The sequence below is a fragment of the Bicyclus anynana genome, chromosome 10, assembly GCF_947172395.1.
Source record: "Bicyclus anynana chromosome 10, ilBicAnyn1.1, whole genome shotgun sequence".
Taxonomy (NCBI): domain Eukaryota; kingdom Metazoa; phylum Arthropoda; class Insecta; order Lepidoptera; family Nymphalidae; genus Bicyclus; species Bicyclus anynana.
The window spans coordinates 8,827,002-8,899,090 of NC_069092.1; the positions used below are offsets into that span (position 1 = coordinate 8,827,002).

At 35.1% G+C, this 72,089-nt stretch overlaps 2 protein-coding genes across 3 annotated transcripts; both read right to left on the reverse strand.

The window, feature by feature from the left end:
* Window positions 1-5,844: 5,844 nt before the first annotated feature.
* LOC112042928 (trans-Golgi network integral membrane protein 1) lies at window positions 5,845-25,356 on the reverse strand. 2 transcript variants are annotated; one of them, XM_024078137.2, is made up of 5 exons: window positions 24,238-25,356; window positions 23,901-23,954; window positions 15,724-15,816; window positions 14,154-14,287; window positions 5,845-12,806 (listed from the first exon to the last, which is right to left on the reverse strand). In XM_024078137.2, the coding sequence occupies exons 1-5, from the start codon at window positions 25,217-25,219 to the stop codon at window positions 12,669-12,671; spliced, it is 1,401 nt and encodes a 466-aa protein (XP_023933905.2). In that variant the 5' UTR covers window positions 25,220-25,356; the 3' UTR covers window positions 5,845-12,668. The 2 variants fall into 2 exon arrangements, with proteins under 2 accessions (XP_023933905.2, XP_023933902.2); XM_024078134.2 differs by having other exon boundaries at window positions 14,154-14,293.
* A 912-nt stretch (window positions 25,357-26,268) lies between these two features.
* Window positions 26,269-36,372, reverse strand: LOC112042947 (putative odorant receptor 92a). The gene is made up of 9 exons (XM_024078175.2): window positions 36,190-36,372; window positions 35,703-35,832; window positions 34,772-34,976; window positions 31,336-31,458; window positions 29,899-30,021; window positions 29,711-29,810; window positions 29,190-29,294; window positions 27,581-27,736; window positions 26,269-26,973 (listed from the first exon to the last, which is right to left on the reverse strand). Exons 1-9 carry the CDS (start codon window positions 36,370-36,372, stop codon window positions 26,917-26,919), a joined length of 1,182 nt encoding a protein of 393 aa, XP_023933943.2. The 3' UTR covers window positions 26,269-26,916.
* Window positions 36,373-72,089: the final 35,717 nt, after the last annotated feature.

Genomic DNA, 72,089 nt, shown 5'->3' on the forward strand with positions numbered 1-72,089 from the left:
TCATTTCATTTCATTTCATTTCATTTCATTTCATTTCATTTCATTTCATTTCATTTCATTTCATTTCATTTCATTTCATTTCATTTCATTTCATTTCATTTCATTTCATTTCATTTCATTTCATTTCATTTCATTTCATTTCATTTCATTTCATTTCATTTCATTTCATTTCATTTCATTTCATTTCATTTCATGAAAATACTTTTAGTTTTTGAGTTAATTGCGAATTGTCAGACCGACAGATGCATAGCCGGTATAAAGAATAATATAGGTTCCTTGTAAATAGTGGCGTGCACAAGGTTTTCAAGTAGCGTAGGCATTATACGTATAAGTACCTACATTGTACAAAATTAATTAATTTCTTCTTCAATACTCAAGGTAGGCAGTGCATTTTTGCATCTATGAAGTGCACACCACTGCTTGTAAACTACGAAACCCTAAAAACAAAGTCAATGAGATAAGTTTCAATGTTGTGGATAACATCACCAAAAATAATACTAAATTGAGGCGAATATTTCTCATGGAACTTGATAGAAAAAATTATGTCAAACCATAATAAGTATGTTGTCAAACGTATATTTTTGCTGGTCACAGTCGATGCACATTTTGTAACTTCACATAAACACTAGAGATAAAACGTTGAGCAAGGGTTTTAATAACGTCCTCTTAAACTAAATACTTAGGAACTATTTTGCCTTCATTTACTGAAGGAAGTTCTTTCGCAATTTTAAGTATAATTAAAAATGAGAGCCGTGATAGCCCAGTGGATATGACCTCTGCCTCTGCCATCATCATCATCATCATTATATCAGCCGATGGACGTCTACTACATGTATGTCCTTTAAAAGGGACTTCAAAACATTACGATCATCTCGACGACGACATCGACGTTGAGCTATGTTGTTGACTTTGATTCTTCTACGGATCTCACTTCTGATTCGTTCACGGAGAGATACTCCGAACATAGCTCGAATATATTCAGTTATCTGCACTTTAAGAAGTTAAATATCACGTGTCTTAATCGATGAATAAAAACAGTGAGAAAACCTGCATAAGCTAAGCTGATAATAGAAGGCAAAAGCTCTTAAAGCGTAGGAGCAGAATTAATTATTAACTTTGTGGATTTGTGTTACTCAGCTGTTCTTCAGTGCCTATTTAATCTACTACATTTCCGCCCACACGATTCGCAATAAAATTCACGAGGGAAATTTCTTATTATAGTAGGGGAGCCGAAGAGAGGATTTTTGCAGTTACTTGAGCGCGGCAGATAAACAGGGACTATACCTTGCACGTTGTTGAGTACCACTAACAAGTACGAGCCCTTAATATTACGTACGGGTACGTTTAGGATAACCAAAAAAAAACCTAACTTAAGAAATACTTAACCAGAACGTTAGGTAGGTTAGTTACATTATTATATACTAAAAGTTGTGCATTTCGAAAATCTAACGATTTGAGTTTAATGTAATGGAATGGGAAAGTCCCAAAGTTACAAAACAAAACCTTTATATTTTAGCTCTCGAGTTATGAGCGTGATTAGTTTTAATACTTATTTTGAAGGAAATAATCTCTTAATTAATCGGTAAAATTTTCTAACAATTTCAGTAAGCCAAACAAATAAAAATTGCTGTAGTTTTTTTTTCTACCGCTAGAAGCGAAAAAAGTAAATAAAATGGTTATTTACTTTTTTCTTCTTTCTTCCTGTCAATTTTTTTCCTGTCTGAAATTCTTCCCGTCATTTAATGTACCAAATGCAATCGGTCCCCATGACGCTTTAGTAACTGCAATTTAGCATCCCGGACTCTTCTACTGTTATATTTAATACTGCCTAATAAATCTAAAACTCTTGTTACGCTAAGAATTTCTAAGTGAAAATTTTATATTTTACACGACCCACACTGTATTAATATCACATGCATAACATGTTTGCTTTCTGTATTATCCTGGTATGAGCTAAGATTACTACGTTGTCCAGGCTTCATTTTGCAACAGCAAACAAAGAAGAAATAAAATATGATTTTAATGTTCGTGTTTTATAAAATGCAGGAAAATCAACATAATTATGCTATTGACGTTCTATAATTAATAGATAATATTATTTTTATTTTGTTATTTTTTTTTTACAAATTAGGCCTTGACGATAATCTCACCTGATAGTGATGATGCAACCTACGTACGTTACGTACGGATGACAACCATGGTAACTGATAGAACAACACCTATAAAAATTAAAGTTTGCCGAAACACAAAAAGTAATAGTAGAGTTAAAAGGCAACAGGTTAACAAGAAATTTAGATAAAATTTGATTTAAAAATATATATTATCGATGAAAAATCGATATATATTATCGATCGAAAATAGTACCCGGAAAGAAAAGTAAAGGCAGACAATGTAAACGTTGGGAAGATGACATGAAAATTTAAAAACACGGCACAACAGTCCAGTCTGGAACGCTATCTTCGATAATAATCTACCTTAGTAACATTCCTGTGGCATGCGATGGCTAGACCTTAGTAACTAATACCATTGTCTACCGTACCTACTTACCTTCCTACGGTAGGAAAAAGGGGTTGACAAATTTTCGGATTTTACAAAATGACGTAGGTAGTTAAAAGGCTCTTAGATCACTTTATTCTTTACATTATATTTACAGTATTTCAGGGGGAAAAGGGGTGAGCTCGCGATGTCAAAGTCGAGATGAAAAGCAACTAGTCACTGAATAAATAAACAACATCGCACCGATCTCAGACTGCATTTAATATTTTCTCGTTCGGTGTCGTAGATAATAATAGTTAAGACGAAAATAGACTGTAGACTTCAAGGGAAAATTTACATTTTAACAGAGTTTACAATTTTTTATTTTATTTATTCTCTACAAGCCCTTGACTCACCTAGGGTAAGTGATGATGCAATCTGAGATGGAAGCGGGCTAACTTGTTAGGAGGAGCATGAAAATCCACACCCCTTTCGGTTTCTACACGACATCGTACCGGAACGCTAAATACCTTGGCGGTACGTATTTGCCAGTAGGGTGATGGTAACTAGTCACGTCCGAATCCTCCCACCAGCCAGACCTGAACCAATTAAGACCCAACCCAACCCAGAACCTCCGTCTTGTAAATCCACCGCGCATACCACTGAGCCACGGAGGCCGTCAAAATACTAGGTACTACAATAATACTAGAGCTCGTGGGAAATTATGTGTAGGGTTTGATAAAACCTACAACTTTACATTCTTAAAATCGGTGTGTATTAGGTAGGTATCCAGATAGCTTTGTAATTGCAGATTGCCATAGTCGGTAGTTATAACTAAAAAGGTAAACAAAGGTAGTTATGGGAATGCAACGTAAAGAAAATATATATGGTGTTATAATTAAACTGTTAATATTACTGATCTTAAATCGAAATAGACAAAGTACCTATGTATATGTATTTAAATTCTTTATTATTTTATAGAGAAAATAAGAATTTGTCATGATTTACCAATTCTCTTGTTTGGTTTGGGTTTACACAAAGGCTGCGAACTTTTAAACTTACTAAAGGGAACATTTCTAGGTGTTCATTTCTAGTTTCAATTTACAGTCCAATGATTGCGAAACGCTGCAAACAACAGTAAAACTGGGTTTTTATGTCACACACAGGAAATTGAAAAATACAGAATAAAAATATACCTATCTAAGCTTAACGAGTTCAGAGCCAGGAAATTTATTTGAAAAAAAGAAGGCAACCGTTGGGAGAGAGTTCCAGCGACGGTAGGTAAATAAACTTTCCACAAACCTAGGTTTTTCGTACATGAGAGACATTTCGAAACCTGAGATACAGATAAAAAACGAGGCAATCGACTTGTCAGAAACAAAATTTCTGAGCGGCCGGTCTTTAGGACGTTTAAGTTGTCCAAAAATCCGAATTTCACTACACGAAAGTCGCTGTCTCAGAAAGTTGTTGGACTTGTCTGTGCCACACAAAATCCACAGTATCTGGATTATCCTGAAAAATGTTTATGTTTGCGTAGGAAAATACCTGCCTGAACTACTTACCTGAACTTTTCAAACAACTCTCTCGATTTCCTTAAGTAAAACATTAAGTCCATAAGTCTGAAAGTTGAGGAAAAGTATAAGACTACCTGGAAAACAAGTTGGTAGGTAGGTACATACAAGAAAACTACTCCTGTCCTGTTAAAGTAATAAATTCTGTGTAACCTGCTACAAGTTTTGACAAGCTCTGTTGCTGAGCTCAAGTAGCATGTCAAAACTTATAGGTAGGACCTACGGAGGCGGATAATTCTTAAGATAAACTTACTCCCTTTCGGCACGTGCCTAGGTGTAGGTACAAATCTTCTTTTTTTTTTGATCCAACTTAAAAAGATGGGGTAGGGTAGAAGTAAAGTAACCCTTTTTCATCTTTTTACCATTTTTACAATCTAAATTTTTACCCGACTGCAAGAAGGGTTATGTTTTTCGCGCGTATCTTGTATCATCGTTATCAACTCATATTCGGCTCACTGCTGAGCTCGAGTCTCCTCTCAGAATGAGAGGGGTTAGGCGATCAGTCCACGCACGCTGGCCCAATGCAGATTCACAGACTTCACACACGCAGAGAATTAAGAAAATTCTCTGGTATGCAGGTTTCCTCACGATATTTTCCTTCACCATTTGAGAAACATTTGTTTAATTTTTTAAAATGCACACAACTGAAAAGTTGGAGGTGCATGCTCCAGACCGGATTCGAACCCACACCCTCCAGAATCGGAGGCAGAGATCATATTCACTAGGCTCTCGGTATCTTGTAGGCATGTAACTATGTAGGTATCTTTATTACCTCAGATTTTCCAAACCGCTGAACGGATTTACGTAATCAAGATATCGTTATGTTCGTATTAATAACCCAAGTGTTCTTAGATAGGTGAAGTTAAAAAAAAAACCAACAGGACGACCGTGAGACGCTATAGACTAGAGGTGCAACAATTTTTTTTTTTAATATTGCGTTATGGGTATCAAATTCAAGGGCTCATCAAGAGGATTTAGATTTCGAAATGGTATATGGTGGTAAAAGGTAGGTATATCATGGTCATATTAAAAAAAAATATAATTAGAAAAACGTTTAATCGCTATAAAACTATGGGAGCTCAGGCAGTCGGGTTTATTTGCATTTTTTTTTACTTACCTACCGATAATACAATACGACGTTTGCCGGGTCAGCAGGATCTGTTTGTTTGCATTAAATGGGCTCTGAAACTACTGAAACGATTTGAAAAATTATTTCAGTTGGGACGCTACACTTACATCCCCGAGTGGTTTATGTTATATACCTACTTAGGTATTATCCCCGTATTCCTACGGGAACGGGAACCACACCACACGAGCATATTGCTGAAAGAAATTCGAGAAGAGTATTTTGAATATTTCCTAGGCAAGCAATTTTTTCATTCTTTACAAGTTAGCCCTTGACCACAAACTCACTTAATGGGAAGTGATAAAGCAATCTTGGATGGAAGCGGGTTAACTTGTTAGAAGTAGGATGAAAATCCACACCCCTTTCAGTTTCTACACGATATCGTACCGGAACGCTAGATTACTTGGCGGTACATCTTTGCCGATATGGTGGTAACTAGCCGCGGCCGAGGCCTCTCACCAGCCAATAAGCTTCGTTATTTCTCTAAGTGGTAACTAGCGCCATCTGTGAATTCTTCGAGAATAACAAATTACCGCCATCTATTGGCATAGACACATAATATGACATCAGAATACGGCATCTTAAAACGGGTAAATTGTTGAAATAATTCAAGTGAAATGCAACAGAGAGCGCTTTTTATATATTTGATAATAATCGGTTAAATAAAAAGCGTTTTATTTGTATTAACTTTATTAAGGTAGGTACGAATAGGAAAATAATAAGATCTAACAGTTACATTAAGATGCCAATAGAATGGCGTATCTACATAATAAACTTAACTGATACAAAATCATATATTGCTCTCAAACAAATATGTGGCATTCTTATAATATTGACTGCAGTTTGGTTGTTGTCGTTTGTAGGTTCAGTTACTTATCTATGTATAATACTTATTATAAGAAAGATTTGTTCGTTTGCATTGAATGGACTCCGAAACTACTGAACCGATTTAAAACATTCACTGTTGGAAAGCTACACTATCCGTGGATGCTTTAAGCTATATAAATAGCTTAAAACATCCGGGGATAGTGTAGTGTAGCTGAATCAGAAGTGGATTATAAAAATAAGAAAACCAATGTTGACCAATGAATAAAGGTTATGAGTCCCAACATCAGGACAACTTAATTAACAAATCACACTGTAACCAAATTAAGATCCTAGAATGGAAGAGAAAACCTTTAGTGGAGTCACGCAGTTGTAAATGTTGTGTGTAGGGTTTAGGGCGTATTTCACAGTTAACTGACACTCTCCTTTTCCACTCAAGTCACTCTCCCCGCCTATCGTTATCGTTACATAACAAAAAATGTGGATGTCTCTAACGCCACGAGCATACTGAAGCCAACCGCAGCGCCTTATACCTCAAGTGTTCCCGCCAACCGATCGGTACCCTTCTCTAACTCCCTAATCTTTACGGAAATAAGTCGCGCCGCCGCGAGCCAACACGAGACTGAGCGACGTCATATCCGTGTCAAACTACTAGTTCCTACACTATATTAATTTATCCCCGTATTCCTACGGGAACGGGAACTACGCGGTGAATCCGCATGGCGTCTGCTAGTCAATACATAAAGACAGACACTCAGATAGATGACATCAGAACAATCATCAGATCAGAATAGAACAATATAAAAAATTATGATGATTGAATTTTGAAAAAAAAAAAAACAGATTCTATGTATGCGCACGCACTTAGACATTCGCTTGGAAGCTTTAATTTGACAAGAATTTTAAACATAAACAATAATTAGGTAAGTAGGTATACCTACTATGTAATCTGAGTGACATCAAACAAAATGCAGTCAATATTTGCGTTTTAATTTAGGTAATTAAATTAAAATACACTTTTCACTCACATTTCAAAAATATACAAACCGATGATCGTACTACCAATAAAAATACAATATTTTATAATAAAATTAATAAATAATACTTAATTAAAAACCTAATATCAATTTACACTTGAATACGGTTGTACTTGGTGTCTAAATTAGGTATTACCCATTTGTTAATTCAATAAGGTGATAATTTCATTAAATATGCTCGGTCATCTTGATTGGCCTTATGGTCAATTTATATTCTATCCATGGATTGACGGATTTCATCCCTGAATTGACCAATGAATTAATGCATTATATTAGTGTTAGTTAGACCAATAAATGGATTGCATCCATCGTTCCAAATGATTTATATGGAAGTCAAAATTTCCACATAATTGCGAGGTATGGATTTACGGCAGAGTTTAGCTCTGATCTCTTTCCAAAACAGAACAGGAAACTTGTTCAAGTACATACTATTTATATAGTTTGGAGTAATTTGTCCAAATCGTTGTACAATGCACACTATGACATAAAATATATCTAATTTCTAATAGAGTTTTTACTATCAATAAAATAATAATAATAATTTATTTAATCTAATTAACGGAAATTTCAAATTAAACATCTAACAAGGTAGCGTGCTATATAATTTCAAAATGTCAATAAGAGTGGTAGATGTGAATCACTCAAGATTTGTAATATTTTATTTTAATATACAGGGTCAAGAGACAAGACCGAGCGAATATCTGTAAAACTAATAAAGTTAACATAATAAGTAGATAGTAAATATTGTATCAAAACATCTTAAACATTAGAATAGAAATTCTTAGAATCAATTGTATCACTATTTATAGTCAATCTATTTTCGGAAGTCTGTCTTTTGCTCTTTCTCCGAAGCCCTGTCATCAGGAGTTGCCTTAGAAATTGCTTATAGCAATAAGGCCGCCTTTGCATACTATTATATGGTTTTAATTATTGTTTTTAATTTGTTTTATATGTGCGGAATAAAGTATTTCTTTTTCTGTTTCGCTTTGGATGTACATAGTGATAAGATGACAAATCAAGCACTTTAATCTAGCAGTACACATCGGGCCTTGAATATGGCACATGAAAAGGTCGGTAAACGAACTTCCCAGAATAGATTGACTATACCTATAATCATAAATATTTTGTTACACAGAAACAGCATTGACGATATGAAACGAATGACATTTTAAACAAAACTATTAGCTAAGCATTATTTTGAAATAATTAAAAAAACAAATATATTTTTTTTTATATGGAATAAGCTCGGGCTTGACCACGATCTCACCTTATGGTAAGTATAGATGTGGCCTAAGGAGGAACGCGCTTGCCTATAAATTGCCTATTCACTCTCTTTTTAAGGATGTCCTAGTTGTAAGAATTAGGAAACACTGACTTCGAGAGAGAGTTCCATACCCTAACCATGCGTATAAGAAACGAAGAAGCAAATCGCTTCGTTCGAACGAGTTCTAGGGATGTCAATGACTTAGGGATGGAAACCTACCCGGTGTTTTGCAGTGCGATGGTAAAATGGTGGTACATACTTCTATGTCAGAAATAGTATTAGACCAGTAAAAAGAGGTAAGCCTTCACACAGATACAAAAAAATATTAATGTATCAGTAATGTGTGTTTGTGTTAGTGTAGTTTATGTGGGCTAATTTATGTTTGATTATTCTTAGGTTTAGTTTTGTATATAAACAGTAAAAACGTCGGTACTTTTTTTTACACAACTAAACTTAATAACAGCTTCTTCCGTTGTAATCTTTTTGCTCAGATTGTAAATGTAAAAAACCTTGAGTTCTTTTTACTTATAAAAAGGGGTAAAGTTTTTTATTATGCTGAGAATCACTAGTGGGATTATAATGGTTTAAGTCGGTTTAACCTAGATAACATAACAGAATTATGCAATTCGTTTATTTCAAATTAAACAGTCATCAATAATAATACATTCTTACAGTACCTACATACCTATATATTTGAACAAAATAAACAGTACAAAATAATGATAAGAATCCTGCATTCAGGGAAATAATTAATTTAGCACGAAATAGTGTTCTTTTTCAGATTTCAAGTAGTCTTGAGATCTAAAAGAAACCGATATAATATTATAGCGATGTATTTACATGTAGATAGTTGTCAATTTAGATCATGGAAAAGATCGACAAATGAAACATAAAAAAAACATTAATTAATGTAATCTTTTCATCAAAACTTCCGATAATAATTATCGAATGAGTATCAATAACCTCGTTTTCCAGTTTACGGCTATGACACTGGAATTTAAATAGATTTGTCGTCTTACTGTAATATCCGCGATCTCAATGAAGGACTATTCTATGAGCATCAAACCATTTTAATGTCAAAGGAAAACGGATCTTAATATTTTCTTCTTAGAATCGTAAATTCAACTCTTATTTTGCACCTGTTTTAATAGTAGGTAGATTGTTATTATACGCTCGTTGTAACATTTGATGTTAAGTCGAAAACACTTAATAAAGTATGCGATGAACTTTTTCTGTTATTTTTCTTGTTTATGGTCATCCACAACCAACGAGTTTAAAAACTTGAATGTTTGTTATTTTACAATTAATCAAATTGTTTATTTTGTCATTCTTTTTGATTAAAAATATAAAAAATGCCAAATTAATTACAAAAGTACAAAAATAGATACGACTAGAAATTGACAGATCATATTTGTAGCAGTTACAAAGATGAAGTCTTTAGAAATAAATATTTTCCAGTCAAAATGTGTAGGTAAGTACATTAATTTTATCGTTTAGGGAGAACTTAATAGCAGCTGTCAGTATATATTGTCCTATTTAATAGAATAAAGCACTACACTTATGTTTATACAAAACCAGGCTTTTTACGCTACCAGGCTTTTTACGCAACGCTAAATTTCTTTTTTGAATGGTTCATTATTACATAATAGTTATCTTACATTTATAACAGTAAATGTATTTCAAAATCTCTTTTTATTATTATTATTTTATGACATATTAGCTACCTATTACATAGACTACTAAGTGACATAAAAAAGTTCTGTGTGAGACTTCAAGGAATATCACTGTATACTTTTATAGTTATTTTTGGCTGATGGGAGACTTCAGCCATGGCTAGTTACCACCCTACCGGCAAAGACGTACCGCCAAGCGATTTAGCGTTCCTGTACGATGTCGTGTAGAAACCGAAAGGGATGTGGATTTTCATCCTATTCCTAACAAGTTAGCCCGCTTCCATTTTAGATTGCATCATCACTTCCCATCACGTGACATTGTATTGTGGTCAAGAACTATTTTGTAAAAAAAAGTCAATCTATTCTGTGTGGTAAGATATACCAAGCGAGCTTGGAAGTATATACAATGCTGGTTTGTAACAAGCGTTTAAAAAATAATTCCTTACCGTTTATTTAAACGCTTGTTTGCATACTTTAATACATCCAAAACTAAAAAGATTTTTCGAAATAGATTGATTTAAATTTTCAAAAAATCGGTGAAAGGTTAAAATTGGCACATAGTCATGTATTGAACTGCATATATTGAATTTTTATTTTCCAGTAAAATAGCCTTACTGAAAACTGACAATGAATGTCAATAGCCAAAACACCACTGAGACAAATGACTCAATATAGGCACGAAAGCTTGTGTAATCTCATTTTTCCAAAGTTGGTATTTAACATGAACAAAATGAAGAAGAAATTACAAAAAGTATGTAATTACAGAATATCAATTAATTATTTACTATAGTTTGATCAGAAACTAAATGTACAATGCAAATTATGAGTACCTACTGTTACAATAAATATACTGTGTGAGAGGTTCTTGTTAAGAGTTTCGACTTGTAAAATAGGCAGTTTTAATGACAGTGAGAGTTACGGAAGCAACCTTGAGCTAGTGAACTAAGGCACATAGATAAGCTGCACACAAAATTTGGATAAACATAATACATATTCCATAGTGTAATACATATTTTAAATAATACTTTAATAATTCAATAATTAGTAAAATTACTACTATGGAGGGTAAGGAAAATTTCTTAAAATGTCAAATCAAAATAATTTATTTTAGGTAGGTAGCCCAGTAGATATGACCTCTGCATTCAATTCGGAGGGCGTAGGTTCGAATCCTGTAAGGGGCATGCAGCTCCAACTTTTCAATTATGTGCATTTTAATATCTAATATGAGCACTTTTAAAATCAAGTCTGCAGTGTGTCTGTACTACTCCCGGTTCGGAATGTAGTGTATGTCAAATGACCTGGCAAGAAACTCAGTAGCTACAATTTTCCAGCATAAGTTGTTACTTCTTACTTATTCAAGCTGTCTGGTAAGCGTATTCAAGAGATTTAAGAAGGCACACAATATCTGTGAGGGTGCATGCACAATTTATATTGACGTAGATTGATATGCGCACAATTATTAGATTAGGAAAAAAGTAATATATTATTTGTCCAACTAAACCAATATACTCTGGTAGGTAAGACAGTATTGTGCTATTGGTTGACATTTAACTGACAATGAATGAACCACAATGTACACACCTAGATGTTTCTAGGTTGTCTAGGTGTGTAGGTTGTGGTTCTAAGTTCAATGTCAAATAAGTGCACGTATTATTTCATATTTTTAGTTGTTTGCTGTCAACAATGATAAAAGCTAAGGTGTGACTTATCTGATGTGTGCAATTGTCTGAAATGCAGATACAAATTATTTGTCATCTTGTATTTGAAATATTAATTAAAATATAATTATATGTATAATATTCTGTACCAGTGTGTATAATTCATTTGGATCTAACATTTTGCAAATACAATAAACCAATGAATCTATCTAAATAGAACTATCAGGAAAGAAGACTCAGGATGCTTTGTACGAGTCTTAGAGTCGGTGCATATCTGGCGACAGCATAGCTCGTTTTATACCATCAAATTAGATATAGAATACAGTCTTTGCTTTCGGTTCCTGGATTTGAGTCGAGTAATGTTGAGCTTCTATTTCTTATAAAAAAATCTCAGCCTTGGGAAGTTGGTATACACCTCCTGCTTTGAAGAGCACGTAAACCGTCGACGTCCGATCATCATCTTTAACATATATGTTAGTGTTCATTACAAAGTCAAATATGGTAACCTTTAACTCGCTTTGAAACAGTGGGGTATAAGCTCAATATCCCCTCTCCAATAGACAGTGAGGCTATTAAAATTTAGCAATAACAGTCAAAAATGATTTACACTAATAACTAATATGCATAAACGAATCCAAAAAAAGGCGATCTGCAGAAGAAATCACAAAGCTGAAGGTCAGGTCACATAGTTAGAGAGTCTTGGCCGATTACAAGAGCTGATGGATGAATGGCAACTCTGGACGCTAAGTGCAGTGTATTGTTTAAATCATGCGTCTCAATACCGTGGTTTTGGAAGTCCTTACAAGAGGGGTATGTCCAGCAGTGTACGTCCATCAGCTGATAATGGTTTCAATAAGACTCATAGAAGTTAGCTTGCATCATAATTTAGTTTATAATTTGTTTAAAAACTGCCACGCAAGATGTGTGCCGGCCCTAAAGAACATCGACGCTTTAAGGAAAATACCCTATGTCGATGGCTACACAATAGATTCACCTTCTATACAATTAGTTTGTATACTAAATACTATTAAATATATACTCAGTATATGATCTTGCTCGGAGGGACAGCTGTGGTGGAGCTCATGGCTTGCTCCAACGTGTCCAGTCGACGGTAGGCGTGGCCTCTACTGTTTCTTCGTCGACCAGACTGCCTGCCCTCTACTATTAGTCCCAGAATCTGCAATTAATAAAGCAAGTTATTAATAGGAAATATGCGTGATTTTTTCATATTTTTAGTACGCACAATTATTAAGGTTGTGAAAAAAGTAATCTATTATTTTTACGGCAGATTTATAGGTGTGTAGGTTGTGGTTCTAAGTTAAATGTCAAATAAGTGCATGTATTATTTCATATTTTTAGTTGTTTGCTGTCAACAATGGTAAAAGCTAAGATGTGATTTATCTGATGTGTGAAGTATCTGAAATACAAAATATTTACATCTTGTATTTATGAATGGAAATCAATGTAAACGTGCAACCCCTATTTCATCACTTTAGGGGTTGAATTTTAAAAGTTCTTGAATCACATTTTAATTCGTATTTTTTTATAACTTATGAACACATTTTTAAAACTAACTTTAAAAATGAATGACTTACAAACTTTCAACCTCTATTTCACCCCCTCTTATTTTTATCGTAGGATCAAAAATGACCCTATGTACCCCCAGTCCCATTTATCATTATACTAAAATTTATCTTGATCGGTTCAACCGTTTAGCCTTGTAAAAGGTAACAGACAAACAGACTTACTTTCGCATTTATAATATTAGTATAGGATAGATTATATTCTGTACCAATTTGTATAATTCATTTGCATCTAATATTTTGCATCTTAGTGCGGGCACTTACCGGACACTGTGGACTCAATAGACACATGTTCAATCTTAAACTCCGGGACACAGATCTGTGCAGACTCTGCCTAGACGCAGAGGAAACACCTATGCACATCTTATGCAATTGCCCAGCTCTTATACATAAACGCAACCTCCACTTAGGGCATTACACAATGGATCCAGAGGAGGTGAAACACATCCCAGCCAAGAAACTGCTGCTGTACCTGGCAGCAACCAGTATTGGAGGGGATATCTAGTCAGTGGCGATCACAATAGATCGGTAACGGTCAACGTGATACAGGACCTCAAGAGACCTGCAGAGCCGCGACATCAAGAAGAAGAAGAAGAAGAAGAATATTTTGCAAATAATTTTGGGTTAAAATAGTGATTTTTTACTCAGGTTGGGCGAGGGATTATACTGAACTTTAATTTCTTCTATAAAATTTTTAGTATGAATTTCAGCCTGGAGTTGAGAATTTAAAGGTGTCACACCTCCATGTCTCAGGGAGCTTGAAAGCCATTGGTCGCAGGCATTATCACTAACAAATCATAGTGGTTGTTTTGGTACTTAACATCATCCCCCTAAACCCATAAACCCCCATTAGAGCAGACTGGTGGGTCTAAGCTTCATATCCTCTCTCCTACAAGGAAGGGAAGCCTATTAAAATAGGCTGATAATAGTGTCACACTTACCACTTTTGTGAATTTACTTTTGTTGTGATATAGTATGTACAGCAGAACCACAAGGATTATTCCAGTCAAGAAAATCGGGAAGAAGTGATCATCATCATCGGTGAACGAATCTGGGAGGCCATTGGGGTAAACATCTGCAACTGAAAAATAATAAATTTTTTATATGAATATGAATTTATCCCGTTTGGCGTCGAAAAAACGCCTGGCAACTGCCGCAGGGAGGCAACAAGCGACCACGAGAAAGGTGGCTTTCTTGCGCAAAGAATAATTTCAATCGCAATTCAACACAGGACTGCGTTTTCCCGTTTTTAGCCCCGCGTGACGTCACAGCTTATATAAAAAATATGAAATTTAAATGAATGAAATTAACAGCAGCAAATGTTTTAAAAAAAAAATGCCAATTAAACTACAGATATAAAGATATGTAATGTAATTTATATATGAGTTTATACTGTGATGTAATGTACAAAACAGAGGTCCTAGGTTTGATTCCCGGCTGAGCTTATTGAAGTTTTATTAATTGGCCTGACTGGTGGGAGGCCTCAGCCGTGGCTACTTATCACCATACCTACAAAAACGCTCTGGTATGATGTCATGTAGTAACCGGAAGGGGTGTGTATTATTCCTTACAAGTAAGCGCGCTTCCATCATAGATTGCATCATCATGTGAGATTGTAGTCAAGGGTTAAAAAAAATGTACAAGGCTGCTGCAAATGCGACTCTTTAAATTCCTGTAGTTCCAAAAGTAATGATCATAGATTCCCTGGTTCTTTTACGAAATTGCTTTACTATTAGTATACTCTTAATTTATATACAATTTAATTAAAAAAACTGTTATCATTGCTATTTGTAAAAAACTGAATTTTATGAAAGCAATGTTGGGGCCGACCTCTAGTAACACAATAAAATTATTGTGCAATATAACACATGTTTAGGTAAAATCCAATTAGTTGTTATTGAGGCTAACAACTGTGCAAATAATTAAAAATAATTTTTCTGTGATATCAATTAAGTTTGAAATATGGGACAGCAGTCAAAACTATGCTCTATCTAGATAATTTTCAGATTAAGTAGATATGGTAAGTATTATGGTAGATTTTACATTAAGATAAATGCATTCAATTATAAATACTTAATATCGATTATAAGATTAAATACCTTCTGAAAGCATTTTTATCTATTTATAATTAATTAACTTTAATGGAAATATTTTGATGATGATGATACTTTTATGGTAATATTAAATCTGTATATTTATTATTATTTATAGCAAACAGTACTTATTTATTGTATTGCAAAATCCCATCTAACAGGATATTTAGATTATTTATGTTTAGGTTGCCTGGATGAGATCACTATTAGTGATAAGGTAGCCTTTTGTCTATAAAATTGATGTGTTCTTTTATTATTTTCTTTTTTGTGCAATAAAGTTATTATAAATAACTTTACTATTTTCTAATATTAGCTATGAGTTATGACATAATTAGCCATGTTGCATAATGAATTAATATCAATAATGCTCATGGTAGTTTAAATTCTAAAATATACAAGCTTTACAAATATACTTCACCTCTTTGAGGGGGAAATGTAATGGACTCAATTTTCAAATTAGGTTTATTGTTTCCCTTGAAAACAACATCTGGATCAGATTCTACACCACCATCTGAAATTATATAAAGAATAAAATATATGTATATAAATAAAATTAATATTATAAATTAGAAAGTAGGTGTTTGTGAATTTGTAAATCTACTGAAACAACAGATTTTGAAAATTCTTTTACCAATATAAAGCCACATATATGTGTGTCCGTTTAGTCGAATCTCTCGTGTAAATTAATTCAATAACTTGGAAAATCGCAACAAACACTGTTTTTGGGGAGCTACAATCACATCACCAACGTGAAACACAAGTACGAAACAAGAAAATACGCCTCAAAACGCACACTGTAACAAGATATCCAGCAGTGGGTGAAAACATTTTGGCGGATTTGAAGATATCAAAACTGAAAAGGCATCCAGCAACCGTACGTACATACATCCGAAACTGTAAACAAACACGAAGATAGCTGCGCAAGAGTTGTCACTCGAACGTGCTACCAACCTAACAAAGAAAGTTAAACGTTTCTTTTCACGTATTAGCGGCATGTAATAAACGTTTTGTTACTGCTTCAATAACATAAGATCAATCAATCAATTTAAGAAGAAATTTTTTGGTTTTTATCAACATACATTTTCACGTTTTTATATTGGTTTGAAAATATGTCTACAAGAATGTCAGAAGAAATGTCGACTCTGTTTAATTTGATGAAACTCGAACTACAAAAACAAACAAGCATCATTACTGATGCAGTAAAAAGTAATATTATGGAAGCGTTAGACGACAGATTAAAAACAATAACGGAGGAAAATACTCAACTTAAAGCTAAAGTATCCTCGTTAGAACAGAAAATAAGTATAATAGAAAAAGAGAAAAGAAAATATAATCTCGTCTTTTTTGGGATAGAAGAAACGGGCAAGTCAGAAGCAGAGTTGGTGGACCATATTAAGGAAACGGTGATTGAAACAGGAACGCACCTCGAAAGCAACGAAATAAGTAACATATATAGAATTGGGAAGAACGACACCAATACAAATCGGCCTGTCGTAGTGACCATCACGTCCACATGGAAAAAACACTTCATACTAAAAAATAAAAGCAAATTCCCGGCAGGAATTTATGTTAAAGAAGACTTTCCCAAAGAAGTACTGGAAAAACGGAAGCAGTTACAGCTCCAAGTGGAAGAAGAAAGGAAGAAGGGGAATGTAGCTTTTTTGAAATATGATAGAATTATAATAAAGAAACCGACAAACACATCCAGAGATAAAAGGAAAAGGGAGGAATCAGATTCACCGAAATCTTCAACCCACAAGAAAGTAAACATAACAGCCAATACAAAACCTAATATACTAAACTATATGAATAAAAAAACACCAAACCCACTCTCTGAGAATCCAAAAAACTCTCAATGACCGCCGGCAACTGGAATCAAACCAACTCACAAACCACAACTTTATCAAACCCACTAAACTTGAAAAAATGCACCCCAAGCCGGTTGGTCACCGTGGGGGAAGAAGACCATTACCCTCTAGTAAAAAGAAACAATACCTTTAAGATTGCTACACTAAACGCACTAACCCTTAGAACAGAAGAAAGCCTGTATGAATTAGAAACAGCTCTAGAAGATATAAATTGGGATATCCTGGGTATAAGTGAGGTACGAAGACTCGGAGAAAAAATTCAGGAGCGCGAAAATTACATACTATTCCACAAAGGTGAAATTGCTGGCCAAAGAGGCGTAGGTTTCTTGATTAAACAAAAAATGAAACAACACATCAAAGAACTCTTGGGGATTTCAGATCGGTTAGCTGTGTTGAACATTAATATACCAGGATATCACAAACTATGGTCAATAATTCAAATATATGCCCCAACAGAACAAGATAAAAAAGGAGAAACCAAGTTCTTCTATGAAGAACTAACACAAACGTTAACAAAGTACTCACACAATCACATTATATTAATGGGTGACTTCAACGCTCAAGTTGGAGAAAGACAAAATAAAGAAGAATTTGTCCTGGGAAATTTTGGATATGGGAAAAGGAGCCCAAATGGTGTATTGCTTGTCGAACTACTTCTGGAGCATAACTTAATAGTTCTTAATAGTATCTTCAAGAAGAAAATAGCGAAAAAGTGGACTTGGGTATCGCCTGACGGCAGATATAAAAATGAGATCGACTTCATAACAACTAACTATCCGAAAGCCTTTATTGATACGTCAATACTATCCAAATTCAACTTCCATACAAACCATCGTATGGTAAGAAGCTCCCTAAGTTTAGAACCACTAAAAACATCTAGATCTAGAAAATACGTAGATATACATAAAATAGAACAGAACACCAACGAAATCTCAAACGAAATTATTAAGTCTCTAAGAGAAACAAAGATAGAACTAAAAAGGGAAGATAAAAACACTGATGTCCTTGCCAAATATGGAAAACTAGAAAAACAACTAACTCTCGTCAAAACTAGGAAGGTAAAGGATAACAAATACAAACTAACAGAAAAAACTATCCAACTTATAGAGAAAAGAAAGCACTTGCTTTCAAACTACCCGAAGAAAGAAAAGTTAGTACTCATCACCTCACTAAGTAAGGAAATCAGGAAAAATATTAGGAAGGAAAGGAAAAAAAAGAGGATGCAAACATTGGAAAAGCATATAGCAAGAACAGGAGGTGTAAAGAAGGCACTTAAGGAACTGAGAGAATTAAGTAAAGAATGGATACCAAAACTTAACAAAAAAGAGACTGTCTTTACTGTCAGAAAGAGTATAAACGAAATTGCCACGAAATTTTACCAGCACTTGTTCTCTAATCAAGACAACGATGTTGATAATATCCAAGAAAAACTCCAAACCTATACAAGTGAAGAACCTGAGCCAAAAGTACTCCCCAGCGAAATAGAAAAGGCTATTCAAAGCCAGAAGTTGGAGAAAGCTCCAGGCCCAGATAAAATTATGAATGAGCTCTTAAAAGGTACAATTGAAGAACTGCTACCCATACTGACTTCAATATTTAACGACATTATTGAATCCGGCAAAATTCCTGTTCAGTGGAAAACATCCCATATCATCCTTATTTACAAGAAAGGACTAAAAGAGGATATAGGAAACTATAGACCCATAAGCCTGCTCTCTAATATTTACAAGGTATTTTCAAAAGTCATTCTAGAAAGAATAAGCAAAAATCTTGATGATAACCAACCTCGAGAACAAGCTGGCTTTAGACAAAACTACTCGACCTTGGACCACATTTTTACTGTAAAACAAATAGTAGAGAAATACAATGAATACAACAAACACCTATATTTGGCATTCATTGATTACTCTAAAGCCTTTGACAGTGTCCTTCACACAGCTATATGGAAGAGCCTGGAACAACAGGGGGTACCCTCAAAATATATAAAAATCCTGAGAAACATTTACTCAAGTAGCGAAGCTAGGATTCAGCTAGAAACTCTAGGCAAAAAGTTCAAAATTTTGAGAGGACTAAGACAAGGAGACCCCTTATCACCGAAACTATTTTCAGCTGTTTTAGAGAGTATCTTCCGCAAGCTGAACTGGGATAGCTTCGGCATAAATATAAATGGTGTTAAATTAAATCATCTTAGATTTGCAGACGATATAATCTTGTTTGAAGAGGATCCCACACACCTTGAAAAAATGATAAAATCACTTAACAATGAAAGCACAAAAGTGGGCCTTTCAATGAACATGGATAAAACAAAATTGCTTACTAACTCGATTCAAATAACTATGCAAATAAATAACCACCCATTGGAATATGTGAAGGAATATATTTACCTAGGACAAGTTATCTCCCATGAAGAACAAACAACTAAAGAAGTTAACAGAAGAATAGCAAACGGCTGGAAGAAGTACTGGTCACTAAAAGAAATCATGAAATGTAACGAGCTAAGCATGACAATAAAAAGGAAAGCTTTTAACACCTGTATACTGCCGGTTATTACATACGGATGTGAAACATGGGCACTCACTAAACTTCACAGAGAAAAGCTAGAACGCTGCCAAAAAGCCATGGAAAGAAGCATGTCAGGTATAAAAAAGCAGGATAAAATCAAAAGCAGTTATATCAGAGAGAAAACCCAAGTAGTCGATATCCTATCTCGAATCGACCAGTTAAAGTGGCGATGGACCGGTCACATGATTCGAGATAAGCAAGGCAAGTGGAGCACAACCGTGGCTGACTGGTACCCTAGAAACGGTAAACGGAGCAGGGGACGTCAGTCAACGAGATGGGTAGACGATATCAAATTAACTGCAGGTAACCACTGGAGGAGGGTAGCACAAAATAGAACGGAGTGGAAAAGACTGGAGGAGGCCTATGCCAACAGGCACTCCGAATTACTCGACATAATATAATTTAAATGTGTATTACTCAACTTGTATATTCGGAATAAAGGGCTTATTATTATTATTATTATTATTATATTGTGTCATAGGCTAAATGTTATCCCCTTATTCCCATGCGATCAGGGACTACACGACTAAACCATAGGCTGCTGCTAGTATGTTATCTATACTAATATTATAAAGCTGAAGAGTTTGTTTTCAACGAAAATGATAAGTAAAGTTCAACGAAAATGATAAGTAAAGTAAACAAAAATATGCCTACCAGAAGTCAAACATCAATACCAAACAACAACACTACATTAAACACAGAAAAGCTCCCCAACCCGGTTGGTCACCGTGGGGATGTCGACCAATACCCTCCATCTTATAACACAAACACTGTCACCTGCAAATCCAAACAAATTAAGAAGTCAACAAAACTGAAAGTATGTACCTACAATGTAAGAACCCTAGCCTCACCTCAGAGATTATTAGAACTAACGCACGCTTTGGAAAACATAGATTGCCAGATTTTAGGCCTTGCAGAAGTAAGAAGATTAGGTAACGAAATAGAAAAACACGAAAAATATATTTTTTGCTATAAAGGAGAGACTAAAGGATTACACGGCGTGGGCTTTCTTATAAGAGACGAGCTGAGGAATAACATAGTTAACTTCAATGGAATATCTGAGAGAATAGCTTTGCTCCAAATCAAGATAGACAACGTTGATATGTCAATTATACAAGTTTATGCCCCCACTGCTGATTCTAAAGAAGAAGATATAGAAAAATTCTACACAGACTTAACAAAAGCACACCATTTAGCCGACAAGTTAGTCATAGTTATGGGAGATTTCAACGCAAAGATTGGCCAACCTCAGCCACACGAAGATCTGGTGACAGGGCAATATGGGTATGGTAATCGCAATGACAGAGGCGAAAGGCTTATTCAATACGCTATGGAACACAAACTCTCAATTATGAACACCTATTTCAAGAAAAAACACTCAAGAAGATGGACATGGGAATCCTCAGACGGAGAGACAAAGAATGAAATAGACTTCATACTAACAAACCAACGTAATTTTATAAATAACGTTGAAGTACTAAACAAAATAAACTTCCAATCAGATCACAGATTAGTAAGAGCCTCCATACATTTAGAGAAACCAAAACTTAGCAGAAGAAACTTCAATTCTACGCCCAGATTGCCTAGAACCGACACCGAAATAGCTGAATATTTGCAGAACTTAGAAAAGAATATTAACGAACAAATTTCAAAATTAGAAGAAGAGCAAGATGTACAAAGCTATTATGATTGTTTAGAAAACTTGATCATCACAAATGTAAAAACTGATCCACAAGACAAAAGTAAAGAACACAAGATTTTCACAAAAAGAACGATTGATTTAATTAAAAAAAGAACAGAACTAACTATGATCAAGAAAAAAACAAAAGAAATGAAAGATAGAACAAGAGACTGCTACAAAGAAACAAGTAAAGCGATTAGAGAAGACTATGAAAATCACAGAAAGAAAGTGATTGAATGGAATCTAAACAACTTCCGAAGTGTAAAAAAAGCTAACAAACAACTTACTACACACAAAAAATGGATTAGCAGACTAGAAAACGACAACAAAGAATCAACGACAAGAAAACAAGTTCTACAATGCGCCACAAACTTTTATAAGCTACTATATAAAAGATCACCAGAAGACAGCCTAGAAGAAAAGTTAAATCACAATAAAAAGATAGAAAAGGTTGAGGAAATAACTGAAAAAGAAATATTACATTACATAAAGAAGTTAAAACCAGACAAAAGCCCAGGCCCAGACAACATAAGTAATGAAGTGCTAAAAATAGGAGCCTGCAAATTAATCACATTCCTAACAACACTTTTTAATAAAGTATTAGTACAAGGAAAAGTACCACATCAGTGGTGTAAATCAAGCATAATTCTATTGTACAAAAAAGGAAACCCGCTAGATTTGGGAAACTACAGACCGATAAGCCTGCTTCCCAGCATCTACAAACTCTACTCAAGCATCCTGCTGAAAAGAATTTCATCTTATATAGATAGCAAGCAACCTGTGGAACAAGCAGGCTTCCGTGAAGGGTTTTCTACAACTGACCATATCCACACAATCGAGCAAATAATAGAAAAATTCAGTGAATACAATCAACCACTTTATATTGCCTTCATTGACTACTTCAAGGCCTTTGACAGCATCTACCACAGCTCAATTTGGAAAGCATTAGAAACATGCGATATAAACAACACATATATAGACATTATTAAAAATATTTACTCAAACACAACTAGTAGAATCAAACTAGAAAATAAAGGCGAAGAAATTGCAATACAAAGAGGTGTCAGACAAGGTGACCCACTGTCACCAAAACTATTTATTGCAGTATTAGAAAATGTATTCCAAACATTAAACTGGAAAAAGAAGGGAATCTGGATCATAGACCAATTCTTAAGTCACCTAAGATTCGCAGACGACATTGCAGTATTTGCTAAATCAGCCTCAGAACTTCAAGAAATGATAAAGACGCTGAGTGTAGAAAGCAAAAAAGTAGGGTTACAGATTAACTTTATCAAAACAAAAATAATGACCAACCACCACCAAAAACCGGTAGAAATAGACAATAAGATAATAGAATATGTAAAGAACTATGTTTATTTAGGAAAGCAAATTTCTTTTAACAAGGACAACAATAAAGCAGAGGTGGAAAGAAGAGCAAATATAGCATGGAAAAAGTTCTGGGCTCATAAAGAAATTTTCAAGGGAAATTACACTGTTAACTTAAAAAGGGTTGTAATGGAGACAACTATTCTACCTTGCCTAACCTACGCCTGCCAAACATGGGTCTACAACACAAGTTCGAGGCATAAACTTATCACTACACAACGTGCAATGGAAAGGAGCATCTTGAAACTAAAAAAAGCTGACAAAATAAACAGTATGATTATTAGGAAAAAAACTAATCTCACAGATGCTCTGGACCATGCACAAAGACTTAAGTGGAGATGGGCAGGCCACCTTGGCAGGCTAAAGGACAAACGGTGGACTAAGAAAATTACCTACTGGAAAGGTCCACTTGGTAAAAGGAAGGTAGGAAGGCCTATAGGAAGGTGGGTAGATGACATTACCGCAGTGGCTGGCCAAGGTTGGATGGAACTCACAAAAGAAAGGGACAATTGGAAAAAGATGGAGGAGGCTTATACCCGAAGGGGCCCATTATTAACTAGTACATAAATTAATTATTTAGATAAATATATAGATTAGTTAGAATAGTTTTAAGATATTGTTAAGTACTATCTAAATGGGAAAAATAAAGCTTATTATTATTATTATTATTATTATATGAAGAGTTTGTTTGTTTAATTGAAGCACTAATCTCAGAAATTACTGGTCCGGTTTGAAAAATTCTTTCAGTGTTAGATAGCCCATTTAGTCATTTAATCGGATTATGCTCCAGAGACTGATGTCCGATATACAAGAGAACATGAGAAAAAAAAGATAGCCCATTTATTGAGGAAGGCGTTAGGCTATATTATATTATCCCTGTATTCCTACTGGAACGGGAACCACAAGGGTGAAACCGTGCGGAGTCAGCTAGTAAGCTATATAAAACAACAAATATAAAAATGTGGAATGCTCAATGTTCTGTTACAAGTGAATGTTCCAGCCTATCAGCACTTTATTAGTATAAAATCTTTGTATATATGCAGATTTGCGCAAAATGGCTGCCATGCGATGAGTGGATATAGGATAGTTAACACTTACTGTCATTTTTGATATTTGTCTTGTCTGCTGGTAATTCATCATGTTGATCATAATCTGTAAGGTATTGTTATTAAAGATAAGACTTATTTAATTACAGATTAAGTTACACTAAGAACTTGCTATCTTTCCTTTAATTTATTTATTTATTAATTAATAAAAACTATCGAATACCATGATTTGTTAAGCATTGAAAATAATCACTTGACTGTGAATATTGATTTCATATCTATACTAATATTATAAATGTAAAATGAAGTCTATCTAGTATATCTATATAGTTATCTAATAATTATAATATAAAATGTTTATATAGAAATATATATGTATAACTCTTTACCATCATTGTCGTTCTCATCATCCTCTGGATTGATTTCCTCAGGTTTTCCCTTTACATCCAGTAAATCCTTCGGTTCCTCCAACACTGGTCCATTTTTTTCCACTTCATCTTTTTTTGGTGGTACTTCCTCTGCAGCTGGATGCTCAACTTCAACCTTCACTGATGACACACCAACAGGTGCCGTTGAAGGTTCTGCTTTTGCACTGTTAATACTTTCCGGTGCCTTCTCTACACTAGTCGACTGATTGACAGTTGATGTAGGAGTTTTTTGTCCAGACTTCTCTGAGCTAGCTTCTTTTGTATGTTCAGCAGGTTGTGTCAACTTCGTATCAACATGTTGTACCTCTTTATTTGCAGTTGTCAATGGTGCAGTGGTGTTATTAGCTGGTAGTACGGTGTCAGCATTCTTTCCAGAACTTACAGCTGATAGTTGAGCCGCTCCATCTGGGGCGGCTAAATTGGTCTCTTGTACTGATTGTTGATTTTGTATCACCTCTGTACCCCACTTGAAGTATTTGCAAAAGTAATTAGTGTCATCATTGAACAACTCACCGACTCCGCATAGTTTTTGACATTTCACCGGATCGCTGAACACTTTGATCAATAAATTGTATGGTGATTTCGGTTGAATTGTCACAAGTTTCCACGATTTTGAATTTGCACATACCGCAGCGACGTTCTGAGTCTCGGTCATTTTACTTTTGTAATTATCTTGCAAACTGAATTCTGAATGTTCGAACGCAGCACAGAGCTGTGTGTTGATATCATAGAACATGTAGCATTCCAGGGCGGTCGGGTTGGTTAACGTACCGTTTACTTTGCAAACATCAACCTTCTGTTTGATCATGTCCTCTAGAAAGGAGTTTTCACAGGTATTCGCAAGTTCTAGCAATGGGCTTTGGTCGCTGGGTACCACAGGAAGTCCTGTCCCATGGTGACATCCATGTATTATAAAACATAATGCAATAATATAAATCTGCATTGTTACAACTGAACAAGTTCTATTGACGTAAATCAAAACCTGTATAAAATAAATGTCGTATCATTTATTAGTACTTTTTAAACACTAAATTCCAAAACGAATCGAAAATATTTAGGACACAGCACTATGACAGTAAATTTTTAGAAATATGAATGACATTGACACTGACAGCAGATGGGAGGTTTTGGTTACGATTTTGACAGCAATAAGTATTGACGCGTTGACAGCTTGATCAATAGTCTGTTCTGAAATTATTCTCGGAGGAATTGACATTACCTCACTGAATATGTAATAACTTTGTTAAGTTTTAACAGTATTTTTTAGAAGTGGAACTTACATATTAATATGATTTTATTAAATATAAATTAAAATAAATTTTATTATAAGGGAAACGGATTATAGAATCGTAAAAAAACTACCTTAGTCGCGCCCTCAGATAAGTATATTACCTACTTATCCCTTCTTGCAGTCGGGTAAAAAGGTAAAAAGGACTTGACTCACTAGAGGTTATCCCTCTGTCAAAGATCAAGAATCAATGATCTAATGCGTTTATAAAAAAATATTCTATAGAATCGATGTTTCACTGTTGTAATCTTACTTGTCTTGTAAAGTAAATAAGTAGGTAGATATTATTAAGAGCTTCCTACGATAATGGGCAATTTGGGCTCGGTTTGGTACCCGTGTTCAATCAAAGTGAATCAAATATAATTGTAACAAATTAAAGTAATCGATTATTTTTTTAACGAGTGTAAACGTATCGTAACTTACCATGTAACTCGGTACCACCTTCAAGCTGATCTGGAGGTAGCACTTACGATGTTATTTTTCGCTTTTTAGTTTTGTAGAATCATTTTTGTGATTTCAAAGTCGTATGTATTTTTTTATACTAATAAGAGCTTGACATTATAAATAGTAGATTGAGAGAGAATATTAATTTAAAAGAAAGTTACCATGTTGAAATAAAACAAGTACACCACCCACGAACTATTTTATTATATTAGATTTTATCATATATTAGCAGGTTAATTATGATAGTATTGTAATACCTACAATACTATCATAATAATGTATATTATAATTAGAACAGTATGTAAGCCAAAATAAAGCTCAGTGAATTTTATGAACATTGTGTTATTTCTACGAGTAAAGATATTATATTTTTAAAAACACAAACGTACTCACGAATACCGGTGGTAGATTATACCAGGGTCATTCTCAATTATACTGGGAATGAGACTCAGACCAATTACCTTTGGACTTGTATCACACTCAAATTCACCAAGTAAACTGTCTGTTATTTTAGGAGAAAGACGAAATAAACTCACACATCGAAAATACTACCAATAGTAATACCAATATATCCTATGTCCTTACACTACACACAACTATAAATGTACATCGTACTACAAACACGTGTAATTAGAGCACAATGAAACATCGTTTCAATAGACGCAGTTTGTATAAATAATTGTTAGATCGTGATTCGTGACCTTTCGACAGAGGAGTAATGTCTAGCGAGGCAGGTCCTGTGATAATTGGTCTGAGAATTAAGACGTGTGTACGTATGGCTATAGATATTACTATCCAATACCTATACTTACCTATTACTTTACTTCTTCAAACTTTTATACTTAAATATTATAAATATTTAAATCTAGTCATCTAGATTTCTTACATAAACGAAAACGAGAACTTCTCTAATTTTTACCAGTATTTCTTAGCAGTGCGTAGAATGAGTAGGAACTTTTGACAATCTGTAATAAAAATATTAAGTAGATAATAAGTATCTATGAAAATATTAAAACCTCAGAAAATTTGTACGGAATAGGTAAATTAAAAACAATTAATATTCTGTGATTAATCACCCTCCTCCAAAGAGTAAATTAATTTAAAGGGTTCCCCTCGGTCCGTTAACTTCGCATATCCATTGACATCTTAACCATTTGTTTAAAGGCACAATCATCCGCCCTATGACGGGAGTATATTAAAGCGAGCGGATAATTGTGCCTCTGAGTATATATCTGTGAAGATTTAACTTCTTTTAAAGTATCCTTTTTACTTTAATAATAATAAAGATCTCTTCATTTGGTAGCTGTAGATTAAACTGGAGGAATAATTTTTTTGCTTTCATTTATTTATTTCCGAATTTATTTGATAATTTGTTATTACGGAGCATTTATTTCTGAAAAGCAGGACTGAGCCTGTCCCGCGCGGTACAAAAATTTTGATTAAAAAATCGGGACTTCCCACCAAAATCGGGACGTCCCACCAAAATCGGGACGTCTGTCAAAACTGCTGCCGACCTATAGGTACTGTAGTCTGTACCTCTTCATGTGTATCCACGAAGTTACAAATACTTACCGAAACAAAAGTTTTATTAGAAAGTGGAACAATGAATCCCGCAACAGGCAGAATAGGCTTTTTTACTCTCTCCATGAAAAATATGAGATGATGTCTATGTATGAGCGATGTGTCCAACCAATTCATGAAATATGCGGATTCCATAAGGTTTAGGCTCTGAAATTTAAAAATATGATTTTTTGTATTAAAAATTAACTACTAATATAGCACATCACTATAAACGTTTCGCAACACTATAAGCAGCGGCGCCCGCGCGTCGCGCATAGGCCATAGGCAGTCGATCCAAACGTCTATACTAATAGCATTAACAACTGAGTCTTAGGGCCATAAATCATTTCTCTATATCTATCTCGCTTGCACTTATGGGTCTTATGGAGCCGTCTAGTGAAGGGTGTAACAATGAAAGACATATTATCGATAAGTAAAGTTTATTATCGTATCTTGTTCACAAAATTAAAAAAATTAACAATATTTGATTTAATATAATACATATTTCATATTATATAATTATTAACTAAATAAAATTAATCTTCATCTGAGTCTTCATCATCAGAATCTTCGTCTTCTGCCAAATTTATTATATATTAGTATCCATAGTGCGCAACGAGTAACACATGAATGTATTTATTTAATTGCAGTAAACACATTTATAGCAAAAAAAATACGCAATGCAATTACATTAGAAACCGACCAATCAGAATCGTCCAAATCATTATTGACTCATCATTAGCACGTGCGCAGGTAGCCGTTTATCGATAATTAGGGTGCGCAGGTAGGCGCGCTGCACATTCCTATCTTTTTTGACTTTTATGACCGGACGACTCAGATGATAATGCGCATACTATAATAGCGAACGGATTCGTACGTACGCTAATTACGTAATCTATGTAACAACCCCTGTTCTTTATTTGTATAGGTATCCATAAGTTTCTCTTATAAAGTGTTTAAATAGACTACGTGTTTGGAATAGTACTAATAAACTACTAATAAATATCTACATACTTAAATAATCCTAATGTCAGTCACTGACGATGAGTCGATGAAGTAATCAGTTTTATCGGCCGTTAGCGCTGCAGGCATGTGAGATTGCTTGATCGTCAGTGGCTGACATAATATGGCGTACGTGTGGCTACCTACATATACCTATCTTATCTTGGCATTTCCACGTACTATATCAACACGCTGAACCAATCCTTTTTCTAACCCCTTTCATTCTGTGAGGAGACTCGAATTCAGCAGTGAGCCGAATATGGGTAAATAATGATGATGACACATTTTTTTTTGTGGACTACCCACATTGTGGAGATTTTATAATATACCTGCGTCGGGCACGAAAGTGAAGATCCAGTTATACAGCAGGTAACAACGGTGGGAACAGACGTCTACCTAGCGTGTGACAACAGAGAGATAGTGCAGGTATATGATTTGAAGACTCCGCGCCACGAAACAAGTCCCGTAGACGCGTCGCTAATGTTTCAATGGCGCTCATTTGGTAAAGGCGGTCTTATTGTCATTAGTGTAAGGCGCTGTCAATTTTAGTACAGTAGCCGCGGGACTTCTTTCTTGGCGCGGAGTCTAGCTTAGCTTTATGTATACTAAATATTTTTACCTCATGTGTAACTTCATTGCCGTAATAGGTGTACAATGACACTTGCATGAGAATGCAGCAAATATATAAAACCATTGACCAGAATTGCACCGTAGCTGGATCAGACTGTAATAGCAATTTTCTTTATTAAATTGGGAATACTTAGATGTTTTGTTAATAAAATTAGACAATTAATTAATCACGACATTAAAAAGATGTCTTAGTTTTTTTTTTTGTATTTTTTGTTTTCTTAAAATTAAGGCTGTAGGTACGTTTCCACAGATTCTATATAGAAAAGGTGAAGGTCGTCTTAATTGCAGGCAGGCCCTTGGGCACACAATAATCTAGGTTTATTAAAATAAATGTCATACATACACAACAAAACACATGTTGTGTACATGAACAAAAAAATTTAAAACAAAAAAAATATTATTGTGTGACGCATGAAATTGTGTTACCACTTACCAGGGACCTATGAATTTGGGGACTCTGGGCTCAGCCCCGTGTGCCCAAATCGAAAAGACAGAAAACTTCAAACTTACGTCGACCAATCTGTATAGAGAAGTGCACAAAATCCAGCCACTAATCAAGAACTGATATGTTAAAACACCACCAAATATTTCTTGAATTTGATTAGCGAAACTAAAAAAATAAAAATATACAAAAAAATATGTTGTATAATCTTTTAAATATTTGATCAAGTAATTAAGATTTTAACACAACTACATACTAAAGAATTTGTACGTGATGTTTTACTAAATTTTCAAATCGTATGCGAACAACTTCTCCAAAATTTTCTTTTTTGGCATCACTTTCTTTTTTGCTCCGCTCTACGAAATAGATGAGGTTATTGCTGAAAACAGATTTATTTTTACTGAGTTACTGAATAATTTTAGAAGCCTGTGTTAATTATTAAAAAAAAAAACAAAAAAATATTCATATAAAATTAGATTACGGCATGAGCTGCAACTAAGCCGTCGGGCTACTATTCATTTCCCAATGACTATCTATGGCTGGTGGGAGAGGCTGTGGCCCTAGCTAGTTACCACCCTACCGATAAAGACGTACCGCCAAGCGATTTCGCGTTCCGGTACGACATCGTGTAGAAACCGAAAGAGGTGTGGATTTTATTCTCCTCCTAACAAGTGAGCAAGATTGCATCATCCTTTGACACCATCAGGTGAGATTGTAGTCAAGGGCTAACTGGTAAAGAATAAAAACAAAAGAATATTGACATTGTTTCACTAACTAGTCGTTATCAAATTGGACTAGGGCTAGAAGGATCATTGGTGATGAACTGTTGACACAGACGACGTTACAGACTTTGCAATGTTGGTAGGTCTGTCAGTTTTTACCGAATATACTTCGGTGAGTGCACGCACTTCACCATCTTGTTCCTCCTTCCCCTTTCTACCACAGAACAGCAAGACACTACGAACGGTGGCATCCTTACCTTATAGGTATCCGGTCAACTCGTACTAAACGATTTTCATTCACGTTTCTAATTCGCACTGCAAAAGTTTGGAATGTCCTTCCGGCGTTACTAACATTTAAAGCGGACGCCCGCAACTTCGTCCGCTCTTAAACCTCTTTAATCCAGCCCTTATAGTAGTATCGCTGTAAAAATGGAGTAACTTCTCCCGTTTTACCTTACCCCTACTGTACCCTACCCTATCCCTATCCTACCCCTACACGTCATAAATGATTACTTGAAATGGAGCTCTTCACTGCTCTGCTCCTATTGATCGTAGCGTGATGAAATGTGTTTACTATAACCTGCCCAGGAGTATGAAGAACAATTGTACCAAGATTCGTTAAAATCCGTTGAGTAGTTTTTGTTTCTATAAAGAACATACAGACAGACAGACAAAAATTTTACTGATTGCATTTTTGGCATCAGTATCGATCACTAATCACCCCCTGATAGTTATTTTGGAAATATATTTCATGTACAGAATTGACCTCTCTACGGATTTATTATAAGTATAGATTTAAACACCTTCAAGGCAAAAGTGAATAAGTATCTTCTTGGTAATAGGTGCATTACGAGTATTAGTATATCATAAATAAGGAATCAATTAAGATTAATGTCTTGCCTAATTATTGTATTCGTTAACAAATACTCCATCTAACAGATAGAGCAAAAAAATGTTAGGCGAATCATCACCTGAGTATGGCGAGTTGTGTTTTACATTGCGCCAAGAGAAATGCAACTGTGACGTCCATGGTGGTGTTACAAAATGCCAACCAAGAAGTAAGAGTCCAAACGTACAACGCAGTCAGGTAGAAGCTGTAACAATATTATATTATTACTGAGGACCCTAATACAAGTGACATAAGGTCGGCAATCCTTCGACAATATCGAGTTGTTTACAATTTGAGATAAAGATCTTTTGATTGTTTGTGTCGAAAACAATACGCCTATGTTCCAAGATTTTGTACGCATTCCCAAAATGATCTGGTATCATTGTCACCGGTATAAATACACACCGGATGTGACTATCGTGGTAGTGTAACTTCGGAACGAAGTGAAGTAAAATCGAACATATACCAGCGATAAAAGTGGACAATAGTGAACTCGGCTACAATTGTAAACAACGAATTGCCTACGTTTGGGAGTGTTTCTGATACGAGTCACCGGTTGTTTCATTCCAAATTCTCGAACCCTAGTTCATAACAATAAATATGATCAATCGATCAGTCTACTCCACGAATTCCATTCTGCATTGGATGTATGTACCTACTTAATTGTAATGTGCAAGACAAGCTTTTCACATCACGTGGGTGTATAAAACGCTGCACAAAACTGACTTTTCTTCACAAGGGTGTCGCAAGCACACAGCGCCTAGGGTGAGAGGAAGTTGACAATAAAAACAAAATTGAGAAAAATGGTATTACCTAGTAAGTAGAGTTAAAATATTGCATCTGTGGTTTATGAAAAAGAATTTAATGTTGATTTTTTTCTTTCTCTCTCTCTCTCTCTCTAGGGGGAGGGGGGCAGCTACCCCAGCCTGTCCATGACGATGCCCTTGCTTGCTTTCAGTTTATACAGTTATACGCACATAAACACGTTTATCGTTTTACCACAACCACAGGTTTCCATAGTAAGAGAAAGATATGAGAATGATATATTAAGAGTAATGAGAATGACATAGGTATACCTATATTTTTTTTATGTTTAGAAAAAAGATATGCCAAGTGTATACTCCTAAAAGGTGAAAATTAAAATAGTGTTTAATAAAAGATAATTGTCTCATAATCATTCTCACTAAGGACATAATGAACACCGTACTATATACACGAAAAATATTGAATATACATTTGTAGAAGTACCTATGTATTAGTAGGTACCTATCTATTTCCCAGGGATGAGTAAGGTTATTTTAATTAACACCAGCTTAACAAAATTTGTCTCCTATCTGGAATTTCACACGTCAGTTCTACTTAATCCTAATTAAAATTTTGTTGCCGATTTTATGTCTCTTTTAACAGCAATTTTCGTAAAGTGGGTAGAAACATTTTAATTGATATTTTGTTAGATAAATAAGTTCAAACATTTTAGTTTAAAATAAATAGCTAGGTTAATAAATTGTACCAGTTTTCGGTCTGATCTTATGTCTTAATTTGTTTCTTTTAGTACTTTTTTTAATTTATTAAATTGTAGGTAGCACTATATTGCCGTTAGATGGCCAGATATTAGGCCAGCATGGTGGACTATTGGCCAAATCCCTCTCATTCCGAGAGGAGACTCATGCTCAACAGTGAGCCAAATATGGGTTGTAATGATGATGATGATGATGATTCTTTAAAAAAAACTATGCAGCAACGTCCCGCCGCTTTCCAGCATGGAAATTCAGGGATAAAATATAGTTTCCGATACTTGCTGATAATGGCGCTTTCCGTTACTAATAGAATTTTAAAATAAATTCAGAGGTCTAGCAGTTAAAGCGAAACAAACATACAAATAAATGAATTTTCGCACTTATACATAGGTACACTGTTATGTAAGGATTTATACGGATCACCAAACTTCTTCATCGTAAATTGATGATAGCCCTTACTTTAGCAAATTGATACAACTCAAGATTTTTCTACGTTATGTTACACTATTATTGCTTTACTACTAATAAAAACTGCGTGGTCAAATCAGAAATGAGGAGATCCGCAAACGAACCAAAGTCACTGTCATTGTCACGAAGCTGAAGTGGCAATGGGCAGGCCACATAGTACGAAGAGCCGATGGACGTTGGGATCCCAAGGTGCTGGAATGGCGATCCCGCACCAGAAAGTGCAGTGTTGGTCGATCCCCTACTATAGTATGCGCGTTATCATCTGAGTCGTCCGGTCATAAAAGTCAAAAAAGATAGGAATGTGCAGCGCGCCTACCTGCGCACCCTAATTATCGATAAACGGCTACCTGCGCACGTGCTAATGATGAGTCAATAATGATTTGGACGATTCTGATTGGTCGGTTTCTAATGTAATTGCATTGCGTATTTTTTTTGCTATAAATGTGTTTACTGCAATTAAATAAATACATTCATGTGTTACTCGTTGCGCACTATGGATACTTTATTTTCTAACGTTGATCTGAAGAAATTACATGGCGATATTAGCCCTCAAGCTCGAACACTGATTCACAACGTATTCCTGTTTCTCAATGAATTGATTGAAATCTACTTGAAGAGCCCTCAGTTATAATTGTCGATAACGCAAGCTATCATTCGATACAGTTGGAAAAGATACCCACAAGAAACACGAGGAAAGCTGAAATTCAAGAATGGTTGACAAAGAAAAAGATTCCATATTCCAGCAACGAAATTATTGAAGAATTAATAAGAAAAGTAAAAGCCAGTAACCCGCAGAAGGTCTACGCTTTAGACCATCTGGCAAATGAACGAGGTCATGAAGTAATAAGGCTCCCTCCATATCACTGTCAATATAACCCAATAGAATTAATTTGGGCACAAGTAAAGGGAGAAGTTGCGAAGAATAATAATACCTTCAAGATAGCAGATGTCGAAAATCACCTCCACCGAGCCATAGAAAATGTCACACGAGAAGACTGGGCCAAATGTGTTAGGCATGCCGAAGAACTTCAAAACAAAGATTTACAAAAAGCTCTAATTAGAGATCACGCGCCGCTTATAATAAATTTGGCAGAAGACGAAGATTCTGATGATGAAGACTCAGATGAAGATTAATTTTATTTAGTTAATAATTATATAATATGAAATATGTATTATATTAAATCAAATATTGTTAATTTTTTTAATTTTGTGAACAAGATACGATAATAAACTTTACTTATCGATAATATGTCTTTCATTGTTACACCCTTCACTAGACGGCTCCATAAGACCCATAAGTGCAAGCGAGATAGATATAGAGAAATGATTTATGGCCCTAAGACTCAGTTGTTAACGCGCGTACTATAGTTGGACCGAGGACATCAAGCGGATTGCAGGAAACCGCTGGATGCTGGCGGCTCGAGATCATTGTGCCTCGAGGTACATGCATGAGGCCTATGCCCAGCAGTAAACGTCCATCGGCTGATAATGATGACGAATGATAACTAAAAAAACGATAAAGAGATGTTTTACTTTGGATCAATGTTGGAGTCATAAGGCAGCCAGATAGCGAATACAGTTGGCTTCCCTTGAACATGTAGTATAAACGGATATAGGACCCATAAGAAACAAGTACATAGAGCCATGTAATTGTCAGCTTGCAGTAAGATCTTCCCATGTCGAGTTGTTTCTTTAAAATATTTCTCGTGGTCAGGCTCGCCTTGATTAAAGAATGGTCCTGTAAACATTGAACCTAATTATTATATGGGGGTAATGATAAAATACAGTATGAACTTACGAGTAATGGTATGGTGGTCGAGTATGGTGGCAAGAATACTGGCATGCATTTCCGCGTTGGACAGTCAGGCTTATCCTTTACGCAAAAAATGAGCCAGCTCGTTTTAGCCGTTTTTTTTTAATAACTGGGTCTTTAATTTTAGTTCACAGTCTGTACTCGTAATAGCATGCACACAGTCAACAAATACAGATTAACACAGCAAAAATTTTCAAGACGTCAATTAAGAAAGAATACATTGGGGAGTTAAGCTAACTTATCCTAATTTATCCTAATAATTAGATGTCAAGTATCTAAATGCGGCAAACAGAAGACTTCGTCTCTACATCCTTCCTTTCGACTTCACTTATTCAACCCTCGTTTCCCTACATAGGACCTACTACTGAGCACAGAACCACATGTAGAAATGAGGAGGAGTTGGAGTTACACTTACAAGATCTATGTAATGAAGATCTTTTGACGTGAATAAAATGCCTATAAAAAACAAAAAATAATTGAAGACTTAAATCGGATACTCATTCATGTTTAGTAACAACTTCAAGACTGATTTCAGAGATATTATAGGTAGGTCAATATTATATCCAAAAAAATCTGAAACGCTTCATTGATAGATTTGAAACGTTTTTGAATACATTTTAAATATATTTAAATTTAATTAAAATAATTTACCTTTCATTATATCCAAGAGATCTTGTATTTTATCTGCTCTCTTCAATGTAACTACTTGTTTATAAATCGAATCAGTATGTGTCAGGAATAAGAACATTGTCTCCATAACTTTATCCATATTATGTCGTACCTAGTAAGAAAATAGAGGCAAAAATTACTATAATCTAAAAATGTTCTGTTAACGATTAATTTCAGAGCATTTTCAGATTTAGGGCGGTTGTAAAAACCGCACGAGTAGCGTAGGATATCTATACCAGAATTAAAGACATTATAATCTCCTTGTTGATGTTAAACATATATGTGATCCACCTTTATTATCTTAGTAATACTCGTATATCTATAAAACATAGAAAATTTACAATGTCAATGTTTAAAGAATTGGTGGCGCTGGCGCATCCTATTTCGTAAAACGAGTTAATTTTATATTAATGAAGTTTTTATGCGACAGTTTTTAATATATACTCTTAAACAAAAAAACATTGCCTACCTCAAAAACCTTTAAGGCCTGTTGTGTCACAAAAATAAGCATGCACACAAAGGTGATACCAATAAAAATTAAGTGAAGAATTTTGTACAACTTCGGTGATTTTTGATCAATATAAAAACAACCAGCTATCCGTAAATTTAACAAGTGAGGTGCTAGACATTTGTACGACAAATTAGTCTTCATTATTATCAGATAATATTACGAATATTCAAAATTGAATTTCAAGAAATTTTCGGTATATTAACAGGGTGAAATTAAATTCTCTTGATTGAACGAACGACCTGGCAGCTTGGGAATTCTGGTAGGAATGTTTACGTAAAACAAGTCTTCAGACCTAATTATTATCTACTGTTACATTTTGCTGCCAATCAACCGTTTTAATTATAGGCGTAGCAAATCTAAGTATCATTACTGATATTTCATTTTAAATTGAAACGATTATGCAAAGTAGTTCAAAGTTTCTAGTTTATATGAATTAGGGATGTAAATGACATTATTAGATATCGATAGTTAGACATCGATAGAAAACAAATAAGTTTTTGGAGGAGATTCCGCAGCCTCCATTATATTGGGCACACAAAAATTGGCAGTCAACGTCAAGTCAAAGTATATTTATCAAAAAAATTAAATTTTAATAAAATGTAGGTTTTGAGATATCTGTTAGAATGCCTACAACGAGATTTATTTGAAGTCAAAATTAAGAATCTTGGAGTATGAGATACCCAGTTGAATTTTTGTCAGAATAATTTTATCGAAGTTCATTTTAATATTTAGGTATTTGCATCCTTTTAGTTTTGTTGAAAAATAAAAGCTATGGGAATTGTAGTTATAGGTAATATCAAGCCTGAGATATTTTTTTGAACTTTGTATCAAAACAAACTAGATAAAGCCTTTGCACAGTACAGGTAAGAGTTCCAGTCAATATATTTTACCAGAACTAACCCGGGGATAAAACATTATTTACTTTACTGAACAGTAAGTACAGTAGAAGTAAATCAGTACAGTACAGTAAAAGAGGAAGCCTGAGGGAAGATTAGTGGAGTGTATTACAAACTATGAAGACTGCCTTTTTGTTCTTTACAAGTTAGCTCTTGACTACAATCTCATCTGATGATGTGTTGATGCAGTCTAAGATGGATGCGGACTGACTTTAGGAGGGGGATGAAAATCCACACCCAGCCTGGTACAACCAGCCAGACCTGTACCAATTAAGCAGCCGGGGATCGAACGTCAATGTTACCCTATCTATGAAACAGCTCTCGATCTTGAACTCATCTTGAGAGAGCCGCCACCCACCACAACCAACTAGTGGTTGAATCTTGCAACTACACCCCCGATCCCAACGCTGATTGTAGATCTAGACGCCCAGAAAACGTCCTTTACGTATCCTGACGATGGCAACGAACGACAATGCGAAGTCTCCAATATCTGACGTCACCCAGACGCGGTCTTTTTTATTTACGATCTCGGGGGCGCCCGGACTGATACACTTAGGTTAAAACACCCTTCCCGAATGGCCCTCTAAGCCGAAGTCCGAGTCTCAGAGGAGACGCCCTTAGAGATTCGTTCCGCCCATCTACTCTGCTTCTACCTTCGGGCCCCATCAGGCGATGCTTCTCGCTCGCTCGCTCGCCCAAAACCCCCGCTGACGTCACTGAGGTCCCATTAAGGAGTTACGGCAATTACACAATCAGGAAAAAAATTCCGTCAATGCCTTTGTACAATTATAACTGGAAAACATCACAATTATTATGTAGGTACACCTACACACCCTGGTAACTGAATAAAGTCGTTAACATCGTGGTTTTCCCATACAATTTATTCAATGGATTCCTAACGAGCTTTGCAAAGTAAGTAAATAACCACATTTAGTACCTATCAGTCTAAGCCATATTTATCGGCATAGTGAATACTTTTATTTTGACGGCCTCTGTGGAGCAGTGGTGGTGGATTTACAAGTCGGAGGTCCTAGGTTCGATCCCCGGCTGGGCTGATTGAGATTTTCATAATTGGCCTAGGTGTGGCTGGTCGGAGGCTTAGGCTGTGGCTAGTTACCGCCCTATCGGCAAAGACATAAGGCCAAGCGATTTATCGTTCCGGTACGATGTCGTGTAGAAACTGAAGGGGGTGTGGATTTTCTTCCTCCGCCTAACAAGTTCGCACGCTTCCATCTTAGATTGCATCATTACTTACCATCAGGTGAGAGTGTAATCAAGGGCTAACTTGTAAAGAGTAAATAAAAAAAAAACTCGTAGATTTTTTAAGTACAAGGAGTACTAAAGAAAAACTAACCCAGGCTGTACACTGTACAGATATAAAATGGAGGAATTGATGGAGAATAAATCAAAATTTAGCGTTGTGTGTATTTTTCAATGCTAAAACATAATAAAATAAAAAATGAAAATTTTGTCAAAAAAAAATTAAAAAATAATCCGCCATGCCGTTTCATTAAAGAGCACCGCGACACTGTGTTTAGTTTATCTATACTAATATTATAAAGCTGAAGAGATAATCTGAGGAACTACTGGTCCGATCTGAAACATTCTTTCAGTGTTAGATAGCCCATTTATCGAGGAAGGCTACGGTTTCCTACGGAAACGAGAACCACGCGGGTGAAACCGCGTGGCGTCAGCTAGTCTATACTAATATTATAAAGCTGAAGAGTTTGTTTGTTTGTTTGATTGAACGCGCTAATCTCAGGAACTACTACTCTGATTTGAGAAATTTTTTCAGTGTTAGATAGCCCATTTATCGAGGAAGGCTATAGGCTATATTTTATCCCTGTATACCTACGGGGACGGGAACCACGCGCGTGAAACCGCGCGGCATCTGCTAGTTAGATAATATATGTAAAAAGAAAACCTCTTTAATATTATTTCTTTTTGGTAATTTACTTTTTTTTTAAATTAATAATTATTATAATTATCATTATATATATATAAAATACAAAATTATTTCATTTGTATTAATTTTAAAGCGAAAATAGTTCTGCTTTTAAAATATCAAGTTATGGTAACAGCCTCGAACGTAGCAAAGGCTTTATGTGAACGTAGATGTCACTTTGCCAAGGATGCCCCTTCCCAGTATGACGTGGGAAGGCCGGCTTTAATCCATTTGCTCACATTTGCTGTAGCGTTAAACTGAATCGGACGTGCAGTGCGGTTCACAGAACCACACTTAATTCAGGAGGAGAATGTCCATGCCCTAACATTCGCTTTGATAAAATAATACACGTATTTTAACACGTGAAACGTAATTTTCAGATAGCTAGACGTAGACGGCCGCGCGCAGTGGATTGTGAGTTGTGATCCTTCTTTCTGTATTCACGGCCGTGAGTTTAGTAACCACTGGAAAATATTCATGTGAGGAGCATGCCCTTCCGGCGTTTGTGTTTATAATTGAAACACTGTAGTGTTTGTCTATATATACACCGGTAGTGGGAGAAAGCGGTCAGTCTGTCATTGTCGTTGGTGGAGATCGGACGTCCGGTGCTGGCTGTAATAGTGTAGTGATGAAGTAGTGACTTACTGCTATTACAGTAGGGATAAGGGACCTTACAAACACATTCAAAGCAAGAGTAAATAGGCATCTGCTAGGTACGCGCGCTCCAACTTAAACCGCATTAATGCTTTCCATTAGGCTTAATTGTAGTCAAGCATTGCATTAAAAAAAAATGGGCGTTTTCCAGTGTCTCTGGCCTATATTTACGCAGCACCAACACGATGACGGGATGACGGGTTATTGCTTGGCAAGTTCGTTGATGACACTCCTATTATATGCGGGCGACGGGGGGGAGGGGGGGGGGGGGAGACATCAACGAAGGTGCATCAGTCGTGGGTTTTTCATTCCCCGGCCCGCGCGATTCGGGAGTGTTACGAACGATGTTGCCAAGCTATATCTTGGATTTTCCGATATAAAATGTGTCTATCTATAATAATCAAGGGTATAATATATCTCTTTGATAGATTTTACCATTACCTAAACCGGTTAGTACGAGTCCGTCCTAGTTGCTTCTCCGTGGCGAGAAGATATCCATGTTTACCCACGTAATAGAATGTGTATCTATCTCTATTCCAATTTGGTTTGTTCATTACGGTTTAGTTTTAACCGTAGCTGTGTGAGTATCCAGTTAGCATTAAGTTTGTACATGGTTACTGAAGTAAATGAACTTTGGACAAAACAAACGAATTGGTAAGTTTCGTTTGAGTAAGGGAGCAATGTTGTTTGTTGTAATTGATGAAACTTAATCCTAACACAACCCGTTGATATGTAACTGTCACTTCACTTTAAATTAAGACTAGTAGACGTCGCGGGTTTCACCCGCGTGGTTCCCGTTCCTGTAGGAATACGGGGATAAAATATAGCCTATAGCCTTCCTCGATAAATGGGCTATTTAACGCCGAAAGAATTTTTCAAATCGGACCAGTAATTCCTGAGATTAGCGCGTTCAATCAAACAAACAAACAATCTCTTCAGCTTTATAATATTAGTATAGATTCCCGGGTGTGGCGACCTTTGTTCTTATTGTCCAAGGGTGATGCTACAAAAATAAGAATGTTACTAACGTTAAATATGAAAAGTTAATTTTATTTTTAAGGAAAATTTGCCATACACTAATATTATAAAGAGGTGAAGATTGTGGTGTTGTAGGGGGTAATCTCTGGTTCTACTAAATCGATTTTGAATTTTGAAAATTCTTTCACCAATAGTAAGCCGCGGTATTTATATAATGTAAGTTCATAGGCTATATTTTATTCCCATATTCTTACAGGAACAGGACCTGCATGGGTGTAATAAAACACCGCGGTGTTATAAAACACCAGCTAACGCTTCGCGCGGTTTCACCTGCGTGGTTTCCGTTCTCGTAAGAATACGGGGATAAAATATAGCGTATATCCTTCCTTAATAAATGGGCTATCTAACACTGAAAGAATTTTTCAAATCGGACCAGTAATTCCTGAGATTAGCGCGTTTAATCAAACAAACAAACTCTGCAGCTTTAAAATATTAGTATAGATGACCATATTCCCCTCCAACTAGTCGAAAAAGACTGTATCAGGAGTGGCTACGACAATAGCCCATTGGGCGGGGATCAAACTACGAACTCTCGGTGGGCTATTGAGACTTCAATTACTCTGATTTATGTTTGGAAGTCACTACAAAAGCCGTAACGATAATCAAGACGTGCGGAGCGCGTCCAGGCAAATTCTAGACAACGAAGTGACAACAAACGACAATCTATCTTTACATGTCCTTCAGTGGACATCCATCGGTTTATGTGATGTCGGTTTAACATACTCGCGCGTAATAATTATGTTGTTAATCTAAAGTGAAGATCTGAAATTTCAGAAATTTTGATTGAATTACTTGTACAAATTCTATCCTGCTATTATTATATTACTAGCAGACGCCGCGAGGTTTTATCCGCGAGGTTCGCGGTCCTGTTGGAATACAGGGATAAAATATAGCCTATAGCAATCGGGGATAGTGTAGCTTCCCAACAGTGAAAGAGTTTTTAAAATCGGTTCAGTAGTTCCAGAGCCTGTTTTAAACAAATGAACAAACAATTAAATCTTTCCTCTTTATAATGTTAGTATAGATTAGGTACGAGAATGTATTCTGAGTCTAGCCTATGGTTCACGAGATTTGTTTTTTTTTGTACTATAATAGCTCACATGCGTACGTATTCTGGGACTCAAGTAACGTTTTTGCTGTTTATTTAATTAGTAATTTAAGTGCTATGAAGCAATTAATTCAGTAAAATTCCTTATATAATTCTTAAAGAATGTTATTTAATCAATTTCTAAAGTATTTTAACATTTTTTAACGATTTTGTGATGATATACTTTCTTAGTAATATTCTGTGAAGCACGCACTTAAAGGCGAAAACATTGTACCTAAAGTTTGTTTCTTTTACCACATGTTTTGTGTAATTAGACGATGATTTTTTTTTTGTTGAGAATGAATACAATAAGGAACTTAAGCTAATTTATCCTAATAACTATACAAATCATGCCCACGTGGAATGGTGGCAAGAATACTGCACTTCCTTGCTGGACAGCCAGGCTGATCCTTTGCGCTAAAAATGAGCCAGCCCTTCTGTCACCAGTCGAGGCAACTAGCCGATGTTGACGATGAATTCATTTGATTTCTTGTATTGAATTCTGTAGGTATATTGACGGCCTCCGTGGCGCAGTGGTATGCGCGGTGGATTTACAAGACGGAGGTCCTGGGTTTGATCCCCGGCTGGGCAGATTGAGATTTTCTTAATTTGTCCAGGTCTGGCTGGTGGGAGGCTTCGGCCGTGGCTAGTTACGACCCCACCGGCAAAGACGTACCGCCAAGCGATTTAGCGTTCCGGTACGATGCCGTGTAAAAACCAAAAGGGGCGTGGATTTTCATCCTCCTCCTAACAAGTTAGCCCGCTTCCATCTTAGACTGCATCATCATTTACCATCAGGTGAGATTGTAGTCAAGGGCTAACTTGTAAAGAATAAAAATAAAAAAAGGTTGCTAACCGCGTAAGTTGTTGCCCGATACCACATCACTTAAGTGTTACGAGGCAGGCAAGCCGCAGGCGAGCCTTGCTCCAGCCTCACTGCATCGCTACGTTTCGCACGCTAACTAAATCGGGGCCATCGGTTCGCCGCTTACCTGAAAATTAAACAAGAATGAACAAGGAATTTTGGTTGTTTGTTGTTTGTCCTTTACATAAACCAAACGACAAAAAAAACGACAGGTGCGTTTTTTTTTATTCATTACAAGTTAGCCCTTGACTACAATCTCACCTGATGGTAAGTTATGATGCAGTCTAAGATGGAAGCGGGCTAAGTTGTTAGGAGGAGGCTGAAAATCCACACCTCTTTTGGTTTCTACACGGCATCGTACCGGAACGCTAAATCGTTTGACGGTACGTCTATGTCGAACCCAGGACCCGTTTTGTAAATCCACCGCGCATACCACTGCGCCACGGAGGCCGTCGAAAGTATCGTAAAGTAAAATTAGCCAAGCTTATGATATTACTAGCGGACGCCCGTGACTTCGTTCGTGGAACTCAGTTTTTCACAAATCCCGCGGGAATTATGGGTTTTTCCGGTATGAAAGTAGCCTGTGTTGATCAAGAATAAAATCTATTTCTATTCCCAATTTCAGCCAAATCGCTTCATAACCGGCAGCACAAAAGAGTAACAAACATACACACTTACACACAAACTTTCACCTTTATAATATTAGTGTGATAGTGTGATATTATAAGCAGCACCGAGAATTATTTTATGTCTATACTTTTATGTAAGGAATGTATTTTGGTTGAGTGTTAATATTATGTTTACTGCAACATATACCACAGTGAAAACAACTGTGGTTTATGTAGCACTATGGTTAGGCTTAATTTTAATATGTGTTTTGTAGAATAATAAATAAATAAATAAAATAAGTAGGCATTATAATAGATAAATGAAAGAACCCATTAACAGTGAATGAATTTCAATATTTTTTTTATTTAATTTCTAATACCTAATAAAAGAATTTTCAGTATTTTTAAGAAACAAACGTTAAGTACAATGAGCTCAATTATATAATATGATATAAGTTTTATTGTTAAGATACCAAAAATTCATGTTAACAATGCCAAACTTTGACAGCCTCCGTGGTGCAATGGCAGCCGCTTTACGACTAATTTTCTGAGAGGTCCACATAAGCTAGCCACACACGGTCAAGTTTACTTCAGATATGATAAAGGTTGGCGTCAGATGCGAGTCCGCTACTATGATGGTCCTGGTTGTGGGACGTGTGAAGCAGCCTTTATTTCACGAACGACGACAAACGAAACATCATATTCCTGAAAGATGCGAACCTCGCGCCATTCTATTTCCGTCGGAAAAGTCTGCGACTGAAATACAGGGGCGTAGCTATCGCCGTATCGGCCCTAGTAAAAATACGGGTCCCCCGATCGACCCCCCGAAATACATATTACACAATATTTCAATGTTCCCACACTCAAACAAAATTTTGTGTACCAATTAGTAGTGGTGGAAGAGTTAGCGGCAGTGGCCTAGCTTGCCTTGCCAGGGGCACTGTATCAAAATTAATCGGCGGACCCCAATAGACGAGTGGGAAATCCTGCAAATCTGTTTAGTTTCTTATTTACCCCTAACTCTATCACCACAAAGTAAAATTTGTGTCAAAATGTTTGTTGTGACATACTACTTTTTTTGATCGAGTGTAGGAACATTGAAATAAACAACGAAATTGGCTACATTTTTAATTTTGTAAAATGTTTAGGCTTAAACCGAGAAAAATAAGTACTTTTGTAATTTCTGAAGTCAAACTTTACTCGTATTCGCAGTATATTTTAATTTTTTTTCGGGAAGCACCAGATTAAATGAAATATTTAAATTTTACTAATTTTTGATTTCACACGTAAGATACGGGATACGGGGGTAGTCCGGGGGCCCCGTATCATTGATACGGTTGATACGGCGGTAGCTACGCACCTGGTAAGCGGTAAATGAAAAACTCGAGATTTTTCGGAATATGCCGCTCATCTGTTGGGCCCCCCAACTAATTTAGATACAGGGCCCATCCAAAGCAAGCTACGCCACTGTTGAAATGCGAACAATTTCACCGTTGCCTTTGTTATCGTTGCGTGAATTACGCAGGTAATGGGCCGCGTTTACACCGTACGTGACTCGACATTCATTAAGTCGGCTAATTAAACCAGCCGTTGAGATTCCCACGAATTTGCCTCCGAGACGACACCAGTTTCTTTATAATTCTTCGGTGAACATTTTAAGCGGAATGAGCTTTCTCTTTATTTGCACGTTTGCCGGGATTATTATTTTTTTGTGAACACTGTTGGATATTTTTTTTTTAATTTTATTTTGGCAAATAAAGTAGATTTGTTTTTTGTATTATTTGCTTCACCTCTTGTCACTTTAATTGATCCTATCTAATAACTAAAATATAATATGTAGTTTATACACTACACTAGTTTTTTTGTTGATATAATAAGATGATTGAATTATTTTGTTTTTGATTGAATTGAAGCGATATTTTATAACGCCGTATTTTATACAATAAAAATATTCAAATATCGCACTCTTATAAGGATAATAAGAAAGCCCCTTTACTGTTAAATGATATTCTCATTATCAACTGGAAATTTTCTTAAATCGTAATATAGTAAATATAGACAAAATCTTTATTGTTTTATTTATCTATTCTATATATTCTATCTAATAAAGTAGTTATTTTTACAGAAGCTCAAGTGCGTTATTTCACCAACTAGTTTTTTTATATTTATTAGTGTTATGTTTTAAAATAGTTTCATATTTTGTAAGTATTGATTAATACTCTTTAAAAAAAAATAATAATAATTTGAATTTAATGCTCGTCGTCGTCGTCATCAAACCATATTCGGCTCACTGCTGAGCTCGAGTCTCCTCTCAGAATGAAAGGGGTAAGGCCAATAGTCCACCACGCTGGCCCAATGCGGATTGGCAGACTTCACACACGCAGATAATTATGATAATTCTCTGGTATGCAGGTTTCCTCACGATGTTTTTCCTTCACCGATTGAGACACGTGATATTTAATTTCTTAAAATGCACACAACTGAAAAGTTGCAGGTGCATGCTCCGGGCCGGATTCGAACCCACACCCTCCGGAATCGGAGGCAGAGGTCATATCCACTGGGCTATCACGGCTCGGCTCTCTGTTAATACTCGTACAAAACATTAATTTGAGGGTAAACTGCACATTTGGAAGAGCTGAATATATATTACAGTTAGTCGATAGTTTGAATATCTTTCTCTGAATGTAAATCGCAGGCCAACATTCCAGCATTCATGTATATTCAGGGCAGCCAAATACATCGGAAAGCTTTTTGTAAAATTGTTTCAAAGGTATTTTCAGTTCCGTACAGTTTGGAATTTGCGCGCTAACAAGTTCGTTTTACAAAGTATATTCAATACAATGACGTATGTTTTCAACCTACTTCAAAAATAGGAGGTTCTTAATTCGAAGCGTATGTTTTTTTTTTGTTTGTTACCTAATAAATTCATTTACTACCCAATTTTGAAAATTATGTAGTTTTGTGTTAAAATCAAAATAACTGAAATACGTCTTTGAAGTTTGTTCCAATTTTATGTTAAAAAGATTATTGCTATTGTTACGCACAATTTTTTTCCATTGCCACTCTATTTTGACGGCCCATTAAAGGGTGAAGCCTTTTTCCTTATAGTAAACGGAAATGGAGCTTAAACCCACCACGCTGCTCCATTTGGTTGACGGGTAGGGTGATAATGTTAAATACCTTAACGGGCTCTTATCGGACTAAGACGCGTTTGGAACCCTCGTAACTTTAATTTTAAGTTTTCGACTTTACTTACCACCACTAAATCATGACATAACTTGACGTTTCAAAAGTGCTTGTAAAGTAAGCCTAATTGAAATAAATGAATTTTGAATTTAGAATAACAACACTCTCTGATGAATTGATACTACGTTAGATAATAAACTTGGGTAGGGGTAGGGTAGGGGTTAAATTGGAGTAGGTAGGGTAAGAGTAGGGTAATGGTAGAGTAGGGGTTGGATAGGGATAGAATAGGGGTACCTGAGGTAGGTTGGTAGGGTATGGGTGGAGTAGGTGTATAGTAAGGGTAAACTTTTAGTGTTAATAAAAATTACCTTGAATAATACTAAAAATTCAAGATTTTTCAAAAATTCTAGGGATATCTAAATGGTTAAAAAGTTGTTGAGGTTTTTTTTTATATAAATCGTATTCAAGTTATCTTGTTGTAAAATGATTAGTGGACTATTTATTATATTTAAAACTTCTATTTATTTAGTTTATTTTGTGATTGTAAAGTCGTTTGAATTTTTTTGGTAAGAAGACATTATTTTCCTGATTTGAGTGTGTCCCAGCATAAGTAACGAAAGCGCCACAGTACTTTATTTTCATTTTAACACGAAATTACTAAACCAATTTTCATGAAAATCCTGTAATAAATTGAGAACCTCCTCTTTTTTTTTAAAGACGGTCAAAATAACCTTGTATGTTTTGACGGGGAACATAGCACAAAGCAAGCAGGTGTATTCATGGTTTGTGTACTGAAACAATACAGTAAAAAAATAGTTTAGCTTTTTATTTAGTTTGTCCTACGCCGTACCGTCCTGTGAAATCGGAAGCTAACACCAAACAGAAATGAAATGTATTTGTTTCCTAGAAAAAATATTATAAAAACTTTGTACAATTTGTACATAGTAGTTTTTTATTATTTTGTTAACTATTTAAAACTCTACATATGCTACCTATGTATTTGAATTAATTATTTTTTGTGTGTCAAACGAACGAAATAAATTGCTGAAACAAGGAATTTCATTCGTTTGGCAGATTTTGTAAATCACGTATTTTATTATCTAGCTTTAAAGTACCTAAACACGTTTTGATGTTATTTTATAACTCTATAAACAGCATTAAAAATTGTGTCGGAAAAGGAGTTCCTCTTATTCAAAATGGAATATAAAATAGTAAATAAAAAAGTTATACAAAAAAAAGTCCCGCATAAATTTAAATGATCACAATAAAAAACTAGCCTTGTGATCGATCCTATTCTTACGCTTACTGGTCAATTTCAATTAAAGTTTCAAAAAAAGTGGAAAAAATAGTTTCTTTAAGATTTACTTTAAGATTGTGTGAGTTTGAAGAATATTCATAAAAAATAAGCAATACATATATTAAAGTTCATTTCGAGAAAATAATAAAAAAAAGCCTTGTGATGAGATTTTTAGGTACTGGTTAATTTCGAAAAAATATATAAACCTCGTAATATTTTCTGTTACTCTGGTCACTTTAAGATTGTGTGAGTTTGAAGAATATTCATAAAAAATATTGTTACTCTGGTTGCTCTAAGATTGTGTGTGACGACTAAAAGTGACGATTTCTGCCAGTTTACGGCAATCCACGTAAAAAAAACTTCGTTTCAAAAATAATTTGTGACATAACTGAAGCCAAATCTTTATCACGCAAAAGTATCTATAACGTACAACCTCTCTTTTGAGCTAGTAGCTACGCAGTTTAATAAATAGAGGCAGTAAACAAGGCTTTATATTTGTTGTGGTGACATTCGGGCACTCTAAATTCGGAAGCATCGATGGCGTTTAATTTATTAATGCTCCAATGCTCGCTTGACACGCACAGGTTTGTTATCAAATTAATGTAGGTTGATATTTTGATCTAAAGTTTTGAGGGAATATTTAATATTGACTAGCTTTAATTAACTGCTTTGTTGGTCATTCACAAATAACTGGCGAGCCCGACTGACGTTGAAACTTGATGATGTGCAATGAAAAAAATTAGGATAAAAATAAGCATAGTTGAGTGTTGTGTATATAGATAGGTGCGCTTCAAATATAAAAAAAAACTGAATGAACGTAAAATCTAAGCAATTTATTAAAAAACCGGCTAAATGTCGGGCCATACACAGTGTATTTTCTTCTTCCTGTAGTTTTACGACATGGTGACTAAGAATTTTGACCGAAGGAATTCTGATGTTTTTTTTACTGACAACCATAGATTAAATCAGCTAATCATAGATTAAACCATATATTAAATTATCATAGCATTATAATTCATTGGAGCACTATGGGTGTTTATCGTTGGATAGGTCTTCAAAAATAAGCATTTCCTAGTCTCAAAAAAGCTCTTATTTTCGTCGGGGTAGGTGTTGAAAATAACCTAACCTAACTTTCATTTGATAACATTTATTGTTATAGCGGAATACAAAGCGATTTAGCGTTCCGGTATGATGCCGTGTAGAAACCGAAAGGGGTGTGGATTTTCATCCTCCTCCTAACAAGTTAGCTCGATTCCATCTTAGACTGCATCATCACTTACCATCAGGTGAGATTGTAGTCAAGGGCTAACTTGTAAAGAATAAAAAAAAAATAACTTATAAATACTAGAGAAGCCGAAGGCAATAACTATTTTGACATTAAATGTGATATAAAATACATATTCTTCCATTAACATGCAGCTTTCCCACACATAGTTTCTCTATTTTACTTTCACGTTAACGTAGCGCTAATAGGCATCGTTAAAGAGGAAACTACCGTCAGTTGGAAACTTAAGCCTGCACTAACCATCTCCGATGAACTTCGCTAATTGTTCGCAGACATTGAAAACATTAAAAACCTTTGCACATATAAAGTTGATGCATAATGGATTCTGTATGTTGCCAATTTGTCTATTCTACGATTATTAATTCTAGTCAGTAAATTGACAAGAGCTACTGTAACTGAAATGACATTACTAGGAAAATGTCATTTCAGTGATAGTTGCACTATTGTATGTTTGTTGTATGATTTAGGTTTGATTTTAAGTATGATTACTGTAATTTTTAAAAAGTCCATTTAAGGGATGATCTTTGGGAGATGTGATTGGTTGGTATTTTGTCCATTTCTCTTCACTAGATATTATGTTATTGGTCGCAGGCTAACCAGTCAAGGTCTAACCTTTTGTTGAATTAAAAACAACCAACATTTTACAATAATAAATCCCTTCGAGCAAAACTACGAATAAAAATGTTTACAACAAAATATTACTTTACTTAAAGTAGGACTTCAAGGTAAAAGTAATTAAATAAATTCTATTTTATTAATTCTGTGATGTATTTTTGTTTTTAAGAAAGATATTGAAACAACAATACCCCCGCAGTCAAGTCTTAATTGATTCCAACAATGCTAAAAGTAGAAAAAGCAATTCTTATATAAGTAAGTCGTGGATACGCCCGACTAAATAATATAATGCTTCGAAATGAAGTTTTTTTTTTATTCTTTACAAGTTAGCCCTTAACTACAATCTCACCTGATGGTAAGCGATGATGCAGTCTAAGATGGAAGCGGGCTAACTTGTTAGGAGGAGGATGAAAGTCCACACCCCTTTCGGTTTCTACACGGCATCGTACCGGAACGCTAAATCGCTTGGCGGTACGTCTTTGCCGGTAGGGTGGTAACTAGCCACGGCCGAAGCCTCCCACCAGCCAGACCTGGACAAATTAAGAAAATCTCAATCTGCCCAGCCGGGGATCGAACCCAGGACCTCCGTTTTGTAAATCCACCGCGCATATTACTGCGTCACGGAGGCCGTCGAATATGCTACATATACATATCATATTGACAAAATAGTACACAGGAGTGCCCGTCTAGAATTTAAGAGCTGAATGACCTCGAGTCAGAGGGATACACTGCATTAGCAAACAATAGACCAAGAAACGAAAAGCTCTTTATCTTATACGATTGTAAACAATGCCTCCAAACTAAAAGCTTTCTATATCTATATACAGGAAGTCCTGTAAATAGTACTACATACTTACAGGGTAATAGCTGCCATCAAAGACTACTAAAATAAAGCAATATGTTAGCCAAAATTTTACGGTTTTAAAGTTATATTGTTTTTTCTACAAAATATAAAAATAACCTTCAGTGCCAATAACTTAAAAACCCTAAATTTTGGCTAACATATTATATTTCGTTATTTTAGTAGGCCTTAATGTAAGCTATAACCCTGTAAAGTATGTCTTACTATTTACGGGACACCCTGTATAGTAGATATACTCTACTATCGCCTAATGTTTCGTGTATCCGTATAATTGTAACATTCGGCTTGTAGAGCACGAATAGATAATTTAGATGTATTTTTATCGTTCAACGTGAACGAAATGCTATTTTCCTCTTTATCTATTACGTAATAAAGGTTATATATAGCATGTACCCTATTTTTATGTATATTTGGAGGAATTAAGATATCAGTCCTTATTTCTTTAATCACAAACATGTCTACTTATATCTAATAACAAAGTTATAGATTATTTCGTATTCAAAGTGGAACACGAAACTGAGTAATGAAATCGGCCACTTCCTTCGGTATAGACCTCGACAAGTAAATTGAACCAAAATGGCAAGCGCATGTTGTTTCTGGTCCCAAAGTCCATATAATAATAATAATAAAATATTGAAAATAGCAGTGCATTGCTCTACTGGGACCGAACGATTATTACTGACAGGTATATTGTAGCCAATAGACCAGATATAGTGCTAGTCGATCGGTCAGTGCGTCGTGAAATAGTGGTTGATATTACTGTTCCACATGACGATAATCTGGTTAAAGCTGAAAAGGAAAAAGTATCAAAATAATTAGACCTTGCTCACGAGATTACCGCCATGTGGAATGTTGAGTCAACTATTATTATTCCGATAGTTGTTTCAGTCAATGGTCTTATAGCGAAAAGCTTCGACCAACACTTTAAGAAGCTTTCGCTTAACTGTTGGATCAAGAGTCGGATACAGAAGGCAGTGATTCTTGAGACGGCGCGTATTGTGAGGAGGTTCCTCACTCTGGAGTCCTGACCGCAGGTTGCTTGGGCACTCAAATATCCCGCAGCGGGAGGGTTGATTTTTTTTTATAAATTTTTAATAGTGTTTTGTATTTTACATTTTATATTGACATTGTTAAAATAAAAAAAAGAACTAATAAATAAATGAATAATAATTTTTAAGGAACAAAGTAAATAAAGTTGATTCAGTATTTTCTTAAAGCGAACAAAGTACCCTTTGATTCTGAATGCGGAACTTGTTCAAACGTTACAGGCGTATGTGTATGTCACTTTGCTCAGAATTAGGATTCCCGGACGTGACATATGGGGGCCTTTAATCCGTTTACCGTGACAGTTAACCGAATTGGGCTTTCGATGTCGAGAAATGGTCAACTAATATTTTCAAAAAACTAGATGTAGACTCCCAACATTTTTATATACATTTTTCATTAGAAAATAAAGCGATTTTCATCATGTTTTTCAATCAAAATTACAACGTATATATAATTATGAAAATAATATCACACTTCACACTAATATTATAAAGGCAAAAGTTTGTGTGTGTGTAAGTATGTACCTAAGTGTGAAAGTGTGTAAGTATGTTTGTTCCTCTTTTACTTTTTAATTTTTTGATTTGGTTGAAATTTGGAATAGAAATAGATTTTACTCAGGATTAACACGTAGGCTACTTTACTACTTTTGATCCCGGAAAAAAATATGATTCCCACGGGATTTATAAAAAACTGAATTCCACACGGACGAAGTCGCGGGCGGTCGCTAGTATTCTACAATAAAGAGTACAAAACACAGCGTTTCGTCTGGATAGAAAAATTTCGTCTTTTTTATTTACGTTCTTAGTGAACCTTATCGATTTGTGATTTATTGGCCATAAAAAAATCGATATGTTTTTAGGAAATCGATAGGATTTTAGGAATCCGAAAAAAAACAGTAGTCCACGCAGTACCTACATAATATTGTATTTTATCAATGGTAACCCTTTTAATTATTCAAAATTGGTGCTTAATGGAAAATCCTGATCCTTTATACAGTTAAATAATAATCTGTAGAGTAGTTCTATTGAATACACCAGCAGTACTGATTGAACTTCTATTTATCACGCATTTTGGTATAAATGGATATGTAATTTATTGAGGTTGTTTAGGTTGACGTAAGTAAGAGCGCTTTCAGGTTGTTTCACACTGAATGGGCTCTGTAGAACTTATACATAGATACGAGTAGTCACGGAGAGAGTGGTTAATATGAATCATAGAAAATAGGGCGAATGGACGAAGTGTAAGTGTAAGTAATTTTTGATCGATGCTTTGCATCTATTGGTCGTAGCGTGATGTTATGTAGCTTATAGCCTTCCTCGTTAAACGAGCTTTTCAACAAAAAATATTTTTTCAATTCTAGCCATTAGTTCGTCAGTAGTTAAGGCAGAAGTACGAAATTGCCTATAACGGGCGAGAAAATGTTGTTTGATGACGTCACGGCGTTAAACGCGAGCTGATCACCGCGCGCTCACTTTAAAATTCTATATCTCGGGCATTAATTAATGTATCGAAATAATTCTTTCACGAGTATTTTTTGTTTTCAACGGAGAATACAGAAAGCTAACATTTAAAAATAGTTAACATTATCCATTACGTCCTAAAAAGCAGTAATGCAGCCTAAGTTGGAGCATACTTGTCTAGAAGATACTTAGTTAGACTGGCATTGAAGGTGTTCAAATTGTATAGGCGGCAGGAAACAGAGACGTGTAATATAACTCTAACTTACATAATCTTTATTAAAAAACCAAGTGAACGAATTAATTACAAATGGCCATGGTAAGAGGTGGAGATTACCAGACGGGAGGTCCAGGTGGAGATTGCTACCCTACCGGCAATGGCGTACCGCCAAGCGATTTAGCGTTCCGGTACGATGTCGTGTAGACACCGAAAGGGGTGTGCATATTATCATGTTTTTCTTTATTTCTGTAAGACGAAAATTTTAATTTGCCTTAAATCTGCCGCCCTAGATCCAGCCTACTTAGCCTGCTGGTAAATCCGCCATTGCCTATACCTACCTAATAATGTCTGCTTACAACCAAATTATATTATTAGGGTCGTTGCAAACTAATATTTTCCTTAACTCCCACAAAGATCCTATAACGAAGTGAAATAGCCAAATAAGAAGGTCCTAATGTCGCAGTTAGCTGAGAATTCTCCCTTGTGAATGCTGGGTCATTAGCGCTGTGTTATTGCGAATTACCCTGAGGGTACGTTCCATATAAACTGGCTCAAATTAGCAACTATTAAGCTGCCTAAGCAACCTTATTAAATTAATATATGTTCATCGCCTGGCTTAGGGCAAAAGGCGAATAATCATAGACTTACATAATAACTATCCATTAGTACCTATTAGTAAGACAGGCAGATGATTTTAAAATAACGCGAATTTGCTCATGAGAATGTTGAAGTATCACTTCGTTATACACCTCATAAATCTGTTAGTTATATTTAGATTGTCTATGATTGTTTCTTTTGTGCTTATTGACCAGGTCCGCTTGTGTTTGCATATAGTATAGTAGACATTATATTTTTCTCATTATTCGATCATTACGTCACTATTCGATGCTTATTTATTTTTAAACGTACATATGTGCATTTAACGCAGTCGTTGTGAATGTCCCACTAATCCTAGAATTCGAGGCAAGAGTGCTGGTTGTCGCATTTAATCTAAATTTCCCTATACGCTTAATACATCGGATTGTATGTGTAAATTAAGCAAAATTAAATCTGCGAACAAAAGCTCTTCGTAGGTATATCTCAATAAAACCTCCATGGGATTTTATTGAGATATAACATTTAAGATTAAGGACATTGATATATTATATAACTTATATTCAATTTCATCGAAATTTATAATAAATTATTTTTCAAATGACAATTTTTATCATTTAGTTAAGCTGAAAGTTTTTCAAAACCATGCTTCTTGCTATAAGCTTAGGTTACTACACAGTATTAGACTATGGTGGCTTTGAAAGGAAGCATGTTTTAAAAGTCCAAACTCTTAATCGTGTAATTTCTTGGCGTAATTTTTTAAATTGTTGTTTAATGATATTATGAAACGGGATATTTAAGTTCATTTATTTCAATTAGGCTTAGATTACAAGCTATTATTATAATAATTATACAATTCAATAAAAGTCACAAAATTAATGCTTTGACTCGTAATAAATTGAAACGGGTGGCAACTGATATCTTGCTGGCCCTAGACTATGAACAAACTGAACTTTTACTTAAAGATAACTTTTCTTAAATACGGACGCAATTATTTCATATAAAACATAAAACACACACACACGCACTCATACGCGCGTACACACACACACACACACACACACACTAAATAACTATAATTTAAAATTCTGTTATTTGTTAACTACGGTTATTCTGTGTAGTGAATGAGCGGGACACCCAGTACAACAATCGTATAGTGCAATTCAATACCGAGCATTTTTATCATCTAAATAATCCTTAACACTGTAATAAGATTTTCCTATAAGCTTGCGTTTAGTATTGATGAATTGAAAAATTATGTCCCCATTACATAATATCATTGGTATTCAAATAGTGAAAAGTAGTAGTGATAATGATTTAGTTAGAATTAATATCATTTGTAACAAACGCTTCACAATTATTATCATTAAGTTTTAAGACGCGTAACATTTTACAAGAATCTAAAGTCAGAACGAACAAATTCATCCACGTTCATTGTAGTCAAGAGACTATTTCAATTACACTTTAAAAAGATTTAGTAGCAAAATGTTAATTTGAAAAAGGCTGTAGCCTGAACGAACAAAAGCCTTAAAATCCATCAAGCATGTCGTTGATCTTATTTAGATAAGTAGCCGTCGAAAGCCGCCCTCTTTAGCCGCTTGACTGATTACTGCTAATGAATGTCTTACTTTAATCTTGACGTCACCGCCCTAACTATATCGCTGGCACTTTGATACCGTTCTTTGCCTCGCTATTTATATAACGATATTAATTATACTTCATACTGGCCACGTTGAAATGTCAAAGCAGATTTTAGGTTAAAAACTACAACATTTGCTAGAATTGTGTGGTTCTACTAGAATTTAAATTTAGATCGCAGAGAGGTTTAGTATATATATATATATATATATATATATATATATATGTATCGGTATATACCGCACCAGACCTTAATAGAGCCAATATTATATTCAAAATTTACCAAAGCATGTAAAATGTATGTAAATATGTTACGGTGGATTATTTGAAGTAGATATCTTCAACCGATTGAGCTGAAATTTTGTATACAAGTTAAGTTTGGATGATAATGCACGATATGTTATATGACGTCATTCTAAATCCAATATGGCGGACCACCCAAGATGGCAGAATAGTTATTTTTAATGCATTTCTACAATATGGGTATCAAATAAAGAGATTATTAAGAGTAACATGAAAATATGACCACGGGTCTACCGTTACCATTTTCGTACCTATGAATTTCTCTATTTCAATCTAAAATATTTTCTTGTTACGTTTTTTTTAGAGTCCTCTTTACGTAGTAGGGTTATAGTTTTTAAACTTAATTTTTTATTATGTTTAAAAGGTTATTATTTTATGATTTCCATATGTAGGAAAAATGGAACCGACTTAAAAGATGTATTACAGTTATTTTCATTTTAACACAAAATTATTGAACGGATTTTCATGAAAATTAAACGGGAACAATCTAGAATCTGTTTCAAACAAAAAAGAATTTTAAAAATTTGATAATAAATGACGAAGTTATGAGGTAACAAACATAAAAAACATACGCTTTGAATTGAGAACTTCCTCCTGTTTTAGAAGTCGGTTAATAACCCTCTAATACAAACCATTGTACAAAATGTACGTTAGTTTCTGTTGTTCTAGTTTCAAAGAGATGCTATGGTCAATCAATTCAACGCTAAATGAAAGGCATGGCCTTGTTTTGGTATATTTGATCCTAGAATAGATAGGCATCGAATTATTGCGAGGCTGTAATTATTGGGTGCAATTCGAATATTCGGAAAAGACTTTCGGTTCACCCAAATGCGTGCCACATGAGGTATTTTGTTTAGTAAAATATTTTAACGTTTTCATCCAATGTTTGTGTAGTTTGTGCCAGAAGACTTTTTTATTTTTAAATGTTTATTTTAACCGTAGATAGGGTTACAGTTTTTTGAATTTCCTATTTTATGGAAATGGACGCCCGTGACGCCGTCGGCTACAAAATGGGTTTTTAAACTTTTGTTGTATGGTCACACGTCATCATCATCATCATCATCATCATCATCATCATCATCATCATTGAGCTATGTAGGGTCTAAAATAAAATTACAATTATTATTTCTTGTAATTTCGTAGGTACCAATCTTACTTTTCTTTCTAACATGTTTTAGAAAGCATAATAATTCGTCCCAACCCTTCTATAAACGTAAATAAGTAGGCGGATGTCGTATATAACCTTTACAACGCTGTAGATAAAGGCGACATTATACCTTCACTTACATAGTACACACACGTAAGCGATACATCTCTATTATCGGTCCGTGCACAAGAAACCGATAGAACAATTAACAGTAAGGTTAATTATTTACGTATAACGATCTTACCTTAAGACCGGATACACTATCTATAGATAAAATTGATACAGACTAAAATAATGAAGGGATTAAAGGAAGAAAGAGATGTCTCTGTAAAAGAATTTTGATTTTAAAATGAATTCTGAAACCTTCAGGGTGATTTGTTATATACAGAAGAGGACGATAGCACTACACAAAGCTAGAGATATTTTTTTAAAAACATACTTATTGCTAAGGGCTTGTAAACTAAGCCTAATTGAAATAAATGAATTTTGAATTTGATTTGAATTTATTCTGTAAGTCTTTCTATTAATTTCTATTTCTAATATTTTTTATACCAACATCTTTCTTCTTATACGCAGTTCATAGTGAACTACGTAGTAAGCACGTGAAAACCATTAACCGGATTTTGTTTGTTTGCTCTATATTTTTATTGAGCCTGAAAAAGTAAAAAGATCGAAACCTAATATCTCTTAAAAAGCCTTTTATGAGATATTTTGAATCCTAAAGTTAAGCTTGACTTTAGCATAAAATAACAATGTTATACAATCAATCAAAACAATGGAAAGCCTAACTTCAGCTGAGCCATATTTGGCCAAAAAACACATAAAATACCTTTTCGAACACTTTAGTGTACATTCAATGAATAATACAAATACATTTATGGTTTGAACGTTACCGTATGATTTACTCAGCTCAGTGGTTTCATAAAAAACTGGCGAATATAGAATGAGAGATTGCGATGGCAAGACATCCCTCATTTTAGGCTGAAAATTTGCAAGGCTATGTATGTACCTTTGGTAAATACGGTGGCCAATTTTAATGTTTAGGTTGTGGTGGCTTTCGATGGTACTAGGTATGTAGTAATCTTGAGGATCTGGACCCAAGAGCTCCAAATATAAAGGGTAATTAAAAATGTTTGGATACGTGCTACGTGCTACGCAAGAACTTGCACATGATTAAGGGTCCAGTATGGGTTCGAAACTAGTCAGACATACTCCAACGTTGTATCACGTGAGTTTTAGCCGTCTTTCATCATAAATTAATTATTTGATATTTTCTACGGGATATCATGAGAAATCATTTCACCAGACTCTTATCGTCGTGGCAACCTTTCGGTAGAGACTCTTGAAGTAAGTTATTTGTATGCGAGACACCGCAGCGGCACCGTGTGGTCTCTCCCTGTGGTAAATAGTAAAAAAAATACCGTTTATACTTGGATGATTGAAGGTCTGGACGCTTGAAACTTAATACCTTCTAATATCACAGTCCAAACTTCATAATTATCCTACTTCCTACTTCCTACTAATATTATAAACGCGAAAGTTTGTATGGATGTTTGGATATTTGTTACTCTTTAACGCCGTTACTACTGAAGCGATTTGGCTAAAATTTGGAATCGAAATGGATTAAACACATAGGCTACTTTTTATCCCGAAAAAATCCATGGTTTCCCGAGACTTGCGAAAACTGATGATTTTAATGATATGAATGTTTGTTACTCTTTCACGCTTCGACTACTTAACCGAATCAGCTGAAATTTGGTATTGGGATATATTATAGCATGGATTACCACATAGGCTACTTTGTATCCCGGAAAAATCAATGGTTCCAGATGGAATTGTGAAAAACTAAATTCTACGCTGACGATATCGCGGGCGTCCGCTAGTAATTAATATGACATAAAATAATGTTGACCTTACTTACCTACAGTAAGAGCATAGGCTAACAAACTCTCAGCCATCATAAAATGCGGTAGGTCTAACTATCATAGGCTCTTAGTCCAATACGCTTGATGTGAATCACATTTGAAAGAATTGACGGCAGCTTTTCCTTTTCGGTGTATGTTGACTGAATTCATTTTTACGAATTTTTAAAGCTGTTAATTTTACCGCAAATATGAAAAATGATTTCCAGAGCAATATTTCAAATATTATTTAATACTAACTGGCAGAGGGTCTGTGGTTATACCCGCGTAGTTCCTGTTCCTGTGAGACTAAGGGGATAAAATAAAGCTCATGACACTCAAAAATAACGTGGCTTTCTATTGATAAAAGAATTTTCGAAATCGGTTTAGTAGATCCAGAGATTATCCCCTACAACATCACAAAGTTTACTTATAAACACAATTATTATTAAGTAATGTTTGATTTTGATTAGTGTCAGATGTTTTAAAATGTATATTGTGGCCTTGTGATTAATATTTTTTTTTAATATTTGCCATATTTTTTATAATATGTCCAATATTCCCATTCCCTTTCAACTAGTCGGCAAAGACTGTGCTAGGAGTGGGTACTACAATAGAACAACGGGGTGAGGATCGAACCACCACCCCTCGGTGATGAGTCCAACCACTTTTACTGTTGAGCTATTGAGGCTATTATTATAACTAGCTATTATAATACTGAAAGAATTTTTCAAATCGGACAAGAAGTTCCTGAGATTAGCGCGTTCAATCAATCAAACAAACAAACAAACTCTTCGTCTTTATAATATTAGTATAGATATAGATTGCTCCAATTATTTCTCTATTCTACAAGAGAGGATGCCAGGAGGTTCATGATGATGATGTTTTGTGGTACAACATACTAATGTCCTCTACGTATACGTAACATTAAATAAACTTTTTATTTTTAAAATGTAGAACACACTAAAAATGGAAACCAAATGTGTTTGTATCAAATCATTAAAGTGCGAATTCTTCAAAAAAAATCAATGAAACGGTAGTAAGGAATATATTATCTATAAAAAATATATTTTCACAGTAAACGATATGTACAGAATGTAAACAAAGTTGCATGTCGTAAAATATTTAACATGGCTATCGCATATCGGATCTGCTGAATAAACAATGTTTGCGCGCTAGTGATGGGTATATCAGGTACAAAGTAAAGAAATAAAGTGCACGCGCGCTGGCTGTGGCATAGAGTGGAAAATATACATCGAAATCAAACTTCAAATACTACTATCGACTGCTTCGATGGTCCAGTGGTTAGTTTATGTGGCTTCGGATCAAGATTTCCTACGTTTGAGTCCTACTGATACTGAAATTTTCATTTGAATTCCCAGCCTGGAGCTGGAAAGGTGGTGATGTTACATCCCAGTGCCTCGGAGATCATCGCATCAGATAGTGATGGTTAAAGAATAGAAAGTTATAATGATAGTAGTGATAATAAGATTGTAAGAGCCGTGACAGCCCAGTGGATATGACCTCTGCCTCCGATTCCGGAGGGCATGGGTTCGAATCCGGTCCGGGGCGCGAGAAAACGTGCTTCCCAGAGAATTTTCTTAATTTTCTGCGTGTGTAAAGTCTGCCAATCCGCATTGGGCCAGCGGACTATTGGACAGGTAGACTATTTTAAGTTAGTTATTTCTGCATACCGTCTCCAAAGAGTAAAAAAATCTTTTGTAGGTTTGGGTGTACTCTTCTATAACAAGATCCCAAGACTGTGATGGACCTGCCAATGCATAGCTTTAAGCAATATGTTAAATAACATTTGCTTAGTCGAGGTTACTACACCATTGATGAGTTCCTTAATGATAAAGTTGCTTGAGGCCGTTGGATCAGCTTCCACCTTCACACAGGAAGTAAAACTATAAGAAATGTAAACAGTAATTGTTATCAATTGTAAATTATAATACTGTATGACTTTTTTAAAAGAGCAACTGTTGAGTTTCTTGCCGGTTTCTTCTCAGCAGAACCTGCCTTCCGAACCGGTGGTAGAATCTTTACAAATAGTCAACTGACGTATAAAAAGTGCTTGTATACTGAGCCTACTTGAAATAAATGAATTTTGAATTTTTGAATATTTCTTGGCTTAACCCGAACCGAAGAGACTCGAACTCAGGAGTGCAGGAGATATGGCGTTAAACCCTGCCACGCTGTTCCAATGTTGATTGGCAGACTTAACACACGCAAATCATGGCTCATTTTTTTGTCTCTCATTTATTTATTACTTCTTTTTTTTTAAATTTAAAAAAAAAAAATAAAAAAATTCACCCTCCCGCTGCGGGACATTTGAGTGTCCAAGCAACCGGTGGTCAGAGCTCAAGTTTACTGTACACCGTTGAATAAAACAAAAAGGGCGAGCTATACATATTATTGTAGATATGTTTCGTTAATGTTCACGCATAACTAGATAGTTGTTAGTGTCGAATAACAATTAACGCTAGCGCTGCGGTTGCCGGCAACTTGCGGAGTGACGGCAATTTCCGACACAACCAGCGCCGCTCGCTACAAACATCCACGTAATCCGATCAAATATACAACGAACTTGCTAAGTGCAATATTATACGTTGACTAGCTGACGCCGCGTTGTTTCACCCGCGTGGTTTCCGTTCCCGTAGGATTTTTTTCTTTTTTATTGTATTGTTTACAAGTTAGCCCTTGACTACAATCTCACCAGGGTAAGTGATGATGCAGTGTAAGATGGAATCGGGCTAACTTAGTAGGAGGAGGATGAAAATCCACACACCTTTCGGTTTCTACACGACATCGTACCGGAACGCTATATCGCTAGGCGGTACGTTTTTTTTTTTTTTTTTTTTTTTTTTTTTTTTTTTTTTTTTTTTTTTTTTATTCTTTACAAGTTAGCCCTTGAATACAATCTCACCTGATGGTAAGTGATGATGCAGTCTAAGATGGAAGCGGGCTAACTTGTTAGGAGGAGGATGATAATCCACACCCCTTTCGGTTTTTACACGGCATCGTACCGGAACGTCGTACCGAATAGTCCACCACGCTGGCCCAATGCGGATTGGCAGACTTCAGATAATTAAGAAAATTCTCTGGTATGCAGGTTTCTTCACGATATTTTCCTTCACCGATTGAGACACGTGATATTTAATTTCTTAAAAGTAATGACATATTGAGACGATTTCAGAAAAAAAAGCAATTTTTTTATTGTTTATTCAATGAAATATAATTTTCGCCGTGAAATATAATTCCTATTTTGTAGAAGTCGTGTTCAGAAACCATTCAGTTTTAAATAAATTAAACAGCCATCGACGCTTCTAAATTCAAAGCACACGAATGTCACCACAATAAACGTAGGGCTTTATTTACTGCTCCCATTTAATCGTTTGGAAAATAACTTGCAGCTGTTATTTACGACGCAGGCGTAATTCCGTACACGTGCACTTAATATACAGACTACACAATATTTATAGTTATTATTATTTGCTTCTATATAAATAATTTAATGTTAAGGATGCGACTAAATTTTCCTCGGTTGCGGGAGTCTTCTGTTACTCTATGACGGCAGTGCAGTAGGCTATAACGTGGACTAGATACTCAGTGTCATATGAGAAAAGTTATTTTTTTAGTATCTGTTGACCATGGGCCTAAAGTCTCAAAGACAAGCGCCGCAAATACATAGTCATTCGATATGACCGACTATTTACGACGCTTACAAAATTGAGCGTATTCAGCAGCTGCGCCAGGCGTTTGGACGTGCGTGAGAGATGAGACGCTGCCAACGTATCTACGCAGGTTGCGTCCTGCTAAAGCACGCCCTATAGATCACGGCACTATTGTCATCCCTTCGGGCCTCTTGCTGTCATCCCTGAACAAACCGGGAGGTTCTAATTGCGCAGGAATAGCGGCAGTGGCCAGTGCGCGACGAATTATTAAAAGATAAAATTTAAAATTTTCAGATTAAAAGTTATACGGCAGTTTTTTATGTTTCATGTTTTTTTTTAACATACGTTAAAAAGCGTTTGAATACAACAAATGCATTCCCAAGCATATGTTAAACACAACACAACGCTTTTTTTCGAACAGTGTGGCATTTTCAAATTTGGGCGTTGGTAATAGAACTTCATACTACATCTGAATGCTTTTTTATTAAGGGGTTTAAGGGCTTAAGCTCCCTTAGCCCTCATTCGCATATTGTCGTGAGAACATAAGTATACTTGGGAATGCATTTGTTGTATTTGAACGCTTTTTTAAAGTCCGTTAAAAAAAGCTCCCGTGCGAATGAGGGCTTAGGCACCTAGGGAAGCTTAAATCCACGAATGGACGATAGGGGAAAGGAGAATGCGGCAGCTAACAATAATAATAATCACAATGAAAATCATTGGAAAAAATGATAAAAGATATTCGATTTTTTTAAAATGACAGATGAAAGTCACAGTAATTATTGAAGTTTACTGAATGCACATGGAAGTTTTCGCGACTATTGCTTCAATAACAAAAGCTTAATTTTATTTTCTGCCATAAACTACTCGACAGTGATATCTCTATACAAATCATAAATATGAAACATTCACCGTGAATTATTGTAACTGACATGGAACGGTATTATCTTTACGAGCAAATGAATTCGAAACATTTTGTGAGTTAAAAGTTTTATTGAAACAACTTCATGAAAAGCTTTCCTATTTCATGGCAGCTCGCCATGAATATACATAAATGTACAAAGTTACTTATAACATATTTTAATGAAAGCGATTGAGAACTTTTCTTTGTAGAATATTTCCGCATATCAAACTAATCCATTTGTAAATTAATCACATCACTTAATATTATAAAGGCGAAAGTTTGTGTGTAAGTGTGAAAGTGTGTAAGCATGTTTGTTCCTCTTTTACTTTTTTTTGTTTGGAAAAATCCATAGTTCCCGCGGGATTTGTGAAAAACTGAATTCCACGCGGACAAAGTCGCAGGCGTCCGCTAGTATAAAATAAAGACTGCTGACTTCAATGTGTGATATGATATATGAGACTATGAGAGGTTAATTAGTGGATTTCCAAGTGCGATTTTTCTATACAATTTTCATTTTGTCCGATTCCTAGTTAACAAATCTCTAGGCTAATTGCTCTAGGCTAGCAAAAAAATACTTTTTAAAACTGCATGATTCAATTTTGTGCTATAAACGTGATCAGACTTTTTAAATCATATTATAATTTCGGTAAATAGGTCCATTTCATAATAAACCAATTTTCTACTCTTATATTACTTTGTACTATTATATTTATATATTTTTCTACTATTATAGATATTCCTCGATATTTTCGAGCATTAAGGAAATTTTTGACCAAATTAATTGAGTTATTACTTTTGTATGTTTTGGCAAAAATGTTGATAATTTAATAATTTTACGTCACACTCCTGTTACCCATCTGTTAACCAAATTAGGACAACACTGCGTCCAACATAACTTAGAATAATAGGCAACATTAAATAAACGAGCGTTCAACAAAAATATTTCCCAGAAACTCTTTAATAAAACGAAAGCTCGCTACGTTTAAGATTTTCTCTAAAGAATTATAAAGAAAGTGGTGTCATCTCGGAGACGAATTCGCGAGGAACTCGTGGGTGGGTCTAATTAGCCGGTTTAATGAATGTCGAGTCACGTACGGTGTAAACGCGGCCCATTACCTGTGTAATTCACGCAACGATAATAGACAGAAAGCCTGCGGTAGCCAGACTCACCTCATTTTATGAAAAGTGAAAGTTCGTCAGTCTATTGTCCTAATATAGGCAAGTAAAGTGGCCAATTATAGAGTTTGGACTACGATGGCTTTGGAAGATAGCAGCTTTTAAGACCTTTGATTCCCAAAGTAGTCTAGGTGAGTAGTTCACCATTTTGTAGAGATTTAAGAAGTGGTAGAAATGTAGTTGCAGGGGGTTAACCGAAAGCAGCTAAATTAACCTCCCAGAGGTTAATTTAGCTGCTAGGAGAAACCTATCGCTCTCTGTCTATATGAATATGGTAAACAGAGAGAGAGATAGAGGTGAATTCGAAACTCGCACTTGCGATTTATACAAAACATCATTACAGAATAGGCCTCGTTCGCTACCGTACTTCCTTATGGTTGGAGCAGTGGCGTGCGTAAGTCCTTTGGCTCTCTAAGAGCATTATACGTACAGATTGTATAAAATGGAAGATTACTTCTCTAATACAGATTCATAATAAGTCATCAGGGTAGGACTGAAAAACTTACAGCTTTCTTAAAATGAAGTATGTCTGGCTACCATTAGCTCTCGGTCTATAACAAAGGCACCGGTGAAATTGCTCGTACACTTCTGCGACTGAAATGGAAATGCCGCGGGGTTCCTTATCTCTTAAGACACAGGCAGCATTTTTTTATATGAATTTCAGTCTATGCAGGCGTTATTTGACACTCTATTTCTTTTATTTTTATGTAAATTTCTTTTATGATTTAGACGTAAACCTTTACTTACCTAAATAAGTTTGAGGAAGCTAAAAGGAAAAGTAATTTCAAAAAATGTTTTATTAAAATAAACCTAACCTGAATCAAAGATCTGTCCTTCAAACGTATTAATTGTACTTAGATATAGAGGATTAGGAAATGAGAGTGAAACATTGTAGAAGTCTGAAATTTCAAGTATGAAAGGTCAGGGTTTTCCACGCGGAAGAAGTTTAAGTTGTTTGCGTGTTTCCTATTTATATGTAAATATACTTGCATATACACTAATTATTAATTTTCTTGTTTGTTAATTAGTTTTCTTTTTCAAAATTGTATGTACAACATAAACAATATTCTGCCATTAAAAATTCCGCCAGATAAAAAATGTAGCTGTACATATTAAAAAATATGTATAGTAGGTTCTTTGGTTACTACAGCCTGGAACTAAAATACCTACCGGTGGTAGGTATATATTTTCTAATAGGTACCTTCATTTTTATTTCTACTTACTCCTGAATCATTTCACTCTAGTTAAAACGAACGCGATACGTTTATACATTACGAAAGCTTTTAGCTTAAAGGTTTTGCTTACAATCATAAAAGATAAAGGACCACGGTTCAGGGTCTATTGTCTGATAATGCATCGTCATTCCTTTGGTTCGAGGTCATTAAGCTCTAAAGTCCAGGGCGGCGCCTTTCCATTTGCGTACTATTAATTTGTGTAAGCGGTCTATTGTTTTAATGGACTTTCTTCACCTAGAAATGACTGTGTGTTTGCAAAATAATGGAACGACTGTTAGCAAATGTATTAATGGTAGATGTTTGTACTAGTGTGTAGATACACATAAATGTAGGCAGTAACCCTTAAACGAACCTTGCATTTTTAATTGGCGACAAAACTCTTAATTGAGTTAGATTCTTAATTTATTTTTATAATTTCAAGATTGTGTGTTTATTGGACGACGAATTTAAGTCGGGATTCAAGTAGCGTGTGAAAAAAAATGAAGCCTATTTTAATGATCTATAATGCCTGGCCTCCTTTCTATACGAGTAGAACAGGGGTTTGAATTAGTTTATGGCAGGAGAGGAAGGAAAAATATAAGAAATGGTAGGACTTAGAAAAGTGCGAAAGAGGATGAGTGTAAATGGAGTAGTTAATAATGACTTTTAATTGACATACGTAGATGGTGGTTGGTGGATGATAGTGAATGAAAAATGAGGAAGAAGTGCCGAACCCGTAGCTTGGGATAACATTAAGGAAATGATGATGAAAATGTAGCCAATGCCAATGACACCATAATAACAAATAGATTGATTTATATAATAACACACAGAGTACTCTAATTCTAATGTGCATTAAAATATATAATAAATAACCGCAAAGCATTAAGGAAAAAGAAAACATTAATGAGTTTTTAACAACATTAAAAAACCATTTGCTTGAAAAAGTAAGTAAGTATATTATAAAATAAATGACTTTTTGACCGAAAAACAATAAATCCGCCTGTTTACTTATGTTAAGTTAATTTACTTATACTTTGTAGTTACAACACCCTCACAGGGTTCCATTTGTAATAATTATGACATTTTACCTATGACATGTTATAAATATTATAATGGAAATGTAACTTAAATAAATAAATATTCAGCACTACGACGGAACCTCCGTGAAACCAAATTGACCCGCAAGTTGTTATGTTATATGTAGTAGCACATTTTTAAAGGAACGCTTATCTTTGTAAACTGATCGATGTGCAAGCGTGTACCTGTAGCGCAGGTGTTGTTAATTGTTTTTAGTGACGGCCGCTAATTAACGAAGGGTCGGTCGGGCTGGAGCGGACGCTAACTTCCAACCAACCAATTTCCGCTCTACGACGCCACTGTAGCACCTGCGTTTGCATAAAATATCTTACATATTGCACGTTGATCGCAATATTTGTGTAATATTACGGTAAAGGCTTTTAGGTTTACCATTTTATAATAATAAAATTGTACTGTGAGTGTGTTAAGTTGTTCGCACACCGGAAATGATTCGGATTCGGCAGAGTTCTGAAAAGCATCAAATAAAGAACATTTATTATCTTTTCATCTGCATTGTTTAACTTCAATGATCCAATCCAATCCACGGAGTTTACAACTCGTTAACATTTTAATAAGACAATTTTGAAAATCAAAATCTGGGCACCCTGACTGAAGTCAGATGTAGGGCAGACTAGACAGCGTGGACGCAGTCTTGTAGAGTTTTTGTAAAGCGCGAAGCCAGAAACTTGCGAAGGAGATCCTGAATAAAACAAGCCTAGGGATCAACTACAGCAATTCGCCCGCCTTTGCAAGCCAAAATCATAAATAGATTAAGCTCTTTTTTATTGAGAAATAATACAATAAGGAACTTAAGCTTACTTATCCTAATAACTATACGAATCATGCCCACGTGGAATGGTGGCAAGAATACTGGCTGCATTTCACTAGGCTGTTCCTTTGCGAAAAGAATGAAAATGAGCCAGCCCTTCTGTCACCAATCGTGGCAACTAGCCGCGGTGAAATGGTCTGAAAAAAAATTTTGACACTGCTACTCCATGGCCCAAGGATCTCCACGGCAAAAAGCAAATATAACTCTCAGTCAGAGAAGCATACTTGACTTCCCACAAGCCACTTACCTGCGTCAGCTTTTTCTGCTGCGGCTCCCGGTTTTGATTCTGTCTCCCTTATGATTTAGTCTTTTGTGTTTTTTTCTTATTGATAAGTATTATATTTTTTATAAGTTTGAGTGAAAAAACTACCTATTTCAAACTAATAATAAAAGATATTTTTTTTATAAATTTTTAATAGTGTTTTGTATTTTATATTTATATTGACATTGTTAAAAATTAAAAAAAAAGAACTAATAAATAAATGAGAGAACTACAAAGATACTGGATCCTTTGTCAGTAATCGATAGCTTTAACACCTGCCAGTACCTGAACAATGGTTTTCAGTTAGTTAGGCAAACATTTTTCAATTGAATTTAATTTCAGATATTCGTTTAAAAGATAGGGACATGCAAAGGTAAAATCCATTGCGAGCTCGGAGTAAAATGAAATAGACGCCGCGCTGCAAAGAAACAAAGAGAGTGATATACGATTGCAGTTTGGAAACTATTTCCATAATAACATGATGTATCGCTGTTTCAAGGGATTCGCATAATATTTAGACTACGTGTACGGTAGGGTACACTTCTAAATTATAAGGTTTCTGATGAAATGAGAAAACTTGAGCGGGACGAATTTAAGAAAAAACTTTTTTTTTTTTGATTTTGTGGTTGTTTGAGATACGCGTAATTATATTTTAAAACGGGTAAGTGAAAAATTATTGTTTCGTACCTACTCTTTTTGGTCGTATTCCTCATTTACAAGGTCGTTAACGTTCACAAGTGTCTTTGTTGTGTTATTTATAACTACCTTCCATATAGTCTCATCTCATACGGTAGTAGGAGATAATAGCATAAAAATATTCTAAAACAATATTTTTGATAGTTTTGTCAAAAGCACCATAAGCAGATGTCGTGGGAGTAGTTAGACTTGCATTGGTAGGAGTTTGTATATGTTACCGATAAATTGTATATGTTACCGATAAATTATAATCTCACTCTCGATATTGTAATCTGTCGATAGATTGTGACGTAACATGCTGATTACAATATACCGTGTTATTTTTCGGTATATTAAATTGCAAACTTAAAACATCAACTGTCCGAACTTGCTCCTGATTGGTCGGCCTTACAGCAGACCGTTGTGTGTCTATAGAGATAGGAATGTAACACATATGTATATGACTTCAAAGATGCATTAAATAGCAAACAAATAAAATGTTTACTGAAAAAAAATATTTGTATGCTAATTTAGATTTTTATAATACTAAAAAAATACACTTTGCTAATCCATTTCTGTTGGTTAAGGCAGGCCTTTCTTTTGTATGTTCGACAGTTATTCGGCTTCTACTGTTTTATAATGTACAGATATTACCTTTAATTGCATTAGATAGTAAAGTGAACATTACACGCAAGTGGTAGTTTATCTACATTAGCTTTCGTGCGCCGTATAAAACCGATACAGCAATTACGGGGGTAATTCGTGGAATGATCCCGATAATAGAATATAGAAATAGATGTAAAGAATACAACGAGAGGATTATTTATTTATTTGATAAATTATGTAAAATTGTACAAAATAATAAATTAGGTCTTGTCCTACTAAAATTAGAACATTATGTTTCATTATTTTACGTTATAAATAGTGATAAATAATATGAATAGTTTCGAGTGTCATAATTGGGTATTTAACTCATATCAAATTTAATTTAAAAACATGTATTTTATAATTTTTTTTCCAAACGTCAAAAACCTAATCGTTTATTTTGTGACGTTCACAATGTTACTTGATGTAGAAGGAACTGTACGAATTAGAAATGTGGATGCAAATCGTGTCATCAGACTAATTAATACTTTCGACAAACACTCAGCTGTCTGGTTAAGGTTTAGTGTTTACATGACGTCATAAAACGATAAAATGTAGATCATCATAACCAACAGCGTTTTTGCTCGTATTGTCAAAAAAATATTAAAATACTAATATTTTTATAAATAAATAAATATACTTAAACAATACACATCACTATCTAGCCCCAAAGTAAGCATACAGAGTATCTTGTGTTATGGGTGCTAAGATAGTTGTTATTATAATATTAATATACATTTATATACTACATATAAATACTTATATAATGTATAAATACACACAGACACTGGAAACCGCCCATGCTCATCACACAAATATTTTCCAGTTGTGGGAATCGAACCCACGGCCGTGGATGCAGAAAGCAGGGTCACTGCCCACTGCGCCACGCGGCTGTCGATTTTATGTGTTAGTAGTCATTTCAGTTAAAGCCTCAACCAATGTCATAAGAAGCTTTTGCTTGTCTGTTGGATCAAGAGTCGGACATAGAAGGCAGTAATCCCATATACGGCGTGTATTGTGAGGAAATTCCTCTCTCTATAGCTTTGACCACAAACTTAACAACCCCTTTATTAAATATTTTTTTATATTTTTAATATGATTGTTAAAAATTAATAAAGAATCTGTAATTAAATAAATAAGAGAAAAGGAAAATTTCCAGAAAACAACGTCGATTTGCGAGTACGATGAAAAATGAATTTATTTTGCAATTTTCCGGGAATCTTGACAAATCCGTCTGAGCATATCACGCAGATTTCATAATATAATTACACTTCTGCCCGGTACTGAGTATATTATTTTTCCGACAATGTTGACTCTCCAATTATTATTACCAATGGAAAAAACTTAATACATTGCCACATACATTTAAAAATATTTAAATTTATTTAATTAATTGTAAGTATCACGGAACAGACAACGCTAAAAGCTAAGCTTTTAGCAATAGAAGTAGCAAGGGGGCGTGGCCCGCGTACACCCGGGTGTGCGGAACAACGCAAGCGTGTCCGCACATGTACTAGCAGTCTTGTTTTGTTCTGTGACAAAAGGAATAAAGAATCGTCATCATCAACCCATATTCGGCTCACTGCTGAGCTCGAGTCTCCTCTCAGAATGAGAGGGGTTAGGCCAATAGTCCACCACGCTGGCCCAATGCGGATTGGCAGACTACACACACGCAGAGAATTAAGAAAATTCTCTGGTATGCAGGTTTCCTCACGATGTTTTCCTTCACCGTTTGAGACACGTGATATTTAATTTCTTAAAATGCACAAACTGAAAAGTTGGAGGTGCATGCCCCGGACCGGATTCGAACCTACACCCTCCGGAATCGGAGGCAGAGGTCATATCCACTGGGCTATCACGGCTCTAAAAATATTTAAATTTATTTAATTAATTGTAAGTATCACAGAACAGACAACGCTAAAAGCTAAGCTTTTAGCAATAGAAGTAGCAAGGGGGCGTGGCCCTCGTACACCCGGGTGTGCGGAACATCGCAAGCGTGTCTGCGCATATACTAGCAGTCTTGTTTTGTTCTGTGACAAAAGGAATAGATAATATTCAACTCTAAAGTAAGGGTGACATATTTAATTTTTCACTAAATATTAAACAGACATTTAGGCCACGCCCCTGGGTACGCTGGTTTCAATACAAAGAATTGGCACTTTATAAATCTAGTTACTTCTTATATCTGTGGTAAGTATAGTCAACCGGTTTGGCTTGGGATTTAGTGGTAAGATGACGGACCGAACGCGTATGTTTGTGTAATTTTGCCTTTGCTTTACCTTGCCCGAACCCCAATATAAAAAGGCCATCTCAATCACTCTTCAAAAATTAAAATCCCTGTACCTGAGTAGTAATAGTGTCTTAATTCTTATTATTAGATCTCTTATTATAATTATTATTACATTTTTTTTCTTACCTATTTGTGTTTCGTTGTATTTTTAATTATTATTGTTATAAGTCTCTCTTTTTTATATAGATTTATGTGTGTTAGTTTTTTTTAATTGATTTATGTTTGTGTATTTTGTGACGCCATAATTTTCGTATGTGTATTCGTGGATAGTATCGTTTACATGTTTAAACTATTTTTACGTTTATTTTTAGATTTAAGAAATAATATATAAATGTTAACTATCCCTAAGAAATAAAAAATAAAAAAAATAATCTAAAGGTTCGTTTGGTTAAAGAACGTTCCTTCAGTTTTACATACCAACGCGCAGTCTGTAATGTGTCAAGCCAAAACACCCCTTTAGAACGGTT

Bases quoted from the DNA above. Each gene is read 5' to 3' on its own strand.
- LOC112042947 (XM_024078175.2), bottom strand. From the start codon at position 36,372: ATGAAGACTAATTTGTCGTACAAATGTCTAGCACCTCACTTGTTAAAT. The intron at 27,737-29,189 runs GTAAAAATATTT...TTTAAATTTCAG, and splicing joins GCAATGAAGTTACACATGAG to AGCCTAAACCTTATGGAATC. The intron at 26,974-27,580 runs GTAAGTATTTGT...TTTTTATTACAG, and splicing joins CTAATAAAACTTTTGTTTCG to ATTGTCAAAAGTTCCTACTC.
- LOC112042928 (XM_024078134.2), bottom strand. From the start codon at position 25,219: ATGCAGATTTATATTATTGCATTATGTTTTATAATACATGGATGTCAC. The intron at 14,294-15,723 runs GTGAAGTATATT...ATTATTTTTCAG, and splicing joins TACATTTCCCCCTCAAAGAG to TTGCAGATGTTTACCCCAAT. The intron at 12,807-14,153 runs GTAAGTGTGACA...TATTAATTGCAG, and splicing joins AAAGTAAATTCACAAAAGTG to ATTCTGGGACTAATAGTAGA.